General features: G+C 35.8%; 2 protein-coding genes and 2 pseudogenes across 2 annotated transcripts; 3 read left to right on the forward strand and 1 right to left on the reverse strand.

The window, feature by feature from the left end:
- Positions 1-5,365: 5,365 nt before the first annotated feature.
- On the forward strand, positions 5,366-6,325 carry LOC101395759 (olfactory receptor 6F1-like). The gene has a single exon (XM_004427498.2). The coding sequence runs from the start codon at positions 5,366-5,368 to the stop codon at positions 6,323-6,325; it is 960 nt and encodes a 319-aa protein (XP_004427555.1).
- Positions 6,326-23,000: 16,675 nt separating this feature from the next.
- LOC101395499 (olfactory receptor 6F1) lies at positions 23,001-23,927 on the forward strand. The gene has a single exon (XM_004427497.3). The coding sequence runs from the start codon at positions 23,001-23,003 to the stop codon at positions 23,925-23,927; it is 927 nt and encodes a 308-aa protein (XP_004427554.2).
- Positions 23,928-35,793: 11,866 nt separating this feature from the next.
- On the forward strand, positions 35,794-40,785 carry LOC101395500 (lon protease homolog 2, peroxisomal pseudogene; annotated as a pseudogene).
- Positions 40,786-52,314: 11,529 nt separating this feature from the next.
- On the reverse strand, positions 52,315-59,317 carry LOC101395239 (olfactory receptor 5M3-like; annotated as a pseudogene).
- Between the last annotated feature and the right edge of the window lie 1,631 nt (positions 59,318-60,948).

The following is a 60,948-nucleotide window of genomic DNA, read 5'->3' on the forward strand; positions in this document are numbered from 1 at the left end:
CAATTGGACTTTGTCCAAATGCCACCATCTCAAGGATATAACTATATCTTGTAATGATCTGTGTGTTCTCACATCGGGTTGAGGCCTTTATTTACAGAAGAGTGACAGCTTTAGGTAAATTATTATTGGAAAGGATAATTCCTGTTTGAGGAGTTCCTACTGTGGTGCATAGTGAGTGAGAAACTCATTTCACTGGACAAGTAATTAAATCTATTTGTGACATTTGGCCATTAATGCAACATTTTAACTAACGGCACAATCAAAACTCAATTGGCAAAGCTTTCAGAAGCATTTAATCTCTCAGGGCCAAAAGCTCTTCCGCTGGTGCTTCTCAATGTTAGTTCTACACCTTTGGTAAACATTGGCTGTTCTCTCTTGAAATAATAATTGGATGGCCTATGCAATTAGATGAAGGAACGTATGAATCAACTTTACTTAAAGGGGATATTTTACATTATTGTCAAGGTCTCATTGAGACACTTAAAAGAAATGAGAGATTGGTAGGTGATTCTTTTCACAGTGAGCTCCCAGGAAATGAAGACCTTAAGGATCATGAACTATAACCTGGAAAATTTATTTATCAGAAGAGGCATCAAATAGAAGACTCTTTGCAGCCCTATTGGAAAGCTGCTTTTAAACAATTTATGTGCTGCAGAATCAAAAGTCATCTACCCATGGATACATGTTTCTCATTTAAAAAGGCTCCTGTGCCTAAGTAGATTTCAACGCCTGTCTCTGACACCTGACTTTGACCAACGCAAATATCTCCAAACCAGGATGAGAAGATGGCATCTATTTTAGACAGCTGTCCCAAGACTCTGGACCAGGGCTGTATTCCCAACCTTATATCTCCTCATTTAAACCTGTGTTATGCTTAAACTGTATACCTATTTTATAATTGTTCCATTTAAGGTTTTCAGAATACTATCATACTTAAAGAAATTGATTGATTTGGAACAGACTGGTCTCGAAGGCTAGGCGTTTGCCAGGTGGCTCCTAATAAACTCAGTGTTTGTGTGGAACAAAGCTTTGGCCTTGGCTACTGCCTGGATGGCTAAAACACTGCATCCTGGGCTTCTCTTGGATGCAGGAAAGGATTCACACTGAGCTAACACCTGTTGCCCATCTTCTTCTCTTTAAGGCCAGATGGGCTCATTCAGTGTTCCACTGGCATGGTCACCTAGTGGCTAGCTATATTTGTTCCTTCTTTGGGACTAGAGAATGTCATATCACATATAGAAGCCCTGACTAAATTTACTCAATACTCCCTTAATGATAGTCAAACAGAAATACCTTTATTAATTACTAAAATGTCTTTAATGAAAAAGACTGTCCTTCAAAATAGAATGGGCTTAGATATTTTAACTGTATCTGCTAAAGCACATGAAAAAGCAGATGCATGTCTTAAATGAATCTTTTATAATTGTAAACAATGTGAACATAAGGAGTCAGGTAAAAACACTGTTTTATATTTGTGCTATGTTTGTGCAACAACCTAAAATTAGTCAAAAACCTATGAAATGCTTCCTCTGTTAATATATGTATACCTCTATGCTCGTCCACTATAGCCAATTATTTCCCCCCGATGTGGACAACTGGACAAATGAATGAGATAAGAGCCTGGCACTGAGGGAGATGATGGACCCAGGGCAGGCAGCAACAACATTGGCACCGAGGGACAATATTTTAATCATCAATGCTTTTATCAAAAGATTATAGATCAAAAGGGGGAAAATGATAAATAAATGGTAAGCAATAGGATATATTGGAGTATGTGAGCAAGACATTCGGTTTAAAACTAATTTGGCCTGACCTTGTTTTTCCAAAAGGGCCTTATGTGATCAGTTGAGCACATTTGTATATCTGCTTTTGATATTTACTATGCCCCAAAGACAAGAATGATGCCCCTAAAAATAGGGATGTAACTTTCCCAATATCCACATTTCCTTTAGGGTAAGCATCTCTCCCACAACTAAGGATTAATTATTGACCTGCTGTGCTCACCTTATGACCACTGACCTCCTGACCACTGATCTGCTGTACCAAATAAGCATCTCATAACAATTGTAAATGGGACCTTCCTGTCATATGTGATGCATGCTCTTTGTTCCAAGATGGTATAGAACCACTCCGTGCACCCCACTTCTTTGATGCCCTTCCTTGGGGAAGAAAGGCTCTGGGCTAGTCCTCAGATCTGGCTCATAATAAACTCACTCCAGTTTTGATTTATAGATTGGTTACGGATTATTTGTGTCAACAATATCATCTAGATTTATTTTACTTAGTCTTCTAGATTTTCATTTCCTTCTCTTCCAATACCAAGATTTGTCAGACTTTCATACCATCTGCACATATTCAATATGCTGCTGCACATAAACCTTTTGTGAAATGACTCAATCTTGGTATCTACTATAGTGGGCAGCACTGTTTTCCACGCACACTTGGTTAATGCTTTTTCAGTTGAGTCACTTGCTAGAAAGAAATGCCAAACCAGTGTTGTTTTTTGTTTTGTTTGTTTTGTGCTCTGTTATTAAAAAGGAAGACTTTTTAATTATGATCTAGTTTGTATTTTGTATCCTAGAGAATACATTCTTCTGGCCATACTTGTGGTGGCTGAAATATGGAGGGATACAATTCTGCAATCATTTTTGAAGTGTGAATATCATGTGTAGTGGCGGCTAATGAAGCCAATTAGGAAGAATTCCTTCAGTTCCTGTGAAGACATTTCTAATACTTCCCACAGTTGCTTTCTTCTTCCTTTGACCCCAAGGGAAGTGTACTCTGACTCTCTCCATAGGAAAGTCCTCAGGGAATCTTTGTGGATGTCTCAAGGTAGACGGCATATTTCCAAGGCTCAAGGCTCAAGTCTCAAGGCTGATGATATTGTAACACTTCTCTCAAGGGATGTCTCAGACCATGATTTCCTTGCGTCCTGCCTACTGGGGGAAAAAACACAAGGAATTTGGTGTTTATCTATGGCATAGATGGTATGAAACAGCCAATGATATAGAAAGGAGGAGATCTTTTTAGCTTATTTCCCTTATGAACAAATTGAATATAGTATGCTCTAATACATAGCTGAAAAGGAAAGTTTAAAGAAAATACACCTAGTAACATTCCATTCCCGAACATAACCATACAGCATAAAGGCTGTGAGTATACCTTGGCAGATATAATTTGTGTAATTTCTCACTTGCCTAGATAGTAATGGAGTTATATAGCAGTGCTTTTATAATTTTGGATATTTCTATAATCTGAGGCAATATTCTTCCTCACATATTCATTTAGCATGTAGGATAAGCAATTATCGCTTATAAATTAAAACCACTAAATAAATTTTAAAATATATGTTGTTCTTCATCTTTCAAAGATTTGTCATTTTTGTGAATGTAATAAATAATTTAAAATTAATATTCTCTATCATCTAGTTCCATTCTAAAGTTATATACAGCTTGGGATTTTTGCAAAAGGCAGAATTAGGTAACTGCGACATTTTTTAGAGAAAGAAAACAGATTTTATCTTTGGGATGATGGTGGCTTGATTGTGCTGTCATAGTTATACTTATATTCTTTCCAAATAGCTTTTGTTTTCTTTTTGTTAATTCTAGGAGAAAAATGGTCATGCAATATCCATTTAATAATCACAAGAAGAGATACTTTGGACCCTTGGTCTTACATGAATAATAAAAATGTTAATTTTCTTATAGAACCAGAGAATGAAACTCAGAAAAAAATATTTAAAAAAAATTAGCACCTGTTCTTTCCTTCAAATGGTTTTCTTAAATTATAAATTCTAGGTTGATTGCTAGTCATAATATTTTTCAAAATCTTTTTGAATAGAGCTGTAGTCTGTGAAAAGCATGATTTATTTTTGCTACTTAGAGTAATATGGCAAAAATGTTAGGACTTTTAGGGGATTAATATCCACAGGTTGCTTTAGTGGGACAAATAATAATATCCCTTGACCATGTGAACATAATTTCCTTCTTTAACCAAGTCTAACTAATAATTTCCATGATATATACATATATCTATATACATATATCATATCATTCTATTGTATCAAAAATGTATCACAGGAAGCATGAATGCTGTGGCATAAAGCCTATATAAATTTTACAATAGACTTTTATGATTCAAAACTTCCATAAATGTTTAACACAGAAATTTGTAGACATGAACCCAGTTGCCTTCATGTTTCTTTCAGCTACTTTTTTCATTGCGATATGAAAGATGTCAAGTCTGTATGTATCTTTACTGCAGGGACTTCTTAAGAAATAATAAAAAATACATTTTACATATACATAAAGTTTTTATTATGGATGCTCAGAATTTTTTTCTACTATGTATTTATCATCTAGATATTTTGGCACTAAAGCATATATGTACATGAATACATCCATTGGAAAACCTTGTTCCTCTAAAAAGAGGATTTATATATTTTTTATTTTGGCAAGAACCCTTAACATAACTATAGTTATAAATACTGTATTGTACACTTAAAAATTGGTAAGTGGGTATATCTCATATCAAGCGCTCTTTCAAAATTGCCAAGGTAGGTATGGAAACAAACTATATGTCCAATTAGGAACGAATGGATTTCTGACTTTAAATTATTTGCTTGACTGTCCCTAACCAGTGTAGGAAAACTGGTGGGTGCACTAGTTCTAAAAACAAGCCAAGATTAGGAAAGTTAAAAGAATATTTATGAAAAAAACGTTTCCACATATAAATTTTATCCTACTCTCCGTTTTGTTTTCTGGAGATAAAATTTACCCATGTACTAATCTCCCACCAAACCCTAAATGATGGCATATAACAGGGCTCATAAATTTAAAATCGTAGGCAACACTTTGTCTTTCTGAGGCAACTAGTATGACCCAGTAGCTCCATTCTGAGAGCCACGCTCTATCCACAGGCCTCTGATCTGCATGTTTATTTCTTTACTACCTTCTAATTTCCATGTTGTGAAATCCTTAGTGATGGGAAAATGTCATGTTCTTCCAATAGCCACATTTTATGTATTAGCTTGAACTGTGGTCTTTTAAAAAACCTAAATGGGTACCATCTGCCCTAGCATTTAAAGTGATGTAACTGTGGAAAAGATATTTACTCCCTTAGTTTATTCATTTTTAAAGTAGATTGTTAGACTGTTTATTTTGAAGATTTATTTTGTAAATCAATTGAGCCAATCCATGTAAAATGTTTATAAAGATGCCAATTATGTTTTTGTCAGTCATTCATTTTTATTATTATTAGAGATCCATTAACATCACAAAATAAAGGAATATGAAAATTTTCCATTCTTGCTCATCTGCCATACTTTGGTCATTGTTGGTTCATTCCAGGTCAGAGAAGATGAGATATGGATGTAACAAACAAAACAACAGTGACTGAGTTCATTTTTCTTGGGTTTTCTGGTGTTCTCTATCTGCAGCTCACATTGTTTGTGATGTTTCTTACTGTATATCTGCTCTCTGTCATGGGAAATACCCTCATCATTTTCATTGTTTTGATGGATTCCTCACTCCAAACACCCATGTACATTTTCCTAGGAAATTTGTCCTTCCTAGAGATCTGGTACAGCACAGCCACAGTGCCTATATTGCTGGCCACCTGCCTCTCACAGGTTGTCACCATCTCTATTTCTGGTTGTATAACTCAGTACTACTTCTTTTTCTCCATGGGAGCTACAGAGTGCATCCTGCTGGCAGTCATGGCCTATGACCGGTACCTGGCTGTCTGCAGCCCTCTACATTACTCACTCCTCATGAGTATTCCAGTGTGCCTGTGCTTTTCAGCTGGATCTTGGATTGGAGGCTTCATTGCCCCCCTCCTACCTACTATACTCATCTCTCATTTAAACTTTTGTGGCCCCCAGAAGATCAACCATTTCTTTTGTGACTCAGATCCCATTTTTAAACTATCCTGCTCAGATACATTCTTGGTGGAGGCCTTGGGATACACATGTAGCTCTATCGTGATTCTAACTTCTTTCCTTCTCACTATGTCTTCCTATGGCCACATTGTGGTCACAGTAATTAGACTGTCTTCCAGGGAGGCTAGGAAAAAAACTTTCTCCACCTGTGCCTCCCATCTCACTGTGGTCACCATCTACTATGGCACCATTATTTTTGCCTATGTTCGCCCTCCAGCCAAGTACAACTTCACCATTGGTAAAGTGGTCTCAGTGTTCTACTGTGTGGTCACCCCATTTGTAAATCCTCTCATATACACCTTGAGAAACAAAGATGTGAACAAAGCTTTCAGGAAAGTTCTAGCACAAAAGAGTTTGCTCTTGGACAGAAACATGCAGGATATTTGACAGATCAACAAAAATGAGCGATTTTGAATGGATTCCCAAGCCACATTTGCAAATGGTAAGTATTGAAAATTATGTTATAAAATTGATACCACCTAATATGGACATCACTCTGCACTTCACATTTTGATTTGAATTCTACTGAAATAGATATTCTATAATTACTGTGTTTAAGAATGCTTTAGTGAAATGACATAGTGATAAAGAGATAACACAGATCCCTTAACATAAGGCGTTAACAATCAGAAAATTTGCTGATTTAGTCCCATATAATATTTCATTTGAATGTTTTCATAATTTACACTTTAACAGTAATCATGGGACAAAAATAGTTTTTGTTAAATGGAGCAGTGTTACTCCACCTGGTAGATGGGCTATTATAAACATATCACTTTGAACCTTGAAATAATTATCTCAATAAACATTTATTAAACACACATAATGAGCCAGGCACTATTCTTAAGCATGGATGTTGATTTCGTTATGAATGTAAACACAACTGGAGACTTTATTTGAAAAATAGTAGAAACATTTTGGATAAAGGATTTTTCTGGATAATACCAATGGATTTCAAAATATTAGCATAGATAACAAGGTTATTAAGTGGAGGGGAAAAAAAAAGAAAATCTTAGGACTGGACAGTACAAGAATGGGATATCTAACATGGTTAAACGACTATCAACTCTTCTTAGATTCTTATGAAATATTCAAGAAGACAATCATTTCAGCATGAACTAATTCGATTCACAGAGACAGAGAGGAAAAAATAGAAAAAAGAAATGTAAAAAGGTTTTCCATTACTATGTTCACCTTCCTGTGTTAATGAAGTAGCTTTATGATTTTCAGTTATTTCAGTTCAGTTTAATAACACACAAAGTGACAAGAGTACTGGGAGAAATAAATCCTATCAAATCTTTTTAGGATAAGTATTCTCCACTTGGTTGCCTCCTAAACTCTTGCTCCTCAAAGTGTAGTCAGTGGACAAGAACCCTCAGAGTAATCTGAGCTTGTTAGAAATGCGAAAGTTCACCCCAAGCGTCTTGAATGAGACTATGCATTATAAAAAGTTCCCCAGTTGACCGGTATGCAGATTAAATCACTAGAAGCACTATTTTAGGCAACCAAGGTTTTAAACAATCTGTTTTTACAGCAAGAATATATAATGAAATCAGGCGTTTCTTGCAAATGCCAATGCTTGAAATTTTTCTTACTTTAAACTTTGATGTGTTATTTTTTAGTATATGTTAAAACAAAAATATTTTTTCCTAAATGTCTAATTATTTTTATTTTTAAAGCAGTACACATTTATAGAAACTATTGCCAAAATTGTCTACCATGGAAGTGAAAAACTTAAGGCATATGATCAACATTTTTTCTAACCATTCTTGTTCCATCAGAATATCAAAAGCTATATCCAAACTCTAACAATAATAGTGAAGCACTATTTCACCCAACAGTTAAATCTGTATGCCTACCTACTGTAGGGGAAGAAAAATTCCTCCTACCCTCTTAGGTTTTGGGGCTAACCCTTAGTATTAAATTAACATAAGACAGAGTAAGAGAAGAAAAGCATACACATTTTATTTTGATGTTTGTGTGCACGTATGTGTCTTCAAAAGAAAATTTAATCCGAAGAAGCAGCTGATCTCAAAAGTTTATATACTTTTTAAACGAAGAACAATAAATTGCAGGTTTGTGACAAGACAAAAGGGCTTGATCAAGAGGCAGTAAATTGTGGGAGAGTGCCTAGAAAATATATGGGGAAACAAAAGCAAGGTAAGGGTTATTTTATTAGGTTTATTTTGCAGGTCCATTTTGCCATCGATATCCAGTCTGCAGTAATAAGAATGTTCTCTTCCTGGGACAGGGGCAGCACAGTCCAATGGGAAATGATCTGACCTGTTTTTGGGTAGAAAGGAAGAGGTCAGGGATCCCTTCCTGCTTCTACTATTTCTCAAGTGTCTTCAGCTCAAAATAGTCAATATGCCAAAGCAGCATATTTGGGGGTAACGTGTTCTTAATCCCTTACAACTGAAGAGAGATTTTCTTATCCCGTTAGTGATAGTAATCTTTCCAAATACAACTCTTTGGCAGAGGATCTATATAAGTTTTCCTCCCTTTATCATTTCATTTATCTAAAACATGTAATTGGATTTTTTTTTTTTTTTTTTTTTTTTTGCTAGGGCAAGCCAGGAGCTGCCTGTGGTTTTGAGTTGTTAACAAAGGAAAGACTATGTTGCCTACTCAAATTACAATTTAAAGATATACAAAATAATTTTCCCTCTCCCATTCATTTATTTTCATCTCATTGTTATATGTTTGTAAACTCTTTGGTCTTAATATCCAATGAAACTTTGGGGTGGTTTCATTGGAAAGGGGAAAACTTGGTAATAGTAATAAATATTACATTTCCTTTAGACAGGTTGCATTAAAGCAGATTATTATGGAGTTTCAGAATCTTGCTGCTGGTGATCTTCATAAAACAGTGTAATAACATAAAACAAAATGCAAACATGAGTCAATGTAAAAATCTCAATGAGAAAAAGTTAAAATGAAGGTCATATAATATTTAATTTTATTTTGATTATAAAACTGCACGAGTAGTTGATGAAATTTCACAGAATGTAAAGGAGATAAGAAATATTTTACAGAGAGAACAACATTCACTTACAAGTTGTTTTCTAAATCTTGACAATGCATTTATATGTATAGTTTTACAATCTGAGATACTGATGTATATAAAGATAACTGTAATAAGTATTTAGGCAACATCTTGAATTGAGAAATTGTTTGTAAATATCTTATTTTTTTGGCTGTACCTTTTTCTGTGGTGTAAATTTGCTAAAATAAATGTTACCATTTATATTTTAAATATTAATTTTGCACTCAAGTATTCTTTTGAAATATTATTGTACTTAATTTCCAAGTAAAGTATCTATTTGCCTCACTGATTATTTCCTTGTGAAAACAGGCTTGAATTGTAGAATTGTAAATGTAAAAAACTGAAGTCAGCTTTATTCCACCATCTTCAAGGAGAAAAAGGCAACTATATTGTGTAGGAGTCCCTCATTTAAGTGGGAAAGTCTAGCACCCTAAAACTTTCCCTTCATCTCACAGTCCATCACTATTCATGACCAATTCGTCACAAATTCCTATTTTTGCTACCAAATTCTTTTCAAATGCATCAACATATTTTTATCTCCTATACAATACCAGAATCTGACCTACATATGTCCGTATTTGGATATCACAGTATCTCCCTCAAGGATCTGACCCCTTCCTCTCAGGACATGGTCCAATGAGGTTTGCATACCACAACTAAAGTAGACATTTTACAAAGTCAATCAGAACATGATTTCTTCCTGCTTAAAATAGATTGATGTCTTTATCTGGCTTTAAGAAAATAAACTAAATCACTCATCCTAACCTAGAAGCCCTGTATGGCCTGGCCTTCTCTTATTTCCTTGTTCCTTCTCTCATCAAAGTTAAAGCCTTAGTAGACTGTCTTATCATGATACATTCACCATGCACTTCTCCCCACATGCCATGACACATGTTGCTCACTCTACTGGGCTCTCCTTCCTATAGCCATCAGAGTGTGGTACTCTTACTTCAGGAACTCCCCTCAGGTATCACTTTCCTTAAGTAACATACCTGAACTCACTGGAAAAACTCAAGGCTCTCTAAACTATCTCTTCTAATCATCATGTAACTTTCACTCAAATTTTGCTAAATTACAATTTCACATAATCCATGTGATTATATGGAATTTAATTGAGTTAATTTATTTCACTTCTGAGAATAAATTTTGTCATGTGTTTCAAAAATCATGACAATGTAAGAAGGTAAATATTTAAAAATTACAATACTTCACTTTTCCCGTCTACATTGTTTTCCTTTGCCTACATAGGTAAACAATTTAAAATAGTTTCTTGTATAGTGACCCAGTGTTTGTTGATATTCTTCTGACTTTTCTTTGTGGGAGGGTGGGGACAGAAGGCATATAAAATAACTAGGAATTTACAGCACTTCCTACACAGAAATCTAACATAGTATATACACTGTACTGTGGCTTGTTTTCACTTTATAATTAACCATGAGTTATGTTTGATGCCAGGGTAAAGAGGGCTTTTTATTTGTTGTTCTATGTTTGTAAGATGTTCTATATTTTTAAAATTCCCCTAGTTTGGACACATTTTCCAGCCCTCACACATAGTGGCATGTTTCTCTGATGCACAATTAGATGAATATCTTCTTAAAAGTCAAGTGATCTGTCTGGGATATTTTAGGGATCATAGAATTATATCTAGTTCCCCAAAATTTGATTCATCTTTTGTGGAATTAAAAAGGTGTTCAGTTTAGTCAACTGCCCTTCACCATGCACTCGAGTGTAGTTTGCCAGTGGACAAGCTTCAACCCATAACTGGATCTTATAGTCAGTTTTTTACACTTGCAAAGGACTGATAACACAAAAAATTACCAAATAAAAATAAAAAAGATATATTCTTGAATGTAAAAAAAATAAATAAAACACATTCCATGACTCTTCAGAAATACTACCCACGCTAAAGAGAAAACATAGGTAATATAGGTAAAGAAAATTAATTAAATTAGTTAAATTAATGTAACTAAATTAAAACAAATTCTCAATAATATGATGCACCTGAAAAAATAGCATACTTTTTAAAAGACTCATTCTACTCCATTTTGGAGTAGTTCTCCAAATTTTCTCCTCATTTAAGGTTTACTTTAAAGATTTTAAGAATTAAAAAAGAAAGAGGAGAATAAGGGACAAAAACTAAATGGATACAGAACATTGGGATTAGAGAGAAAGAAGAGAGAACATTATCTTTGGTGGTCAAACTGACTGAAAGTGAATAAATTTATTATAAAGGATTTAAAAATAAGCTTTGTATAAATAGTGTGCTTACACAAAACTACAATTTAATTTTCTTTATCTGTTAAAATGACAAAATTTTCTTGTTAACTGTTTGCTTTTAATAAGAAATTGTAAAATAAACAGAGGCTTTCTCTATTTTTCCAGCAATCTGTCTGGGAAACCAAGGTTTGTGTCTTTGAATAACTTGCTGCTCTTCATGTTGCCTTTATCAGGTCTATGATGACATAAGAAAATTAAGCCTTCTCAAAATTAAAAAAAGCTAAGTTTTGTTCACAACTACGTAATCTTCTCTATTTACCTTTAAAATATTTCATTGTTACTTTGGTTAAATAATTAAGTGTTGTTTCATAATGATCAGTGATTCTGCTTAATCAAATATTCAAACCTTTTGATATTTTTGACAACTTTCCAATATCAAATTCTAAATGGATTCATTTTGACCTTGATCTAACATTGAGATTTCCAAGAGGGCTCCTGAAATATCTTAAAGAATTTGTCTCTCGCTTCATAAAAGAGAGATGTTAAACTAATTATTTTTATTTGGTTTATTAAGTTATGTGTAACTATTGTCAAATAAGAAGTAATAATAACCCTTCTCAGGTGATACATAAATCGATATGTTATTAACAAAGTTATTCCAAAAATTGAATGAAGTTCATATAAACTTATCAATACCCTCATTGTCTGGTTATTGTTAAAATATTGTATGACAAAAAATAACTAAATTTCTTATCAAATGAATGCTCCTCATATATGTAACCACGACCATTTTAAGTATTTGTTATACACAGGTGGTGGTTGTTTTCCTTTGATTCTTCTCTGAAAGTGTTTACAATAAGCTATAGGCAAGAATGCTCCATGAGGCATCACTTGAATAACTTTTGAGACCAACCTCTGATCTGAGTAAGAATTTCCAAAACTGCTGAAGAAGCTGATGGATTTATAAAATTGCTAATCCAAAATTAAGCAGAATAAGAATTAATTACATGGAACCAACTAAACTGATAGTGACAATTATAATTTTTTTATAACTTTTGTTTGAAAGATTTATGGTCCTTTAATAGATTTTTTCCGAGATGTAAGGAAACATTTTTCTCCTCTCTCTTAAGTTATCTACAACATACAGCATTTTGGTAAAGTGTACCTTTGTGAACAAAGATAAGGCCATTTACTTTCTCCCTATCTTATCATTCCAGAATTTAAAAACTTTTAGTATTTTTATATTCATGTCAACAAAGTTACTTGCATAAGTTTAATAAGAATGTAACAAGACACACTTGGAAACATTGGTTATATTATCAAGGCTTTGACTGAAATGTCTTATTTAAGAATGATACATAGAGTCAGATATGACCAGACAACTTTACAGAACTAAGGTTGACTTTAAGGACTAAATGATTTTAAAGGCTCCTTGGAAAAGCTGGCCTGCACTTTACTTGCAGGGTTCCAAACCATACAGGTGAGCAGGGACGACCACTTTGTGGCAGGCCCAGGAAACTCAGGATATTTTGGGGACCTCAAGAAGAGATTACTTCACTCTAATCTATATATATTGCAGGCAAAGGCTGATGGTGAGTCCTCAGCTTGACATCCTAGCTTGGAGAGTCTTTTAAAAGTTCAATCTAGTATTCTTTATAAAAAGTTCCAGCAAAGCAAACTCAAAAATAGTGTATATGATCATCACTATACTTGCTGTACTTATGTAAATAATCAGACCAACTTTACTGATACTAGCATTATTTTACAAGCAAATTAGTCTTAACTTGACTATCTTGGACAGAAATGAGCGTGACTGTAGAAAGAAAAATTATGTTTCAGTAAAAAAACTATATCGCACCCTTGTGCATATTAAATTCTAGACCTATTTACTGTCTTTGACATATGTTATCTACCTATAAACTGGACTGTATCCTGAATTCTTCTAGTTCCCTCCAATGTCTGGCTACAACTCTCCAAACTAACATTTCCAATTTTTCTCCTACCTTTCTGACTTGGAATCGCAAAAAATTAAAACTGAATTTTCCCAAAGCCCTGCAAGCTGAAGTTGAACAACTTGATACAAACTTCAAGTGAATCACCACAACAGCTTATATTTGGACAATGTTTATGCCTATTTCTCTCTGGGCCACTCCAAAAGTTAACTAGACTTACTGTAATCATTTCTCAATATATACATATAATGAATTATTTTATTGTACACCTTAAACTAATATGTTGTATGTCAACTATATCTCAATAAAAAAGTTACCAGAACACATAATGACATACTAGACATTCAAACTGCAAACCAGGAAAATCTCTCAGATTGCCACTGCCTGTTCTTGCTCTACCTGAGGATACTTCCACCCTAACACTTAGAAATCTTCTTGACTGACTGCTTTCTGGACTCAAAAACTGAGTTTACAGTTTGTTTCAAATATTAACCTTTGTTTTTCTTTTGTTTCAACAGAAATATCCCTCATTACACGCCTAATTATTCTCGCCACATAGAGATCTAACTTAGGTTAGGTACCTCCTCCCACCTATAACACTGCCTCCTGAAATGAGACACAATTATTTGTCTAGACTGAATAATTCTCAGGACTGAGACTGATTCAATGGTTTAGGGGACACTCTACCAACTCAGTTTCTGGACCATGAGACTTAGAGAAATTTCACATGGGGAAATGAAAAGATTCAGGACATACTACGCCAGGTATGGCTCATTGGCATATTGAAAAAGTAAAGCTGAAGCGATTTGAGAAAAGGCAGGTGCAGGAAGAAGTGGAATGTTTAAACGTTTCCCCTGAAGCAGGTTATAAATGATCTTGTGAGAGATGCCTTCCCTATACCCAGAGAGAAGGACCATCTTTATCTCTAAAGACTAGGAGAAACAGAGAGGAATCTGAATGAGCAGTCCTTGTTAAGTTTCCTCCCAGTTTACTACACCTAGTTTATACTCTTCATTAATATCATATATTTCCAAGACTTTTCACTCTTTGTCAAGCTTAACATAAAAACACTCAAGTTTAATCATGTTTTGGGGTCTTAATTTCCTTATGAAGACTCTTATGTGACATAAAACTTATATTAAGTACGTGTGTATGCCTTTTTCCTGTTAATCTGTCTTTTGCTATATGGCTCCTAATCAAGAACTTGAAAGAGTAGAGGAAAAATATACTTTTACTCCTCTACACAAATTTTAACCTTGAATTATCTACTCCATATTCACAATGGAAGGAATCAATGGTAATTTTCCTAATTGAATGATCAAAATTGGTATCATTAACAGTAAAACTACTTGTCATTATGTGCTTCCTGATGTTGCAATACGTAGAACATATCACCTTTGAAGTACTGTTTTCAAATATGGTTAACTTGATTTTAATCAAACCTCAGCTCTAACTTCCAGTTTTCAGAAAAACAGACGATAGAAGAACAAATTTAATAATACCATATGGAAAACCATTGGAGAAATCCAGAGTGTGGTATATTGTACAAGAGCCTGACTTGGACTGTTCAAAATTCAACATTTTATGGGAGAGTGGCCAAGTGAGAGTCCTGGATAAAAAGGGACTAAAGATGCAATACATATTCACAGTTCCATTATAAACTGTAAGGTATCAGGAAACGACTCTCTTCAGGATACTACTATTTTTTGGAAAATATTTTTCAAGTTATTTAAGGATACAAAGAAAATGAGACTACTTGTATTATATACCATGTACAGGGATAACAAGACTCAATAATGTGTCAGATCTCCCCAAATTATCATTCAATATTTTTGAAATCTTAAAAGAGTTTAATATAAAATTTAAATTTTTGTTTTAAATTTATGTTAATAAATGAAGAGTAATGAAAATAATTATTTTTTTTAAAAGAAGCAGAAAGTAAAGGCCTTACAGATACCAAGATTTCTCTAATATCATTGCCATTAAAAGAATGTGGTCGTCTAGTGATAGTGACGGGGTTCAAGGCAGGCCTCTCCAGAAAGGGCCTCTTTGGTATGTGGATTATTTCCAGCTGAAAAAAATGAAGCCCCAGCAGACTCAAGGAGACATTTTTACCTCCTCTTTAACTGCCTAAAAGGTTTTAGATAGGGGGGCCTCTAACAGGAAGGGAACTATTACAAGAGATATCTTTTCACATCGCGGAGACTTATCTGCATGGCATGGCAAACATTTGTTTTCCAAACTTTTTCTCTTCCCATCTTCCAGTGAATTGTCTTTCTATTTCTTTGAAGTCCCAGACCCCTACCCTTCTCTTTAGCTCAGTATGGCATACAAAACTCAATTGCCTAACTGTTGGGGAACCTCATATTTTTGGAGTTATGTGTACAAAGTTAATTTTTTTCTCTTGTTAATCTTTCTTATGTCAATCTAATTATTAGACCAGACAAAAGAACCAAGAAGGGAAGAAAATTTTTTCTCCCCTACAATAGCAAATGAACCACAGAAAGAGAAGCCAACCCATACAAAAATGTGGACTATAATGTGACAGAGGCGGCATTACACATCAGTGGCAAAGGAAAAACTAGATAAGAAAAGGATGTTGACACAACTAGAATTAAATATTTTAAAAGTCCACCTTACACTGTACATGGAAAAAATTCAAATGAATTAGAAATCTAAATTTGATAATCAGAACTTTAAAATATTTAAAAGAAAATAGACTATTTATCTGACATGGTCAGGAAAGAAGTACTTAAACAAATCCTAAAAGCAAAAGTCCTAAAGGAAATTATTTGTAAATATGACTGCACAAAAGTGTAAAATTTTTTCCAGGACAAATAACACAATAAACAATGTTGAAAAAAGGAAGGATGGTCTCAGAGAATATGTTCACAAAACATACAACAAATAATCACTTACTAGAATATGTAATGCTTACTATAAAGTAATTTAATAGGACAAATAATTTAATTAATTTAATTAAAAACAAAGTATATAAATGTAAAATTCATGAAACAAAGCTAGAAAGCAAATAAACATTGAAATGGTGGTCAATTCCCTAATAATCAAGAAAAAACATATTAAAATCTAAATTAGATACCCCTTTATAGCCATCAGATGAATAAAACTTTCAAGTACTGATACTAGCAAGTGTTGGTAACAATGTGTAGAGATGAGAAAGACCCAGAACGTAAATTTCTTTAAATGCTTTGAAGAAAAATTGGCACTATTTAGAGAAGTTGAAGACAGTCACACTCGATAATTAATCTTTCTAGGTGTATTTCCCTGAAAGTGATACCGAGTTCGATCTGCTCACTGCAAGATAAAAGGCCAAGCAGGTGGTGGTAGGGAAAGACCTTTAACAAGTGATAAGCTAGCATATCAGAAGATGGCAGACTGTTACCCTAAAAAAGCCATCTTAAAGGGAAGTGATTTGCAAATGACTTATATAAGGCAAGTGGGATTGGGGAGGGGGGCTCAGAAATGTCATGTGCTGGATGACCACAGAACATTGTGCGCTTCTCCATAGCAGATCTGCTGAATGTGACGTTCCTGGGGAATCTAAGAAAGCCTCAGTTACTTCTTTATCTGGAACAGAAGGAACAGTTTCGGTAGAGGACACAAATTTTCTGCTAACAAGTTATTCTTTCTACTGGTTACAGATTAGTTTGCCTACCTGCAGTTCTAAGCATTTTCCCAAAGCACATTGTGAGCATAAAACAGGGAGGGGAGCATGTGGCCTTTGGGGCTGAAGTTCTAAGAGTCCTTTTCACAGGGGTAACTGTTTTTCATATTTCTTATGATGTGTGAGGTTTACAATCAGTCATTCTAGCTTCTCAATGCTCCTGCATGATGCTTAGGCAGAGAGCCCTCAGCAAGCTACTCTCTTATCAGCAGTCCCCATGCTGTTCTGCAAAGCAAGAGTAGAAACTTGGGTTACTTTGCTTCCCATGTTAACCTTGTGGGTGCAGGCACAGTTTCATCCTAATCCAGGGAAATTTAACTCCTTCATCCTCAGTTTCAAGAGTTTACTATCACTGTCTTCAGAGAGAAGTGGCCTAGTCTTGTTTTTGCAAAATAGATTCTGATCCTGAAAATTTGGAGGCAAATTAATTGTCCATTGACAAGAAAACATTAGTAAATTGTGGTGTTGTCATATAATGCATTACTCTGTATATTAATTATGTAAAATATATAAATTCAGTTTAAAAACAAAAGTATATATCAATGTTGATAATAGTTGAAAATGTAAAAAAATTGTCACTTCACCTGGAATAATTTAGGAAAGTAAATTTGTTGATGCGTAAGTGATTGAGGTTTTAAAAAGGCTATGATCGAAAGGTAGTAGAGTAATTATGATATAAATATCCCCTCTACTTGGTAGGTTGGTGTGGCCTTAAAAGGAACAGCTGTAGGGCATCCTATCAACGCTCATTTTCTCATGCCACCCTGTAGCTTGCCTCAGAGTAGTCATTATGCTGACATCTGATGGAAAACTGGTGCACCCCATTCCTCCTCCTCTAGAGAATTCATCTGTGTACAGTCCTTCTGATATAAGTCATTTCCAATTAAATGAAGTTACACTTGAGAGAAACCTATTTTCCATTCCTGCTACAGATGATTTTCATGAATACAAACACGAAGAATAAATTACAGTAAAAAAAAATTGTTAGCAATTGTACCAGAACCTGGTACTGGCATCATTGTTCAGTGCAGAGGGGGCTTCTATACATGTCCCTGAATTGCCTTTCATAATGTTTACCAAAAATTACTCCACAGTGGGTTTTTTCTTTAAATTTTTCCAATATCAACATAAATTTTTGTAATACAAAGATTTAAATGTTTTCATTGTTGAAAATTCAACTCTCTATTCTTAAGAATAGGACATTGCAAAGCTATGACACTGAAAAATTTATGAAATGACTGTGGTATACAGTAGTTTTGATACTTTTGGCCAATGTCTGAACATGATACTTTTTAAATTTATGTATTAAATTAAAACTTTCTTCTCTTGATTTCCATATTATTTTAAAGATTCCTAGTTTTTATGGCTCTTTAACCTGAACCATTCACTCAGGCCAAAAACTTAACTACTACCTCATTTTTCTAAAGAATATTATTCTTCCCACTGAAAATACTCTTCTTTAAATCCTCTTCTGCTTGAAGACCCTCTTAAAACTTCTTCCAACTGGGAAGCATTCAGTTTCTATTCTGATTAATTAGTTTTCATCATGTTTCCAATTCTTATGAAATAAGTGTAGTTTTATTAAGCATTGGTGGTGATACTGTATAAGATATTTTCAGACCATTTGACATGAACAAACTTAAACTAAACATGTTAGAGAGAACCACAAAGGAGAACTAGAAATTCTGTCATATATATTCTACCCCTTAAATTACTTTGTACAGTGCTTTAATTCTTAGTGAATGCTATCAACATATAGATGGTGATGTACTTTGAAGATAAAATCGAATTGTCTAGCACGATTTGTAAGCTTGCGAGTGATTTGACATGAAGAATTTTTTAGAGTTCAGAACATGTTTTTATAGATGGGCCGTGGCATGTATTTTCACTCTTCCTTTAGTTCTGTCCTAGCTCAATCAGCCAAAGACCACTAGGGACACACCTGTAGTCCAGCCAAGTCAAGCTTATGGGATCACTGCAATAACAAAGCTTACAAATGACAAGGGTCATGGGTGTCTCATTAGCAAAAATAAAAGGGAGAGTTATTGTAGATTTGGAGGAAGGGTGGAGTTTAGGTAAAATTTATAGGAAGGAGGATTTTTATATATTCAGTCCAAAGCAAGGCTCCACGTAAAGGTCAACATCATAACTGGACTATAAACTGGATTGAAAGGCTCTTTTCCTTAGAACTACAAATTTAAAATACATGAGGAATTTTGTGTCCAGCGACTTCTTATCTGAAGCTCGGAATCTGAGTCAGAAAGTGAGATTGTATGTGTGTTTCAAATTAAATTAGGTACTTCTGGAAGGGTGGCATATTTCACTCTTACCCGTATAATTTAAAACATCAAAGTCTTTGAAAATCTAAGATTTTAAAGAAGAAAGTATCGCAGTCAGTAAGAAAACACTAATCTCTCAAAGAAGGACGTCTTTATGACACTTTAAAAATCCAATTTATCTTTGGGTGAAATTATTCCCTGTTATATTTTCAGCTGGCTTTTTATTTGCCTATTATTTTCATCTGAGAAACAGCCAGGCAGATTTTTTATTTTCTTATTCTGATCGAATTTTAAATTTTCAATTATAACATGCTTTATATTACTTAATTTTTCTTAAAGTAATTTCTGTCATTGTATTCTGCTTGATTCCTTTTAAGAAGTTTTTTTGCACGTTATTTTAACTCATTGGATATTTGCATTTGCTAAGAGTTCTCAGGAAGACAAAAGACCTAGATTAGCATATTTAAAACCAAAAGAAATACCCCTTTACTGTTCCATCCAATAACTTTACAATTTATTTCTTTAAAACAAATGGTTGAAAAAATCTATAACCATCCATTTAGAAAGATCCAACAAAAGGCCATGTCTTTTTCAGCTAGCCTTGAGTACTCAAGAGAGAAAATTAACATCACCTTCCCCCAGAAGATTCATGCACACAGAAATAATTACTTAATAGCAAAATGTTTTTAGTATGGAGCTCATTATGAGGAAGAGTGAGGTAGAGAAAATGTAAAATACCAAAAGGCAAGTTGAAGGTAACTAGGTCAGGACAGCATCAGAATGAAAGGATAAAAGGAAACAGGAAAATACTGAGAACTAGTTTCAAAGACTTTGGAAGCCTGAGCTAGTCAGAGAGTAATGCATGTTAAGAGAAAGAAGTGTACTATAAACTAATAAGATAACCAAATAAAAAAGAAGAGAGGGAGATAGAATGATTGCAGTAAAAATATAATATCTTAAAATGTAGAAAATATGGAATAAAAAGCTGGGAAAAATCAAGTGAAAAGACAAAGCTTATGGAGTTTCTATTTATGGCAGAAAGAATTGCAACTGGGTAAGTGAACAGGGTTATCCTCTACTCAAATGTTCTATCTAATGCTTCATCGATGAATGGGTAAATTTGTTGTCACAAATTTGTGCTGTATAATAGACCCATTATATCATTCAATCAGTATCTCAAATCTCCCATGATTCAGACACTATATAAATGTAGCTATTTTTGCTAAAATATTGCATGTTTATGAAAAATACTTTTGTATATTCAAAATCATTTTCCAAATTTAAGAAATTAAAATTACTTATTAAACTCTATAAGTAAACTGCTAAAAAAACTTAGTCTTTTTCTTATAAAACAGTTCAACCTATTTAATTCAAAAACTCAAAAGGTCATTTATTAAAACCAGTAACTCAAATTATTTCTTTCTCGTTTTTTCTTTAACTTTTGTTAAGTTATATGCATAAAGTCCCATATAGGCCACCTTAAAATTAATACCAACAACACTCAAATATAGAGCAATATATACAGGTTTTCAAAGGTGGGACATAATCATCACATGCTTCAAGAAAATATTATTAGCTCATGCTATCTGAAAAATTCATCATAATTGAAAGTAAAATCTAAAAGTGCCATTTCATAATATAGTAATAGATATTCTATTTATTCTCTAATTTTCACTCATCACAAATTGATTTGTGATTTTTGTAAATGGAAAATAATGATTATTCACTTTACTTATACGATTTAAGATAGAATCATTTTATACTAATATATTTTAGAAATAAATTTGACCGGTGATTTTTATTTGAATATAAATTAAAATATCATCTTTGAACCTCACAATCAGATATGATAGAGATTTATTTTAAAAAAGTCTCTGAAAGCAGCAGGTCCAAAGTACTGTGGCTCTGGAGTTGGAGCTCTAGAATTGATACTCACAGCTTCACTTGGGCAGCTTCTCTAGTTTTTTTTTTTTTTTTTGCATTTCAATTTTCTCTTCTGTAAAACTAGTAGGATAACAATAAAACCAAACTACTAGTATTTACAAAGATCACGTTAAATAGGCGGCTAGTGACTGCCAAGTATGCATTCACTATATTTTGACTACTCTTAACTGTTACTATGAGTCTATATTTACATGGCGGCTCCTTTACTACCTTTTAAAGGAACAACTGGACATTACTAAACACATTAGCAATGGCCATAAGCACTTTGAGGAGAAAACAGTTACATGTATTGGTTGGCCATGAGTCATACAGATGCTGGAACATATTAGCTTTAAGAAATTTGTGGAAAACATTATTTAGCATTTATTGTTAATGAACATCTTTTCTTTGCATTCTTTATTTTTCTGTCTCACTCCTCAATGTCTAAGTTACGCTTTTGTTTATTAGGTTAATTAATTAATAATCTAGATCCTTTACTACCTAACCCAAAAGCAAAGCTTAGGAGAGTCATGTCGTCACCCTGATCTTCATAGTCTTTATTCACAAAATTAGAAGGATGATAGACCCTTGCTCCTCAGCCTAGGTCCCCACCAGGGATGCCTTTTGGAAGTTTGTGTGAAATGCAAAATCACAGTCCCCACCCAGATGACTGATTTGGAATCTGTATTTTGATATCACCCGTAAGTTATTCACATCCCCATTAGAACTTGGGATCACTGCTCTAGATGACCTTGAAATCTCCCGCCATGAATGATGTCTACCCTTGTACGGACCCATTTACTTTGTAGGTCCATCTGTAGTATAAGTATGCTTGTTGACACTGGATATGTGTAATAAATCTGAGATTTATAGAGGAGATGACATTTGGTGTTGGAGCGTGTAAGAGTGTGATGCATAAGGATGGAGAGAGGGAACGTTTCTTCATAAGGGAATGTGGAAAGTGAAGGCACCAAAGTCCATCATGTCTTTGTTCAAAAATCTGCCTCTCAGATGTAGGTCCTATGCACCTGCATGTTTAACAATAGTAGCTTCCCAACTGATCTAATTTATAGATTCTGTCCTTGAGACAAGCATTCAGAAATAAACTAGAAGAATTATTATAAAAAAATAACTAGTTTCAAAATTATTTTCTCCTTTTAGCCTGTTCTTAGTTCACTCACTCCCAAATGAGCATGAGGATGACCTAGATGTGGGAAGCAGTTGTCTTAAGTGCATTGTTCAATATGGAGATAGTTTTTTGTTGTGAAGAATGTAGCACATTAGTAGGTTTAAACATGAAATGATCAAGATCAGAGAAGACAAAAACAATTTTGAAACATTTTTCTTTTTTTTTACTTTTTATAGTTTACTTCTGAACATTATTTTTTAGGTCAGAGCCTGTAAATTAGAAGATCAATTGGGAAGCTATGACTGCCAAACATGAGAGTGACTAGAATCTACATTTGGGAAGCCTATTTCTAGACAAACAAAATGATACATGTTTTCATTTAACAATTGTACAAAAATAGTCTACTTACAAAGTAGTGAATTGAGTCACCAAGAAATGGTCAGCCTTTTGTGTGTTTAGATGTAATCTATGGCTAAGCTGGGGTATGGCTTGAACAGGATGATGGAGGTAGAAAGACTAAAATTGGATCTTGGATCCGAAGTGTAACTGTGGGTACAATCTTTGCACAACTGCTAAATTCTTTGCACATTAGTGTCTTGAATTGTTAATAGATTAAAACAACACAATCTCTTCATTTCATTAAATTAACTGACATATTAACCATGTATAGCTGCAAGCACAGAGCAGGCACTCAACAAATGTTAGGCTGTCAGTCTGCATGCAGTTATTCTGGAGTATCATGAGTCCATTTCTTTTTATTTTTCTAGGACTATGTAACTGCGTCAAAGGCCTCAGTGTGTGGACTGTTTCCTGGTTTATGTCAGTACTTCAATGGGCACAAACAATGAAACTCTCCCCAAGGATTCTCTCCTTCTGGGCTTTCCTGGGTCCCTGGTCCTCCAGCTCTTTCTCTTCATGCTTTTTCTGGTGATGTACATCCTCACAGTTAGTGGTAATATGGCTATCTTGGTGTTGGTGAGTACCTCCAGCCAGCTACATACACCCATGTATTTCTTTCTGAGCAACTTCTCTTTCCTGGAGATTTGCTACACCACAGCTGCAGTCCCCAAAACCCTGGCCATTCTACTTGGGGGAAGCCAAACCATATCATTTACCAGCTGCCTTTTGCAAATGTACTTTGTTTTCTCACTGGGCTGCACAGAGTACTTTCTCCTGGCAGCCATGGCTTATGACCGCTATCTGGCCATCTGCTATCCTCTCCACTATGGAGTAATCATGAGCAGCCTGCTCTCAGCACAGCTGGCCATGGGCTCCTGGCTCTGTGGTTTCCTGGCCATTGCAGTTCCCACAGCCCTCATCAGCAACCTGACCTTCTGTGGCCCCCACACCATCAACCACTTCTTCTGTGACATTGCACCTTGGATTGCCCTGGCCTGCACCAGCACAAAGGCAGTGGAACTCACGGCCTTTGTGATTGCTTTTGTGGTCATCCTGAGTTCGTGTCTCATCACCCTAGTCTCCTACATCTACATCATCAGCACTATCCTCAGGATCCCCTCAGCCGGTGGTAGGAGCAAAGCCTTCTCCACATGCTCTTCACATCTCACTGTAGTGCTCATCTGGTATGGGTCCACGATCTTCCTTCATGTTCGCACTTCCATCAAAGAGGCCTTGGATCTGACCAAAGCTGTGCATGTCCTGAATACTGTGGTGACTCCAGTTCTAAACCCTTTCATCTACACTCTCCGAAACAAGGAAGTAAGAGAAACTCTGCTGAAGAAGTGGAAGGGAAAATAAACGACTGCCTACAAAACAGATCTCTGCATGTTGTCTCCATATTTGTGCAGAGGTTCCAATAACAATATGAAGGACAAATCTTTCTTGATACAGAGAGAGAAAAGAACTAAAAGAAAATCTAACAGAAAAACTAAAATACTTGCTTTAGTTTCTCATCTATGATAAGAATGAGTTTTTGATACAAGCAAACTAGATTCTTTTTTTAAGAAAGAATTTTGTATACTAAATTAAATTTGTCCTTGACTTTTATTTATAAAATGAGGTCCACATAGATGATGAGAAGGGTGTTTTACTAAATAAACTCTAAATTCTTATCCCTTTTAAAGATTGTTTTGATCACATAAGTGAAAATTTTGAGAACTATATTTTCAAAATATGGAGTAAGGAAAGAGAAAAAAGTTAAATGAATAAAAGGATAACTGAAATCAAAGTGTGCAATTATTTCAACACACTATTTAATACAGTGAAAGAGATACTTATTAAAGCTGATGATTGCAATGTACCTCATTGGTTTAACAAGTAGAGTAAACAAAGCAATCTAAAAAACAGGGGATGAAAAATGAATAGTAGATAAACAGGACCCCAGGAGCATTGGCTTAAGCAATAGAAGTCCCTTACATAGCAATGTATTGGCCTTAGGAAAGCAAAATACTACTGGATTCTGACTGTTAGTGAGTCATAAATATTGGACTATCCAGCGGCTTTAGTGGAAAAATAAGGATAGAAAATAATAATTATGATAGTTATTTGATTTTCCTCCAAATTACTTTATCCCTTAGAGAACAAGATAATTTCCTTTACAGTCATCAACACATGAAAAGTTTATTTCCCTCCATTTATCCCTTTTTTATGGCTAGGTTAGAAGCAGCACAGGGGACTCAGCAGGCTGAACCAGGTTGCAGATATACTCTGTCCTGTTCCACACTGGCTAATACGTGTGCAAAGTGGACTGTTGCTCACAGGAGAAAAGCCTGTAGGGCTGAGTAGCAACTACCCCTTGGACCTTGTTTGTTTGTATTATTTGAAATTTCTCCTGGGTCCCCACTCAAAAATGAAGTGGGGGAGGATAGAATAAGAAAGCTATATATGTGAAAGAAATAGAAGAAAATACTTCATTGTGAGAGTAATAAATATTCATTTTCAGAAGTTACGTCTATGATGAAAGTCTGCCACTTAAGGACTATAAAGAAACAATGTACAGAGAGAAGTCAAGATGGCAGCATAGGCAGACTGAACTCACCTCCTCCCGCGACACAGCCAATTTACAAATACTCGTGGAAAAATTACCCCTGAGACAGAACTGAAAACTGGATGAGAGGAACTTCTGCAACAAAGGACAATCCTAATTGAGGTGGAAGAGGCAGAAACTCCCTTCTGGAGAGGAAAAATGCCACCTTCACAAGACGCAGCACCTCACAGCCACCCGCGAGCAGCCCAAAGGTATGCAGCCCTCCCTGGAGGAGTGGGGTCCTGAGCCAGGGAGCACCCCTGCTGTGGGTATTTTGTGGACCCAGCACAATTGAGATGAGTGGCAGAATATCTGACTTTGCCTGCTATTAAAACACTGGGGAGAACCCCCAGAAAAGCTGGTTCACAAAGAAATTAAAACCAGCTCTTAAAGGGCCCATGCACAAACTCACCAATTTCATAAAGCAACCTAAAATCACCAGAAAGAAAGGTGCACAGTGCTTTGGTGAAAAGAGACTCACTTGATATGCCCGGAGTGCATCTCAGTGAGAGGTGAGACCTCTCCAGGGACTGGGACATTGGCGGTGCCCATTGTTGTGGCCTGCTGTGGGCATGCTGACACAGACGTCATTGGAGTTCTCCCTGGGGCCTGCTAGCCCAGGTCTGCACCACCCACTAGAGCACCGATTTAATCCAGCTCAGCCAGGGCAGGCAGCCCACCCTAGAGACTGGCCCCACCCAACAACAAGCCCTCAGGCAACTTGTGGGCCTGCATAGATTGGTGACTGGATTCTCTGCAGTATGAAAACTGAGCCCACTTCAGTGGGGCAGGGCGTGCACAAGGAGCAGGTGGAGAGTGTGGGGCTGTGGTGTAGTGTGTGGGGCTCCCGCCATGGAGAGACCGGGTCCACTTCAGGATGTCAGGGTGCGCACATGGGGCAGGACTGTATTGACTGTGTGTGGACCTGTGGGCGGCAGGGCTTGTCAGCTACAGAAGACTTGTGCTTCACAAAGACCCACATAGGGGGTTTGCCTCACCTTCCAAAGCCTGAAACAATTGGGTGCTCCCATACCTGAGGCCAGCCCCACCCAGCTGCAATCCTCAGAGAGCTGACAAGAGACCTAAAGGCTGGAGGCTTATAACAATTGTAAGCCCCTGAGCCCTAACAACCTGCCACGCTGGGGGCCTACTCACTGAAAAGAAATACTGCAACACAAATGTGGTATTAGAACTTGCAGCCAACTGTGCTGGGGATCCCCACACCTGATAAAGAGACTGAAGGCCCACAACAACTACAAAGAGCTGAGCATTACAACAGCTGATCAGGAGCATAACTCAGCCTCCCTGGGCACATATAGGGAGAGCAAACAGGCCACAATAGAAGGACACACATAGCCCACATAGGGGTCACCCCTGGAACATTGAGAACCGAGGGAAGCACACTGGAAACCTCCTAAGGCATCACTTATATAAGGTCACCTATCCAAGAGCAGGAGACGTAGCCGACCTACCTAATACGTAGACACAAGCACAGAAGAAGAAGCAAAATGAGGAGGCACAGGAATATATTCCAAGCAAGGGAACAAGACAAAACCCCAGAAGGAACTAAGTTAAACAGAAATGAGCAACCTACCTGGCAGAGAGTTCAAGCTAAGACTGATAACAATGCTCACTGATCTGGGGAGAAGAATAGACGAACTCAGTGAGAATGTCAACAAAGAAATGGAAGACATAAAAAAGAACCAAGCAGAAATGAAGAATACAATACTGGAAATGAAAAATTCACTAGAGGGACTCAAAAGCAGAGTAGAGGACACAGAAGAAGGGATCTGTGAGCTGGAAGAAAGACTAGAAGAAATTAGCAAAGGTTAACAGGTAAAAGAGAAAAGAATTAAAAAGAGTGAGGACAGTCTAAGGGACCTTTGGGAAAAGATCAAGCACACTAACATCGGTGTTATAGGTGTCCCGGAAGGAGAAGAGTGAGACAAAGGGACAGAGAAACTATTTCAAGAAATAATAGATGAAAACTTCCCTAACCTAAGGAAGGAAGCAGACGTCCAGGTACAGGAAGCACAGAGAGCCCCAAACAAGATGAACCCAAAGAGGTCCACACCAAGACACATCATAATGAAAATGTTCAGATTTAAAGATAAAGAGAGAATCCTAAAAGCCACAAGAGAAAGACAAGTTACACAAAAAGGAAACCCCATAAGGCTATCAGCTGACTTCTCAGCAGAAACCTTACAATGTAGAAGAGAGTGGCATGATATATTTAAAGTGCTAAAAGGAAAAAACTTACAGCCAAGAATACTCTACCCAGCAAGGTTATCATTCAAAATGGAAGGAGAGATCAAAAATTTCCCAGACAAGAAAATTAAAGGAGTTTGTCACCAAGAAACCAGTGCTACAAGAAATATTATAGGGAATGATTTAAGGGGAAAAGAGAAGACCACAAATAGGAAAAATTATCTATTTCCATGATAAGAGGGTAATGGATACAAATGCACAAAAAAGAGGTTAGATATGATATAAAAACATAAAAGGAGGGATGAGGGGAGTTACAGAGTAGAGCTTTCAGACAGAGGTCAAACTAAAGAGACCATCTATTCTGTTTAGAAGGAGAAAGGAACAGAGCAGGACTACTAAAACACTGAGAAAAAAAAGTTAAAAAATGGCAGTAAGTACATACTTATCAATAGCTACTTTAAACGACAATGGACTAAATGCTCCAATTAAAAGGCACAGGGTGGCTGTTTGGATAAAACAACAAGACCCATATATATGCTGCATACAAGAGACACACTTCAGACCTAAAGACACTTACAAACTGAGAGTGAAGGGATGGAAAAAGATACTCCATGCAAATGACAATGAAAAGAAAGCTGGGGTAGCAGTACTCATATGAGACAAAATAATCTTTAAAAGAAAAACTGTAAAAAGAGACAAAGAAGGGTATTACATAATGATCAAGGGAACAATCCAACAAGAGGATATAACACTTGTAAATATCTACACACCCAATGTAGGTGCACCTAAATATATAAAGCAATTATTAACAGACATAAAAACAGAAATAGACGGTAACACAATAATAGTAGGGGACTTTAGCACTCCACTTACACCAATGGATAGATCATCCAAACAGAAAATCAATAAGGAAACATTGGCCTTAAATGACACACTAGAACAGATGGACATAGTAGATATATATAGAGCATTCCATCCAAAAACCAAAGAATACACATTCTTTTCAAATGCACATGGAACATTCTCCAGGAATGATCACATATTAAGCCACAAAACAAGTCTCCATAAATTTAAGAAGACTGAAATAATACCAAGCATCTTTGCTGACCACAACGGTATGAAACAGGAAATCAACTATAGGAAGAAAATCAGAAAAGCCACAAATATGTGGAGATTAAACAAAATGCTACTCAACAACTACTGGCTCAATGAAGAAATCAAAAAATACCTGGAGACAAATGAAAATGAAAATACTCCATGCCAGAATTTATGGGATACAGCAAAAGTGATTCTAAGAGGGAAGTTTATAGCAATACAGGCCTAACTCAACAAACAAGAAAAATCTCAAATAAACAATCTAACAATCCACCTAAAGGAACTGGAAAAAGAAGAACAAACAAAGCCCAAAATCAGTAGAAGAAGAGAAATAATAAAAATCAGAGCAGAAATAAATGAAATAGAGACTAAAATAACAATAGAAAAAATTAAGAAAACCAAGAGCTGGTTCTTTGTAAAGAGAAACAAAATTTAAAAGCTTTAGCTAGACTCACCAAGAAAAAAAGAGAGAAGGCACAAATTAGTAAAAGCAGAAATGAAATAGAAGAAATTACAACAGACACCTCAGAAATACAAAAGATTATAAGAGAATACTATGAAAAGCTATATGCCAACCAATTTGACAATCTGGAAGAAATGGATAAATTCTTAGAATCACACAACCTTCCAAAACTGGATCAAGAAGAAGTAGAGAATTTGAATACACCAATCACCAGTAAGGAGATCGAAACTAATCAAGAACCTCCCCAAAAATAAAAGTCCATGACCAGATGGCTTCCCTAGTGGATTCTACCAAACATTCAAAGAAGACTTAATACCTATCCTTCTCAAACTCTTCCAAAAAATTGACGAGGGGAGGAAGCTCCCTAACTCATTCTATGAAGCCGACATTACCCTGATACCAAAAGCAGACAAGGACAACACAAAAAAAGAAAATTACAGACCAATATCACTGATGAACATCGATGCGAAAATCCTCAACAAAATACTAGCAAATCGCATACAACAATACGTTAAAAAGATTATGCACCATGATCAAGTCAGATTTATTCCAGGTATGTAGTGATGGTTCAACATTCACAAATCAATCAATGTAATACAAGACATTAATAAAATGAAAAATAAAAATCACATGATCATCTCAATAGATGCAGAGAAAGCATTTGAGAAGTTACAGCATACATTCATGATAAAAACTCTCACTAAAATGGGTATAGAAGAAAAGTACGTCAACATAATAAAGGCCATATATGACAAACCCACAGCTAATATCATCCTCAATGGTGAAAAACTGAAAGCTTTCCCTCTAAGAACAGGAACCAGACAAGGATGCCCACTCTCACCACTCCTATTTAACATAGTACTGAAAGTCCTAGCCAGAGCAATCAGGCAAGAAAAAGAAATAAAAGGGATCCAAATTGGAAAGGAAGAAATGAAACTCTCATTATTTGCAGACAACATGATTTTATATATAGAATACCCTAAGGAATCCACCAAAAAACTTTTAGAAGTAATAAAAGAATATGGTAAAGTTGCAGGATACAAAATCAACATACAAAAATCAGTTGCATTTCTGTACACTAACAATGAAGTAGCAGAAAGAGAAATTAAAAATGCCATCCCATTTACAATTGCTACAAAAAGAATAAAATACCTACGAATGAACTTAACCAAAGAGGTGAAAGATCTGTACACTGAAAACTATAAAACATCGCTGAAAGAAATTGAAGAAGACGCAAAGAAATGGAAAGATATTCTGTGCTCTTCGATTGGAAGAATTAACATAGTTAAGATGTCCATAATTCCTAAAGCCATCTATAGATTCAATGCAATCCCCATCAAAGTTCCAACAACATTTTTCACAGAAATAGAGCAAAGAATCCTAAAATTTATATGGAACAAGAAAAGACTCCGAATAGCTAAAGGAATCCTGAGAAAAAAGAACAAAGCTGGAGGTATCACACTCCCTGATTTCAAAATATACTACAAAGCTATAGTAACCAAAACAGCATGGTACTGGCATAAAAACAGACACACAGATCAATGGAATAGAATCGAAAGCCCAGAAATAAACCAACACATCTATGGACAGCTAATCTTTGACAAAGGAGCCAAGAACATACAATGGAGAAAAGAAAGTCTCTTCAACAAATAGTGTTGGGAAAACTGGACAGCCACATGCAAAACAATGAAAGTAGACCCTTACCTTACACCATATACAAAAATTAACTCCAAGTGGATTAAAGACTTGAATGTAAGACCTGAAACTATGAAACTTCTAGAAGAAAACTGAGGCCGTATGCTCTTCGACATCAGTCTTAGCAACATCTTTTCAAGCACCATGTTTGACCAGGCAAGAGAAACAATAGAAAAAATAAACAAATGGGACTACATCGAGCTAAAAAGCTTCTGCACGGCAAAGGAAACCATCAACAAAATGAAAAGACAACCTAACAATTGGGAGAAGATAATTACAAACCATATATCTGATAAGAGGTTAATCTCCAAAATATATAAAGAAAACACATGCATCTCAACAACAAACAAACTAACAACCCAATTAAAAAATGGGCAAAAGACCTAAACAGACATTTCTCCAAAGAAGATATACAGATGGCCAACAGGCACATGAAAAGATGTTCAACATCATTTACTATCAGGGAAATGCCAACCAAAACTACAATGAGATATCACCTCACGCCCGTCAGAATGGCTATAATTAACAAGACAGGAAACAACGTTTTGGAGAGGATGTAGAGAAAAGGGAATTCTCATACACTGCTTGTGTGAGTGCAAACTGGTGCAGCCACTATGGAAAACAGTATGGAGATTCTTCAAAAAATCAAGGATAGAACTACCATATGATCCAGCTATTCCACTGCTGGGTATTATTCCAAAGAACCTGAAAACACCAATGCATAAAGATACATGCACCCCTGTGTTCATTGCAGCGTTATTCACAATAGCCAAGACTTGGAAGCAACCTAAGTGCCCACCAAGGGACGACTGGATAAAGAAGATGTGGTATATATACACAATGGAATACTACTCAGCCATAAGAAACGATGAAATCCAGCCATTTGTGACAACATGGATGGACATTGAGGGTATTATGCAAAGTGAAATAAGTCAGAGGGAGAAGGTCAAATACCATATGATTTCCTTCATTAAGTAGTAGACTATAACAACAATAAACAAACACATAGAGACAGAGATTGGATTGGTGGTTACCAGAGGGGAAGGGGGGAGGGAAGAGGGCGAAAGGGATAATTTGGCACATGTGTGTGGGGATGGGTTGTAATTAGTATTTAGGTGGTGAACATGATGTAATCTATGCAGAAATAGAAGTATAATGATGTACACCTGAAATTTATACAATTTTATAAACCAATGTTACTGCAATAAACAAAAAATTAAAAAAAAAATGAAACAATGTACACCTCATCTGCTCCCTCTTTTATTTGAGCAATAAGATTCAAATTCATGAAATTCCTAACCTTAAAAAAACACAAAAGTTCACAGGGAAATTTTTGGAAGTGATGGACATGTTCAGTACCTTGCTTGTGGTGATGCTATCATGGGTGTATGCTTCTGTCCAAACTAATCAATATGTATACAGTAAATGTATTCATTTTTTGTCTATTACTCATACCTCAGTAGAGCTAAAAATTTAAAGTAAATTCCTAAGTTTACTTTTTGAGGATGTATAAAAATCAGAATTTCTAATAAAAGTCAGATTGTTAATTTCTGAAGATAAATAGCATTCCTGCTTTGATGGGTGAGCCCCCAACTCTCAAAAAAATCAAAAGCAGTAGCTACTGTCATTCTCAGTGAATGTTATTTCCAATACTTTCCCCTCTTTTGCATACCTCTTCATATCAAAACCAAGGAAATGGTCTTAAGCTTTTAACGTGAATGAGTAAATGACTTAGTTTGACGTTACACTGTATTCAAGATTTAATGTTAAGTGAAGGAAATAACTGAGCAGAAGCAGAATACCTTCAATCACTCGTATTTTTTCCTTTACTGATAATAAAAATGACACTCTACTTAACCATAATTTGCACGATATATTGTCAAGTGAATATACTTAACTCCTAGACATTTGATTTAGTTTTCTTTCTTCTTTTTTTAATCAATAATTTATGAAAAAATCAATTTAGGAAATAAAATATATTACTATTTAGAATTATTCCCTGATTGCAAATTACTGGAAGTAGAAATATAAAGTCAATGCTAAAGACTTTTTAAGTCCCTGGATCCATTTTGCCAAATTTCTTTTTTAGAAAATAATATTAATGTATAGGACTTCAAGTTTGAGAAGCCTGTTTCACGATACTAATCTGTTGAAAGATAATTTTGACTTTCTTTTTCAATTTTTAAATATTCATCTATAAAAATTATTTGGCAGCTTTAATTTTTTAAAATTTTTATCTCTTTAACTTTTGAGGGTTTAACTTTCCAAGACAGTTTTTTTTAATGAAGAGCTAATTGATGAATTTGTGCACAGACTCTTTTTTTTGAGACTGAATATACAAACGGACAGTGGTCAGACCATATGTAACAGTAGAACTCTGACCCACAACCCAGGAAGCAAACATCCCAGGAAGCCAAATCACAGCCCCTGCAGCAATCAGCACAAAATAGCCAGCACTTGGTCAATAACTGCCAGTCTCTAAAATTTTCATTCTACTTTCAACACAGGACCAACCAGAGAAAGCCACACATGCTCCCTAAACCATCACATAGGATGCCTACCTTCTACTTAGCAGCCTCCAGCTTCCCCATGTCAACAACTCCCAATCAGGGCACACCTGAGCCCTTCCCTACCACTCTTCCCTAACCTCTGCCCTTGCTTCCTCTCCTTTTCCCTTCTCTTCTCTTCTTATGCACGCAACAATACTTTCCTGCTGCGTTACAGTCCCTGAAATGTTTTTAATCTGTGGTAGAGCGAGTCCTCCCACATAACTCTTCCTGGTTCATATTTTCCTATCTAATCTTATGTGTTTATTTCTCCATGAGAATGTACGGTCATTTATCTAGCTTGAAAGAAAAGCTCATTAAAATTTTTATTGGAATTATGTTAAATTTATAAAGTAATGGAACAGACCATTTAATGAGACTTCCTAATGTGCTAAGTTCAAATTTTTTTATAGTGACATCATTGTAGATTCCACATTGTTGTAAGAAATAACACCAAAAGGTCCAGTGTACACTTTACCCTGTTTCTCACATTGATAACACCCTGCAAAACTGTACTACAATATCAGAACCAGCTTGTTGGTGTTGGTACAATCCACTATCTTATTCAGACTTCTCCAGTTTTACTTGTACTAATTTGTGCTTGTGTATTTAGTTCTATACAATTTTATCACATGTGCAAGTCTGTGTGTCCACCACAGCTAAAATAATGACTAGTTTTATCACCACAAGGATTTCTTGTATTGCCTATTTAAAAATATATATATTTTAGAGAAGTTTTATGTTTAGGGCAAAATTTAATGAAAAATGCAGAGTGTTCTCATATACTGCCCGCCCCCACACATGCATAACCTTTCTGTTATCCATATCCCTCATCAGAGTAGTATACTTTTTACAATTGATGAACCTACATAGTCACACCATTATTACTCAAAGTCCATAATTTACATTAAGGTTCACTCGATGCTGTAAATTCTATGGATTTGGAAAAATGTACTCATCATTTTAATATCATACAGAGTATTTTCACTGCCCAAAAAATTCTTTGCACTTTGCCTGTTCATCCTTTCATCTCTTTTAACTCCTGGCAACCACTGATCTTGTTATGGTCTTCATAACTTTGCCTTTTACAGAATGTCATATAGTTGGAATCATCAAGTATGTAGCCTTTTCAGATTGGTTTCTTTCACTTTGAAATGTGCAATTAAGTTTTCCTCATAATTTTTTATGGCTTGACAGCTTTATTCTTTTTAGTGCTGAATAGTATTCCACTGTCTGGATGTACCACATTTATTTATCCTTTCAACTGTTGTAGGACATCTTGGTTGTTTCTAAGTGTTGGCAAATATGAATAAAGCTGTTATAAACATACATGTCAAGTTTTGTGTGGACATAAGTTTCCACTTTATTTGGTAAATACCAAGGAGCATGATTGCTGGATCATATGGTAAGAGTATGTTTAGTTTTGTAAGAAACCACCAAACTGTATTCTAAAGTGGCTGTAACATTTTGCATTCCCACTATCAACAAATAAGTGTTCCTTTTCCTCCACATCCTTGCCAGCATTTGATGTTAGTGCTTTGGATTTTGTCCATTCTAACAAGTGTGTGGTGGTATCTCATTATTGTTTTAATTTAGTTTATCTTTTCAGATTCTTCACACCAACTTTTGCAGAGCAAAATATTTTAATTGTGATAATATTCAATTTAACATTCTTTTTATATACGTATATAATTTGCTACTGGCGTCGCATCTAAGAGCTTTAGGACTAACTCTACATTCTGAAGATTTTCATCATGTGTTTTTCTAAAAGTTTTGTAGTTTTATATTTAAATCTATGATCTATTTTGAATTGATTTTTGTGTAGGGGTGATTTTTAGCAGTGTATCTTTCATTGCCTATCAACCTCCAATTTCTCTAGCACCAGTTGTAAAATGATCATCTTTCTTTCAATGATTGCTTTTAACTTTTTGTCAAAAATCACTAAAGTATAACTGTGCGGTCTATTTCTGGGTTCTCTATTCTGTTCCATTGATTTATGTACCAGTCCTACAATGAAAATGACAATGCCGTGATTACAGCATCTACAGAGTAATACTAAATATTGTTAAAATGTTTACTGCTACATTATTCTTCTGTCAGAATTGTTTTAGCTACTCTCAAGTGTGTGCTTTTCCATTTAATTTTAGAAGAATGTTGTCTATGTCTACAAATAACTTGGTGCAATTTTGATTCAAATGGTATTTGACCTACAGATAAATTTGGGGATAATTGAGACCTGAACTCATTCAAGTATTCTATCCATGAACATGGTGAGAACTGCAGACTTCTCAGCCATAACAACTCCTTCCAAACCCCTGCACTAGGAGGAGATTTGACCAAACACTAGCGTGGCTTCCAGCAGCTTAAGCCTGTGTAACCAGAATGGCTGCAGCCCACCATTAAAATGCTTAGCTGAGAAAGGTCAAAGCTGACAAAAAAACTTACTATTTATTCTAGCTGACACCCAATGATGGGCCTCTGACTGCCCTTTCTTGGAGTATTTACTATTAAGGGATTACAATGGTGAATATGTGTCTCTTACAATTCTCCAAAGAACTTAGAGCTACTCTTTGAAATGTAATCAGTGAGACAGACAGGATCTCTTTCTCTCATCCTCTGAGTGAGGACAGAATGCTGACTGTGATAACTGTCAACCAACAAGCACAGGTGACCTAGTCACACTGACCTACACTGACCAGCCCTTTGTACTTTTTCACTTCTTTGAAGCTAGTAAGCCCCTGAAACCCCTTCCCTCATTCCCCCTTTAAAATTCCGAAATCCCCTCTGCACAAATTTGAATACAGCTCAGCTACTGTCCGCAGTTACTAAATAAAATCTGTTTCCACCCCATTAACTAACGTTTGCTGTGTTTGTCTTTGACAATAGTATCTCTCAATTTATTTACATCTTTAATTACCTTGATCGGCATTTTATAATTTTCAGAGTCAGATAGTGTACACATTTTATTGAGTATATATCTGAGTATTTCATGTTCTTTGGAGTGATTTTAAATAATACAGCATCTTTGAGGTTAGCATCTGCAGGTTCATTGTTAATATGTAGAATAAGATTGTCTTTTGTATCTTGATCTTGGTAATCTTTTTGTACTTATGTATTAGTTCTGATTTTTTTTTGGGGGGGGGGATTTTCCCAGGGATTTTAGGCACAGACAGTAATTCTCTTTCTTTCTTTCCAAATTCTATGACTTTTATTTCTTTTGCTTCTATTATTGTTGGAACATCCAGGATTTTGTGAAAGTGATTGCCCTTGCCTGGTTCCTTATTATGGGGAAAAGCGTTATCTTTCATTGTTAAGTATGATGTCAGCTGTACATTTTTTGTAGGTGATCTTCAACAACTGAAGGTAATTTCCCTCTGTTTCAAACTTGCTGGAAAATTTTATCTCAAATAAGGGTTGGATTTTATCAGATGTTTTCTCTACATCTCTTGCTTATTAACAAATGTTGACCTTAAACAAACACTGTCAGTTATTTCTCTAGCAAAAATTGGTTTATTTGGGATTAACAGAGAATTGCAATCTGGAGTATGCAACTGTGGCAAGCCACGTACAAGTACCCAGCAATAAAGAGAGGAGAAACTCTTTTATGGTGGAGAAGAGAAAATTGGGAGGCTATTGTAAACAAAGAGTTTGAGGTGTAGTGGCTTTTCCTTGGCTGAGTTGTGACGGTCTCTCATTGGCTGAGCTTCTTACTAGTAAAGAAGAGGAAGTCTTTATTCTTCCCATTGCACTATGCTATTGACGTAGGGCATGAGAACTCCCTTTATTGGCCTTCCAACTCTACTTTAATCAGGTTTCTGTTTATTAATTTCCACACTTCCTCATTTTGATTGTGATCTTTCTGAAAGCATTGCTGATCTACAGTCAGGTTTTTCCAGTTTCAGTAACCTCTTGTCCCTCAATGCCAGGAAGGACCTTTTCTGGGTGTGCTATCCCACATTGCAGGAAAAGCGCACAGATTGGAAACCTATTATGGCCACATTTGTGTCACAAGGAGTGGTAGAAGGGAGAACTCTCAGGCACTTTTTACCAGAAGTTTATATGTTATCAAGATCATAGGCATTGGAGATCTTATGAAGGGTTATGTCATCAACAGACCTGGTCCCGATATCTTGGGAAAACTGTATCATCAGATATTGTCTGATTCAATTCTGGGAAATCTTTACTTTCAGGTTACCAGGTGATGTGCAGGTCCAGTCAGGGTTTGGTGCTTTCTTTAGATGTGTCACATGAATCCAAGAGTCTATTCTCTTGAGTTTTGCGGCAAAACGGTTAGCTAGCAGTACCTGATAGAGTAAAATATTATCATCTTGGTTGTTATCATATTAACAAAACTTGGATGACTTTGGTTAGTTCGAAATTTTTGATAAATTGTTCCTTTTTTTAAAGTTGTTAAATTTGTGAGAATATAGTTGTTTATACTCTTTTCAATGGCTGAAGAATCTGCAGTGATATATTCCACTGGTATGTCTCAAGTCTTTGGGGTTGAAGAGGTTTCCCTGAAGCTCATTGTGGCAGAATCCCATTTGCTAGTGGCCCCTGACAACTTGGGTATCTTTGGGTTGGGGAGGGGAAAGAGACTTCCCAGAATAAGTTGTTTCTTCTTGAAAGAATTCAGAACACGCTACCCCAAAATACGCCGTTTTGACATATAAATTATTTTGAGCTAAAAGCAATTGAGAACCAGCAGATGCAAGTACAGCTCTTGATTTCTTCCTTAATTGCCTTACATGAAGCAAAAAATTTCCCTTTCGGAAAGGGAATTTATGTTTATAATGGAAATTTCCATTAGTAAATGTATCTGTACCAGAAAGAGAACTACTCTCAGAGACTTGTTTTAACTGAGAGACTTATTTACATAACAAAGCAACCTTTATTAACTGTACATTTTCTCCCCTCATCCTCCCACAATTTTTCTCCAGCCACCTCCTGCTACTGCTCACCCAGAGGGCTTCCTGCTTCCAAGCTCCCCATGTGCACCCAGTGTGGACTGGGCCTGCAACCTGCAGCTGGTGTGGTGCTACCCGCTCAAGGGCTGCAGAGCACCATCTTAGGTCTCATACCCAACATGACCCACCTGGCAAGCAATACTCAGGACCTGCCACCACTGCACAGCACTGGGACAGCTGCACTGATGGTTCAGGTAGTGGGCAGTGGCTGGCATAAACCCCACTCTCCTTTGCTGACTAGAGGGCTGTGTTGCTTCCAGATGGTCCAGGTTTAAAAGAGAAGTCATATCCTGTTGTTGAAGTAGAACTGTTGGACTGACTGAGGAATTTTCCAACACCTGTAAAACTACAGAGGAGCTAGGAGAAGTATCAGAACAATTTTATAAATATGCACTACAATTGGTGGAAATGTTGGATATGTGTGTTCCTGCAGTTGCTAAATTGAAGTGTCTTTTAGATAGTTCTCCTAGGGAAGATTTACCAGACATTCTGACATCACTTATGCAAACAAGCAACAAAAAAAGCTCCAGATTTTAGGTGCTGTGAATCTGGAGAACTTGTCCAAGATGATGATACCACTGCTTGTCAAACAAATTGAAGAACTGAAATTGTTTCAAAAAAACAGAAAACTCAAGCAAGATGATTATAACTAGGCTATACTAATATGCCCTAACAGGGGGATTACACACAACCCAGGTACTTTAAAAGAAGAGGATGAGGCTGGCCTGGTTGGCGTAGTAGTTAAGTTTGCATGCTCCACTTCGGTGGCCCAGAGTTTGCAGGTTTGGGTCCCAGGCATGGAGCTACACACCGCTCATCAAGTCATGCTGTGGCAGCATCTCACATACAAAATAGAGAAGATTGGCATAGAGGTTAGCTCAGGGCCAATCTTTCTCACCAAAATAAATAGAATAGGATGAGGAAGAAGATAATGATGACATTGTCATGCTAGAAAAACAGCTGAACATCCAATATGTCAGAGCAACACCACAAAGTCTGTCAAAAAGATAAAAAGAACAAGAAAAATGCTGTAGTCCATGTCAGAATATGCTCTGATTAGGAATTATTTAGAACATATGGTGGAACTTCTTGGAACAAAAGTACAACAGATCATCCAGACATTCAAGAAACCCAAATTCTTCTGGATAATGAACATTATGCCATGGAAAAATTGAAGAAAAAAATGTTGCAATATTTGGCTGTTAGACAGCTGAAAACCAATCTGAGGGGCCCATTCTTTGCTTTGATGATCCTCCTGGAGTTGGTGAAACAAATATGGGAAGTCAGTGGCCAAGACTCTAGGTTGAGAGTTTCACAAGATTGTACTTGGATGAGTATGTGATCAGTCTGACACTTGAGGACACAGGCATACTTGCATTGGCAATATGCCTGGTCGTATAATCCATGACTTGAAGACTGTTGAGGTTAACAATCCAGTGTTTCTATTAGATGAGGTTGACAAATTAGAAAAAAGTCTACAGGTGATCCAGTGGCAGCTCTGCTTGAGGTATTAGATCATGAACAAAACCATAACTTCAGAAATCATCATCTAAATGTGGCCTTTGACTTTTCCCAAGTTTTGTTATAACTATTGCCAATACCATTGCTACTATTTCAGCTGTCTTCTTAGACAGAATGGAAATCATTCAGGTGCCAAGGGATAAACAAGAGAAGATACACTGCCAACCAGCACTTGATCTCAAAACTACTGGAAGAGCATGGGCTGCCTCCTCAGCAGATTCAGATCTCTCAAGATACTCCTCTTGACATCTTCACTAGGTATACCAGAGAGGCAGCGGTTCATTCTCTGGATAGTTAGTTTGGGGCCATTTGCCCAACTGTTGCTGTGAAGGTGGCAGAAGGACAATATGAAGAAACCAAGTTGTACCATTCTGATGTGACTGAGAAAAAGTTTCTAGAGAACAGATCTTAGAAAATGCGAAACCGGAATCTATCGATGAGAGTACTGACTTCGCCCTACCACTTCAAATACCAGTTTTGATTAATTTCCATGCTCCAAAGGACATCTTTGGGTGCAGATGTATAAAATGGGCATTTGAGTCAACAAGGCGTGGCAATAGGTTTGGATTGGTCTCCCATAGGTGGGGAAATCATATTTGTGGAGGTAAGTTGAATGGATGGTGAAGGTCATTTAACTCTGACTGGTCAGAGGGCATATCATGAAGGAGTCTGCCCATCTTGTTATTCGCTGACTCTGCAGCAATGCAAAGAAATACCATCTGACTAATTCTTCTGGAAGTTTTGATCTTCTTAACAACATAGACATTCGTCTGCACTTCCCAGCTGGGGCTGTCACAAAAAATGGACTGTATGCTGCAGTTATCATAGTAACTTGTCTTGTCTCACGGTTTAGTGGGCTTCTGTTACATTCAAATATAGTCATGACTAGAGAAATTGCACACACAGGTCTTGATCTTCCAGGGAATTAAAGAAAAAGTGCTGGCAGCACACAGAGAAGGATTGAAGTGAATCGTTATTTCTTAGAGGAATGAAAAGACCTTGAAGAAATCCCAGGCAATGTATGACAGGATTTACGTTTTGTCACAGAGATCTGCCTGAATGAAGTTCTTAATGGAGCTTTTGATGGTGGCTTTACTGTCAAGACCTACCTGGTCTCTTAAATAGCATTTTGTAGGCCCAAATCTCAACTTTTCAGAATTTTAAGTTATGAAGTGCCAAAAATACTGCCAAAATTATTTTGTTCCTAGAAGTAGGGCTAGGCAAATATCCCTAATTTGTGAATATAATCACAACAGTGATTATAAACCTCACTCAAGTGGCGGTTAATGTTTATTAGAGAAATGTTAATTTAATAAATTGGTAAAAATTGAAAAAAAATCTGAATTATCTGGTCATCTCCGTGAGTCTCCTATTTTATTAAATTCAATCCATAGTTAAATTATTATGTAAATAGTTTATTTTCTCTTGTTAATCTGTGTTACATAAATTTAATTCTTAGACCACCCACAGAACCTAAAAGCTTAGAAGGAAGTCATTTTTTCCCCTATAGTGGGCAAAGTCCCTCTTTTTGCTGCTACCGAGCAGGTGTGGTACCTCTAGTTGAAGGAGCAAATTCTCATGCATGACAGGGAAGGAGACTATTATCTTGGTTTCTTTTGTTAGTGACACTTCCCAGGGATCCCCCTTGCCAGTGCTGCTATACTAATTTGGTAGGTTTCCTCAGACTCTCATTATATCTGGAGGAGGACAAGTCTACCTGGGCTGTGTTCTATTGGTAGATTGGGGATCTGAAAATACTGAATCTGGGTCTCCTTCTTGAGTTGGGGGGTAATACACCCTGTCACTGTGTTTTTCCTACAGTCCTGAAGTCCCAAGGCAGTTTGCCTTCTTCTTACCACCTTACAGAGTTCTCATTCAGTTGCCTCTTTTATAGTGTTCCAGGTTTTTGGCTATACTTAGCAGAGAGGAGCAGGGAGAAATCACTCTACACCATCCTGTCTCTGCGTCCATTATACATTTTACAAGATGTTTTGTACTTTTTTTCTTATAGGTTCAGGGCATTTCTTGGAAAGTTTATTTTATCTTTCCTTATTCTTGTTTATAAGGTTTGCTCATCTATTATATTCTGTGGCTACTGTTTGTGATATAAGTGCTACTGACTTTTGCACACAAATTTGACATCTGCTACCTTGTTGGATATTTCAACTGTTAGGATTAGTTTACCATTGATTCCCTATGGTTTTCCCTGTTCAATGTCATGTCATTTTTAAATGGAGTGCGTATAGGGGAGTTCGCCAGCCAAGGGGAAGCAGGCATGTCGTAGAGAGTCACATAGAGTTCACTCCTCCCTCTGTGTTTCCTTCAGTGCTCCTTTGTGGTGTTTTCACACCCTTCAAGTGAAGGCTGAGCAATTGTTGTACACAAATACATTCTTCCATGGAAGAGGGACACAGCCGATTACGTCCTGATCCCTGGGGGCCATGTTTGTGTGGAAAAGGATATCCTTCCAGCAAGATACTCGGGGACTGGATGGAAGGGCTCTGGCAAGGGGAGGCCCAGATGATTGTGCAGGTAGATCTGGTTGCAGTCTGAAAACTCTGCTCATAGTAAGCTTGAACCTGGCTGGAACAGCTGTCTGCCAAAGATCAAAGAACAAGCAAGTCCCCCTTCCTGTGTATCACCTTCGTCTCCCACCTCCCATCATGCCTTAGTTGATTTGATGGACATGTTATAAGGAAGCTAGAGTTGCAGTCTGCAGAATGGACTTTGAAACAGTGTCTCCAGCTTATTATCATACCATCTCTGTTCTGTGATGTGTGAGAAGCCGGGACAACCAGATGTTAAACCACGACATGGGGTTAGAGAGCCTGTGTGTGGGGCTAGGGTCTGCCTTCTCCACTGTCTCTGTTTGAGTGTTTTTCTGAGACTAGTTTTTAAGTTGATTATGGGAGAGAAGCTTATAAAAGATGTTTATTTCCTCTCCCTACACCTGCCCTTCCCCTCAAAATGTGAGAGAATCTTCGGTTCTTCAAATAAGCTTTGAGGATGAGTGAAACCAGACTATAGAAAAGATTTGGATTTGGAGCTGTGCTGGAGTGTACACTGGATAGTTTCTTTCTAGGTTTGTGGTGAAAGGTCCTTCCCTAGCATAGGGGAGAACATGTCTAGTGTCCTGCCGTATATGGGGCCATTGTCACCAGCTTCCTGTCCTGAGTGATCAGATACCTTCCACTTGTGACCCAGATATTCCCAGCTTTGATCCATCTCTTCAGTAAGTCCCAGAGCAACAAACTTCTTCATTCTACGGTTTCTTTGTTTACACATCTACCTTGCACTGGGGGCTGTGCTCTTTCCCAATCTGTCAAAGGGTACTTTCCTTGGTGTAAGTCCACTCAGCAGCTGTAATAAAAAATTCACACACTGGGTGACTTAAGCAACAGAAATCTATTTCTCACGGTTCTGGAGGCTGAAAGTACAAGATCAAGTCTGGCAGATTTGATGTCTGGTGAGGGCATGGTTCACAGATGACAGTAGTCTTGCTGTGTCCTCACATGGTGGAAGGGCAAGGGAGCTTTCTGGGGTCTCACTTATAACAGCACTAATCCCATTCACAAGAGTCACACCTTCATGACCTAATCATCCGCAAAAGTCCCTAGTACCTCATAATATCATTATATTGGCAGCAAGGATTTCAACATATTAATTCAAGGGGATACAGACATTCAGTCTGTAGCACCCAGTTCAACCAAAGGGCTCGGGTTTGGGCAGAACCTCCACATGTGAGTGGAGTACATGAGCAGATATTCACATGTGCATGCTTGACCTCCCCTCTTTTTGACATAAAGAAAATTGAATTTGTGAACTTTCTTATAATGGTCTTCTTTTTTTTCCCCCAGGATAGAAGTAAGAGCTGTCATTCTAAACCTAAAGAAGGAACTTCCAGCCTGGAGTGAATCTCATAAGAGCATGGCCAGAGTGCGACCAGTGAGAAATGGGACATGAATGAACCCAGATTCCCAAATTGAATTAAAATTCCTACACAGAAGATTGGTTCAGAACTCAGGGCTTAGTAACACAAATGGATTCCGTTTCCTATCTTACCTCACCATGTCTTTCTCAGGTAACTGAGAAAGACATGGTGTATGTCCCAGGTAGGCTGAGTGATATGCATGGTGGGCCTTCATGGTATCTGCAAAAATCTGAAGATGAGGAGGGTTTTCCTCAGGATTTAAGTGGATATTAACATAATTAACATAATAACTAACAACAGAGTCAAAGTGAAAAGACAAAAGCCACATTAGAAGAAATCATAGACACGCATATGATGGACAATGCGCTGGTATAAAGAACAAGATTTTACAACTCAAAAAAATTCAGTAGGACAATGTGAGTTACTGAATCAATAGGAAGAGAACTGGATACCAACATGCAGTTCACAGAAGATGAATATCAAATTGTTAGCAAACATTTTAAAAGCCTATGAAGCTCACTGGAGGTCAAGGTGATGCAAATGGAGACAAACAGGGAGGAATTAGAGTACTTCCCACGCATTCAGTTGGCAGTAATGAAAAATTTAACACCAGTCGAGCTTGTGTAAGTTGGAGAGAACTATTTTGGGGAATAATTTTGCTCAAGATTTGATACCCTTTGTGCTAGATTCCTCTTTTTAGTTTAACACAAGGAATACTCTAGCAAATACAATGGGATGTTCTATAAAATTGAATTATCACAAACAGAATAGCATTAACAAACCTAAACAAAATACATAAACGAGGTTGTTAAAATAAAAAGATAAAAGAATATTTTATTGCCATACCATTTATAAGAAATCTCAAAATATGAAAACTAGGCAACATACAGTTTTAATAGGGTATTTTGTAATCCGTATTGATATTCTAGGAGATGATAAGTAAAATGAATCATATTGAAGGTTAACAATGGGGATAGTTCAGAGTGTTATTGCAACTTTGGTTTTATGCTCCTATTCCCCGGGATTTACTATCAGAAGTGAAGTTGCTGAATTATAATGTAGTTCTATTTTAATTTTTTGAGGATGATCCATATTGTTTTATATAGGGGCTGTACTAATTTACAATCTCACCAACAGGGCACAAGCATCCATTTTTCTCCATATCCATGTCAGCATTTGTTAACACTTATCTTTTTGATCATGATCATTCTAACAACTCTGAAATGATATCTCGTTGTGATTTTAATTTTCATTTTTTTCCTAATGACAAGTGAGGTTGAGCATATTTTTATGTACTTGTTGGCTTTTTGTATATCTTCTTGGGAGAAATGTCTATTCAGATCCTTTGCTTGCTTTTTAATTTGGTCATTTTTATTTGCTCTTGAGTTGTATGTGTTTTTTTATATGTTTTGGATATTAACCCTTTATCAGATACATGATTTGCAAATATTTTCCCACTCTATGTGTTGTCTTTTCACTTTGCTGATGGTTTCTTTTGCTGTGGAAAAGCTTTTTTGTTTGAGTAGTCCCACTTGTTTATTTTTTATTTTGTTGCTTGTTCTGTGTGTTTCCAAATAATCCATATCCAAAAAATTATTACCAAGATCCACGTCAAAGAGCTTTGTTCCTATGTTTTCTTCTAGGATTTTCATGGTTTTAGGTCCTATGTTTAAGTCTGTAATCCATTTTGAGTTAATTTTTGTGAGTGGTGTAAGATACAAGTTCAATTGCATTCTTTTACATGTGAATATTCAATTATCCCAGCAACATTTATTGAAGAGACTGTCTTCTCCATTGAGTATTCTTGGCTCCCTTGTCAAATTTTGGTTGATCATATATGCTTGGTTTTATTTCTGTGCTCTCAATTCTTTTCCATTCATCTATTTATTTTTATGGGAGTGTCATAATGTTTTGATAACTACAGCTTTCTACTATATCTTGAAATCTGGAGGTGTGGTACTTCCAGCTTTGTTCTTCTTTCTCAGAATTTCTCTGGCTATTCAGGGTCATTTGTCATTCCATATCAATTTTAGGAGTATTTTTTCTACTCCTGTAAAAATGCCATTGGAATCTTGATAGATTGCATTGAGTCCATAGACAGCTTTTGATAGTGTTGACATTTTACCAATATTAATTCTCCCAACCTGTGAACACAGAGTACTTTTCCACTTACTTGTCTCCTTTGATTTCTTTCATCAATGTTTCGTAGTTTTCAATATAGAGATCTTTCACTTCTTTGGGTAAATTTGTTCCTAAGTGTTTTATTGTTTTTGATGCTATTGTAAATTGGATCAATATCTTTATTTATTTTTCTGAAATTTTATGTTACTGTATAGAAATGCTACTAATTTTTGCATGTTAATTTTGTATCCTATAACTTTACTGAATTTATTGATTAGATCAAATAGATTTTGGTTGAATCTTTAGGATATTCTATATATAAAATCATGTCATCTGCAAATAGAGACAATTTTACTTCTTTCTTTCCAATTCTGGTAACTTTTCTTTTTCTTGCCTGATTGCTCTAGCTAAGACTTCCAGTATTCTGTTGAATAGAAGTGGTGAGAATGAGCACTCATGTCTCCTTTTCAATCTTATAGAAAAATCTTTCATCCTTTCACTGTTGAATATGATGTTAGATGTGGACTTGTTATATAGGGCCTTTACTATGATGAGGTATGCTCCTTCTATGCCTAAATTGTTGAGTTTTTATTATGAATTGATGTTAAATTTTGTCAAATGCCTTTTCTGTGTCTATTGAGATGATTATATGATTGTTTTCTTTCATTCTGTTCATGTGATGCATCACATTGATAGATTTGCATATGTTGAAACACCTTGTATCCCAGGGATAAATCCCACTTTAGCGCGGTGAATGATCTTTTTAAAATGCTGATGAATTCAGTTTAATAGTATTTTATTGACAATTTTGCATCTACATTCATCAGGGATATTGGCTTGTAGTTTTCTTTTCTAGTAGTATCAATTTCTGGTTTTGGTATCAGGATAATGTTGACTTTGTAAAATGAGTTTGAGAGTGTTTCCTTCTCTTCAATTTTTGGGAAGAATTTGAGAAGAATTTGTTTTAATTCTTTTTTAAATGTTTGGTAAATTCACCAGTGAAACAATCTGGTCCTGGCCTTTTTCTCATTGGGAGATTTTTGACTACTGATTCAATCTCCTTGCTAGTAAATGGTCTATTCAGATTTTTTTTTTTTTCTTCCTGATTCAGTATTGGTAAGTTGTATTCTTCTAAGAAAGTTTTTTTTTTTTTTCATTTCTGCTACATTGTCTAGTTTGTTAACATACAGTTGTTCTTAGTAGCCTCTTCTGATCCTTTGAATTTCTGTGGTATCAGTTGTAATGTCTCCTCTTTTATTTCTGATTTTAGCTGTTTGAGTCCTATTTCTTTCTTGGTGAATCTAGGTAAACTCCTTTTTCATCTATAATTTTGTTGATTTGGGCTCTTTCTCTTTTTTTCCTTGGTTAGTCTAGCTAACAGTTTGTCAATTTTGTTTGTCTTTTTAAAGAACTAAAACAGTTTGGTTAATCTTTTCTACTGTTTTTCTGTTCTCTTTTATTTATTTCTGTTCTAATCTTTATTATTTTCTTTCTTCTGCTAACTTTGGGCTCAGTTTGGTCTTTTTCTAGTGCCTTAAGGTGTAGAATTACATTGTTTATTTGGGATCTTTCTTGCTTCTTAATGTAGGTGTTTCTTGCTATGAATTTCCCTCTTAGAACTGTTTTTGCTGCTTCCCATAAGTTCTGGTATGCTCTGTCTCCGTTTTCATTTATCTCAAGAAACTTTTTCACTTCCTCTTTGATTTCTTTTTTAATCCATTGGTCATTCAGGATAATGTTATTTAATTTCCATGTGTTTGTGGATTTTCCAGTTTTCCTCTTGTTTCTAATTGCTAGGTTCTTGCCGCTGTGGTCAGAGAAGATACATGGTATGATTTCAATCTTAACTTTGCTAAAACTTGTTTTGTGTCCTAACATACGGTCTGTGTTAAATGTTGCATGTATGCCTGAAAAAATGTGTATTCTGCCAATGATGGAAAGAATGTTCAGTATATGTCTGTTAGGTCCATTTGCTCTATTGTGTTTTCAAATTTACTGGTTTCTTATTGATTCTCTGTCTAGATGATCCATCCGTTGTTGAGAATGGGGTATTAGAGTCCCCAATTATTATTGTATTGCTGTTTATTTCTCCTTTTAGTTCTATCAGTTTCTGCCTTATATGTTTAGGAGCTCAGATGTTGGGTGTATAATTATTTACAATAGTTATATCTTTGGGATATATTGACCCCTTTATCATTATATAATGATCTTATTTGTCTCTTTTTATTATTTTTAGTTTAAAGTCTATTTTGTCTGATGTAAGTGTAGTTATTCTTGCTTTTTTTGGTTAACTTTTGCTGAAATGTCTTTTCCCACCCCTTCACTCTCAGTATATGTGTGTCTTTAAACCTGTGGTGTGTGTTTTGTAGGCAACATCTCATTTGCTGTTTTTACCCATTCATCCATTCTATGTCTTTTAATTGAAGAATTTAATTTGTTTAAATTTTAAGTAATTATTTGTAGGTAGGACTTACTATTGCTATTTTGTTAATTGTTTTCTGGTTGTTTTGTAGATCCATTCTTCCTTGTTTCTTATCCTACTGTCTTTTTTTTGTGAATTTTCGTGTTTTTTTAGTATCAGTATGCTTTGACTTCTTTATCATATTCTTTTGTGTAATTACTCCAAGAATTTTCTTTGTGATTACCATGAGCCTTACATAAAATATATTAAACTTATAACACTCTATTTTAAACTAACAACTTAACTTCAATAGAATTCATATACTTTATACTTTTATTTCTCATATTTTAGATTATTGCTGGCTACAATTTACATGTTTTTAGTATTATGTAACTAATAACAGATTATTGATTTTGTGGTTATTTTGCTATGTTTATTTTTTAACTTTTAAACTGGAGTTGTAAGTGAGTTATGCACCATTATTACTATGTTGTAGAATCTAACTATGAATATATTTTTTACCATTACCAGTGATATTTATGCTTTTTGTGTTTTAATGCTGTTATTTAGTGTTTTTTTACTTTCACTCAAAAATTCCCTTTAGCATTTCTTGTAAGGCAGTTCTGGTGGTAATGAAGTCCTTCAGTTTTTGTTTGGTTGGGAAAGTCTTTACCCCTCCTTTGTTCTGAAGGTCAGATTCACAGGGTATAGAATTCTTGATTGACAATTATTTTCTCTCAATATTTTGAATATGTCATCCTATTCTTTCCTGGCCTAAAAAGTTTTTGTTGATTAATTTGCCATTAGTCTTATAGGGGTTCCCTTATAGGTAGCTCATTTTGTTCATGCACTGTTTTCTTAATTTCATTTAGTTGTCTGTGTTTTCTTATAGTTCACTGAACTTTCTTAAGAGGATTACTCTGAATTCTTTGTCTGACAGTTCATAGATCTCCATTTTTTTAAGGTCAGTTATTGTAGCTTTATTAGTTTCCTTTGGTATTTACCTAATATTTGGTGATCTTTGATTCCTTATATTGTTATCTGTACATTTGAGTAATCAGGCTCCTCTTCCAAATTTTACAGGTTTGCCTTGGCAGAGGTACTTCTTCCCCAGTGAGATCAGTTTGGGTTTCTGGATGTGTCTGCTGCTAATGTATTTGAACAAGTGGGGACTACTATTATGATCTATTTTGAGGCAAGACAACTGTTCAAGCTCTGAGGATGAGAGTGGAGGTGTGCCACTGGCTGAGAACAATTAGATAGGACCATTGGCTTGGTTTTCTATACAAGTGAGGCTGTAGGTTGGGCTCTGTGGTTGCCTGAATTCTCTGGTCAGGCATACTAGATGGCTGAGACTAGGTCCTATATTCAGTGGGGCTATGAAGTAGCTTCTGTGCCCTGACAGGGCAGCAGATCAGGGCCCAAGTGTCTGCACAGCTCATTATTTGGGACCCAGGGTCAGGCCCGAGTGTGCACTGAATTCCCTGGTCAGGTGAGGCCACTGGTTTTGTTCTACAGACAGGGCAAGCTTTGGACTGTGCTCTCTGTTCAAGTGCCACTGCATGTAGGGCTGTTGAATGGACTGTGCAGCTTCCCAGGTACCTGGTTAGATTCCTTAGTCAGACAGGCTGAAGGTTGTACTCAGCAACGAGCAGTGCTACTAATTAGATTCCCTACCTGCGTGCGGTGAAAAAGCAGCTCTATCACTGGTGACGCTGTTTGTTCTCGTAACTCAAGCTGACCCACACCCCAATTTCCCTAGCAAACTGGGCCACCAGCTTGCTCTGCTAACTACTGGCTCTGTGTGTTCCTCTTTCAGCTTGAGAGCCACTGGGCCACAGGGCTTTCAGGTTCTTTCACTAGCCCTTCGGGTCAGATGGGGTAGAGGATACTCTCCACAGCAGGTGAGGCTTTGTTTCAGCTCCCTTACCTGGGCTGGAGGAGGAGGGGCCACTCCAGGCTACTCTCAATTTCCCAAATGGGATCTCTGGTTTGGAGGAGTAGGGATCACTGTTAATTAAAAGAAAGAGTATCTCATTTCCCAAATCATTGGAGTCTGTTTCACATATTAATGGGAAGAACCTGTTTTTCTAATCATCATTGTTTGGAGATCAAACCTTGGCTCTATCACTTTACATGACCCTTGGTAATAACAATGTAAGGTTGTTAAGAGTACAAGACTGGAGTCAAATCAATTGTTTTGCATCACAATATGGTCAATTAGCAGAAGATTGGCCCGGGGCTAACATCCACACCCTTCCTCCTCTACTCTATATGTGGGATGACTGCCACAGCATGGCTTCACAAGTGGCATAGGTCCACGCCCTGGATCTGAACCTGGGAACCCTGGGCCACCAAAGCAGAGCACATGAACCTAACCACTATGACGCTGGGCCAGCCCTATTGCTGCTTTTTGATAACCTATTTTATTATTCTATTTCTTTACATTTAAATTTCATTTTGATTATCTTCCAAGCAGAAGAAAATTGTTCTTCTAATAATTCATCCTTGACGAACTAGAAGAGCTTTGTGTTATCTTGAAACAGGCTGAACTACAGAGATAGTGGACTACTGTTTCTCCCTACCCACCCTAAGATAGGTGATACCGTAGACTTGGGACCAGATGACCAAGTGACTTACGAGTTAGAGACAATTTGTTACATACCTGAGCATCACCTATCAAAACAACTGAGAAGATGGAATGTGTAATTTACAAATAAGAAACCAAATTCATTTTCATTAATCTTTCAGGAATTTCTCTTGAGGAAAAACTGTGAAGGTATAATCGGTGGTCCAGTTATTCCCACTGGTAAAATTTCCCCAACTCCATTCACATATATTTTAAAACAATAACATGGAAATCAATGGTTTTGGTAAAGAAGAGTGAAAGGGTAAAATATGATGGATAAAAAGCTTTGCAAGTCCCCATTGTAACAAGCTCAGTCTTATGAACTTTTGAATCAACTTTGCATAGGAAAATAAAAATGTATTAACATAATTTGGTATCACTCTTGTACTTTATTTTTATGAAGAACAAGTGTGAGGCAAGAACTTTGCCACTTGGACTTCCTTTGATCTCTATGTCCTCAGAGAAACAAATAAATATGTACATACATACACACATATATACATTCATATATATACATGCATCATCTTTTGTTTTGTTGCAGAAAATACATAATTAAAGAAGTGTAATATACACATTTAAATTACACATTAAGTAATTATCAGTTTATCTGCAAAGATGTAACTATAAAGCAAAATTGATGCAATATGAGAAAAAAAAATTATTCTTTGTCCATTTTTAAATTTTTATCCATGTTTTGAAGAGAAGATTGAGACCTTATTTGAGACTTATTTGTTATCACAGTATTTTATTGTGTGGAATTATATTACTGGGAAATATATTACATTATGGCAGGACATGACATTTTTGACAACAAGTAGTCCATTCTAAATACTTTATTTCTTTTAAATACAAAAATTATTTTAAAATATTTAAGTTCCGTATCTTAGTCACAGATGTGCAAAATATTTCACATGAGTATCAATTTAATTTATTAAGTGAAATCTGGAGAGCTGTGCTTTCAAAATGACACATCCATTCACTAATTCTACCCATTCTTCAGTCAGACTGGAGACACTTTGGCAGGGGCACACAAGAAGTGCACAATTCAGTCACTGGCAATCTTGCAGTTGAAAAATGTCAGTTACTGGAATCTGTAAAAGAGAGACACTTACCATGCTGTGTCTCTTAAACATCAAAAAAGTAAAAAAGAATTAAATACAATAGCATTGCTATTTTCAAAGTAGTACTCTCTGAACAGACTCACCCTTAACATTGAAAGAAGCAATAAACATTAAACAATTTCATAACCATTAGAAAGACTACTATTTTTTTGCCCTCATACTAGACAACTAAATAAAATATGTTACTATTTTTCTGCCTCAAATTACTCTCTAAATGGGCAAATTGATAAGTATTTCCCAAATTTATCCACTGCATTTTTGCATAAGAAAAACAAAATCTTTTTGTTCTAGCTAAGTATTTGAAAAATTTTAATTAGTGTACCTGTGAACTTTAGCTCAAATAACCTTTTCAATTAATTAATTTATTAATTTTTAATTAATCCTGTACTTACATCATCAGGAATGGGAAAATGTACTTCTTTTCTCTGAATTTGAGATTTTCTCTTGTAATGGAGCAATAATCAGTTGACAAACAAATATTTATGAAACAGAGAAGACAAAAATGACCCAATGTTATTGTATTTTGTTAAACGTGCTCTGGTGATGACTTTGCTCATGGCTTTTTTCACATCCTCATTCCTCAGGCTGTAGATCATGGGATTCCACATAGGGATCATTGTGGCATAAAACACAGCCACCGTTTTCCCCTGCTCCACGGACTCCTCTGAGGGACGTCTGAGACACGTAAAGATAAAAGGTCCATAAAATATGATGACAGCTGTCAAATGGGACCCACAGGTGGAAAAGGCCTTCCACTTTCCTTCTGCTGAGTGCATCCGTAGAATGGCAATGAGAATGAATAGATATGATATGATAATTATACTCAGAGAATATGTGAGGTTAATGCCTGCAAGCATGATCATTGTATATTCTTTTTAAAAGGTGCCAGCGCAGGCCATTTTGATGAGAGGTGGGTCTGCACATTAGAAGTGGTTGATCTCAATTGGTTGATCTCAATTTTCCCCCAGAAGTGCAAGCTCTAAGTCCAAAATAGCAGTCTGTTGCTGCCAGACAGGTCAGAAAACCATGTACGTAAGAGAAATAAATCAGTTGAATACAGACAACCCTTGACATTTTGCTGCCATGTAGCAGAGGGCTCCTAATTGCCATGTATCAGTCAAAGGCCATTAAAGTAAGAATAAATATTTCTACAGTGACAAGGGCAATGAAGAAGAAACACAGGATTAAACAACCAGGGTAAGAAATAATTTTTGTCTCTGATAACAGGTTTTCCAACATTTTAGGGGTGACATTGGAAGAAAACCACACATGAACAAATGACAAATGACTGAGGAAAAAGTACATGGGTCTGTTAAGCTGTGGACTGACCTTAATTAACGTGACCACGCCAGTATTACCCACCATGGTGATAAGATACACCACTAAGAAAATCATGAAGAAGAGAACTTTCCATTCCCGATAGCTGGTTAGTCCCAAAAGGATAAACTCTGTCACATGAGTGAAATTGAGTATTTTCTCAGTTCTAAGTCAATATTGGTTACAAATCTTGGTGCTAACTAAAAGGAAATAAATTTTGAAATCAGGTATTGATTAGTTATTAATTTATCTATTTATCCATGCCTTCTTTCATTGTCCCTTTTATTAAACATTTACGACTGCACTTTGCCATTCTTTCCCAAAATCTTTTCTGACACTTGCTACATAGCAGTCTCTCTGAAGGTTACCAAGATGAATAAATACACAGGGCCTATTACACAACAGTTATACAAAATATTGTGATTGAAACATGCTAGGACTAAATATTGTGATTGGCTAAATTCTCAAAATGACTTGTTAAACATCCCTTGTTTCCAAAACTGGCATGTAAGGTAGTTTCATATTTTTAAGATATTTATAGAGGGTTATAGTTTTCCTTTTAACATATCTAAAAATAATTTTTACTTCATCTCTTTCTCACTACAAGCATATTTCCCCATGATTAGAGATGGAAGCCACTTAATCAAATAATTAATCAGCCCCAAATGTCAGGTAAAAAAATATTTTCAATCTAACCTCATATTTGCACTCATTTCAATTGAAGAAGAACACAGTGATCACAGTAGTCCTCAAAGCCAAGTACAAAGGGATAAATTACATACAGATTCATACATTAAGCATATCCCCTCTGTATGGACTCTTTTGCAAATCTAATAAATAGTTATAATCTACCAGATATCATTAACTCTATGTCCTAAAGATTTAAAGATAAGTAAGAAAAAGAGATTAATGTCAGTATTTATAGCATTATTAATATACATAAACATTCTAAAACCATGATATATTCTTACAGAGTTATAGTGGGTGCAGAAATTGGGGAATGATTGACTCTTCTTTTGAGATCCAGTGGCGTTCTAGAAAATTTCTTGAATATTTTGCAAATTTACTCTCAAATATAAGTGGTATCATATAAACTTTTCCCCAGAACAATATTTCACAAATTGTTTTCCTGAGGAAACACTAGTACCTTGCCTGATGTTAATAAGTACTATGGAAATAATCTACAAGTGTTCATTCATCAAATAATAGTGATCAATCTTCATATTCTATCCAAACTCTTAGAGATAGAGAATCTACGTAATAAAGTTAAACTATGAGAAGTATCATGGGAAAGAATGCTGTTATGCTTAGTCTAACTAGTGTTTACTTTGCTTGAAAATGAGAGACAGAGAGAGATTCCCTCAGCGTCAATGAACATTCACATTCTGTAGAACACAGAGTGTAACTACATCCAACGAAGATCTCGAGATAGCTTTTCAACAGGACAATGAATTTGTTTGAGATGAGATTGGGACATTCCCTCCAAAGGCTAAATGTCATTTCTAGGGAAATTGACTATTCTAAAACTCTTGTTTTAACCTCCAGGATTACACTTAGTTCAACTACAATTTGATGGACCTTATCCATAGCTATCACCGGGTAGTGACCAGGAAAGATAAGAGCAGGCAGGAATATAAACTTCATTGCCATAATGGAAATAAACAGGCTCTTATCAACAAAAGTAATACACTGCTGATTACACACTCCATTTGTAAAGAAAAGTTTTCTCAGGAGAAAGAAGAAAGTTACCAAAGTATATTAGATAGAGTAACTCCAGAATCTCAAGCTAATTAATGAAAAATTGGGGCATTAACTAACAGCTTGAAAATTTTAAGTATTATAATAGTTCAAGTTGTCTAAAGTTGGATAAACTGCCTTGGAATTTGTTTATGTATAGGCTGAAAATCTGTTACAGAGTTGATAAGTTTATTTCTAAAATTATTTGTTTTATGATATAAAGATGGTGATAATTTTTTGGACCTGACTTCAAAAGCAAAGGCAACAAAACAAAAAATTAACAAGTAGGACTACGTCAAAATAAAAAAGCCTCTGCATGGCAAAGGAAACTATCAACAAAATGAAAAGGCAGCCTACTGAAGGAGAGGAAATATTGGCAAATCATATATCTGATAAAGGGTTAATATCCAAAATATATAAATAACACATTCAACACAATAGCAAAACAAACAATCTGATTAAAAAATAAACAAAGGATCTGAATAGACATTTTTCTAAAGAAAACATACAAATGACCAACAGGTACATGAAATATGCTCATTATCACTAATCCACAGAGAAATGCAAATCAAAATAAAAATGAGGTATTTTCTCACATCTGTTGGAATGATTATTATCAAAAAGACGAGAAATAACAAGGGTTGGCAAGGATGTGGAGAAATGGGAACTTTTGTGCACTGTTGATGGGAACGTAAATTGGTATAACCATAATGGAAAACAGTATGAAGTTTCCTCAAAAATATAAAAATAGAACTGACATACTATTCAGCAATTCCACTTTCCTATCCTAAGTAAATAAAAACAATAATTCGAGAAGTTATATGCACCCTCATATTCATTGCAGCATTATTGACAATAGCCAAGATATGGAAACAACCTAAGGGTCCATTGATGGAGGACTGGATAAAGAAGTTGTGGTATATATATATATATATATATATATATATATATATATATATATATATATACACACACATACAATGGAATACTATTCAGCCAGTGAAAATATGAAATCTTGCCATTTGCAACAACATGAATGAAACTTGAGGGTGTTATCCTAAGTGAAATAAGCCAGACATAGAAAGATAAATACAGTGTGGTTTTACTTATATGAAGAATATTAAAAATAAAAATCCAAGCCCATAGATATAGGGAACTGACTGGTGGTTGCCAGAGGCAGGGGGTAGGGGGGTGAGCAAAAATGGTGAAAGTGCTCAAAAAGTACAAACTTCTAGTTATAAAATAAATCAGTTATGGGAATATCATGTACAGCATGGTGACTACAGTTAATATTACCATATTGAATATTTGAAAGCTGCTGAGAGTGGATCTTAAAAGAGAAAAAAAATTGGTAACTATGTATGGGGATGGATGTTAACTGGAATTATTGAGATGATCATTTTGCATTATATACAAATATGGAAATGTTAGGTTGTATACCTGAAACTAATATAACATCATATGTCAATTATACCTCAACAACAAAAATAGAAGAATTCGGCTACACATGAAAAAAAAATGAAAATCCTTTGTTTTAAGATATAAAGAATACCACCCTTTATGTATATCTCAGCGTCTTCTCGCCATCCACCTTCAGTCCCAAAGCTTCATGTTACCTTTACGGGATTCATTCTCCCTTCAAAGAGTTTTTCAATGGTCAATTTGACATGACTATTTGGTTTTAAAAGTATACATAGATATACAAAAAAGAATTAAGCTTTGAGAATACATGTGATCACATTGAGTGGTAGGTGAGCATCAATCTACTATGCATAAAGGAGAGGTTTTTAAAAAATCACATTAAAGTCTAAATCAATAGCACTCACTTTGTTATTGTTCAGCTCACCATTCATATCACAGCACGTGTATTAATAAATTGACCAAAATTCTTTATCTATCAATGTATCATTCATGTTACAAAATTGAAATCACCGTCTTTAAGGAATATATTTGTGAGTCTTTAAGAAACGTAACATGCAATCACAGGGTGGAATGTACTAAATAAAAGTAATTTTTGTTTTGGGTTTTGTTAATTACAAATTTTCTCAAATATGTACAGTAATCGTGCGTGGCACTAATATAACTTTCATACAGCTAAATAATGAAAACTAAATGCAAGTAAAATTATAAATAAGTTGCATTATGACTAGCAATTAAGTCAGTATGATGGATGGTGTTGCTCTGATCTCAACAGTGTGAAGTAAATGTGTTATGAGAAGTAAATGTGTTACAAACTGCTGCTGTGCGTGCACATACCGCCTGTGAGGACTCAATTCTTCCTAACATTTTTTTCCTCTTTTGAATTTCTGTGGAACCTCTCTGACATAAACATAAACTTAATTTTTAACTAATTTTTAAATACTGCAGTCGCTAAAATGATAAACTGGTTGTTTAGCCTTGTCTTTCACCATTAAAAAATTGTTTTCATCTTTTAGGGAAAAAGAAAAAAAAATACCAAGCAGGAAGATAGCTTGGTAAAATATTCTTCCTCCCTGTTGGATATCTGCTCTGTAGTGTGCTGCTGTGTTCTCTGGTTTGGATATGCTCCTAGATGGTCTGGGAGGGAGAGGACACTTGTTTTTAGTATTTATCCCGAATGTGCTGAAGCATTATCATGAGCTGCTTGTGATCATGCACAGTCCATAGGAAGAGGAACAAATAAAATATATCACAGATGAACTGCCCAAGCAATACTTCTTTTTAAAAGTTTTTTTAACGTTTACTTTTTTTAAAAAACGCATAAACTTTTGAGACAGAGGAATGCCCTAACCAGGAAGAAATTGTATTTTTAAAGTTTGACAGGTTCATATACAAAGAAAAATTAATGAAAAATATGTTTTAGACACATCATAAATTATAGAGGACATACAAAGATGAAGAGAGATTCTGTACATGAAAAGAGATTACAAACATGTAGACAGACTATACTGAACAGACTGTACAGAACATGCTTGTAGCTGCCTGTGTTTTTTACTTTTATGCATTTTTCAAAGATTAGCAATAGAGGAATTCTCATTTGGAAAGTCAGATCTGACTGCATAGTACCAAGGATGATTCACCGCAAAAAAAGATATAAACGATGGTGGTGTTAGTAGTTCAAAGAAAGTAAATACATGAAAACGTGAATTGTGATTAGGCGGGTGACAGCTAATGATGGTGAACTCATGGGGAAAGTGGAGTGGTTAGGCTTCATCTTAGAGAGTATGAGGTCTGGAAAAAAGCAGAGGGTTTGGGGACCTCAGAAGCACTTAGAGGACTGTCCTCGCCATCGAAAGGGAAAAATGTAGACACAAACTTCTCATATGGTATCATTCTGTATTTCAAATCAAATTACCAGTAAATGTGGATTTTTCCCCCAGACAAGACATGAGGAAATATCAAGTATTCCAGTTAAAGAATTCTGTTTCTATTGTCAGAGCTTGGTTGAATTCTGGCTCCATGAACTTGGGCAAGGTTTATTCTTTTTCTGGCTTGTTTTTAATTTCTCCATGCCTTCATATGATGTAACAGTAATAATAGTATTAATTTCATTGTGTGTTTGTATGTGAAGAGATATTACACATCAACACATAATAAACATACGTGGTGCAATTACTATTAAATGCACTCCTGGAAATTGTAGCTTGCTTCAGTAGTTTGCAATAGTTAAATAATCAAATCTCTGTAGAAAATTTCTCTTTTTCTCTCTCTCTCTCTCATAAATGCATACACACCTACACACAAAGATAACATATATGGAATAATTAATGCTAATTACTGGTAATTAATAAAGAATAAAAGAAAATAAAATCTAAGATGCAAACTTCATCTGACTATTCTTGATGGATGCATTTTTATACCAACCTCAGTATGGAGATAAATATCCCTGGTGAGGATGCAGAATTGAAAACTGAATGCTATATAAGAGATGGTAAACAACATATACCAGACAAAAGAGAAAGTGGAAACCAACAAGGGAAGTTTCCTTAAATATTTGCCTTAGAATAAAAAGGAAGCAATTAAGAAGTTTCCCCTAGACACGACCCTGGAGGTAGTATGTTTCTAGAGAAAGAGTCGACTGTTGGTTTTTTTCTTTTTAATAACAGATTTAGGCAATTTTATTTTTCCACAAACTCTTTATTATGAATGTGTCCTGGGATCAAAGGAGAAAATTTATTTGGGTTTGCATCACACTAACCTTGGTGATGATGTTGCTCAACCTGTATAAACCAATCCTGTGTTCTGTACTTCACATTCTGTGCCAGTTGGCTTTTCCAGTGAGAGGTGAAACAAATATTATTCCCCATAACTAAAATTATAGAGTTTCAAAGCAGGAAAATATATATTTGCTTCAACTCCCTCATTTTATAAATAAGGAAGATTAGAAACTTAATAACAGGGAAAACAAGGTGTTTATTGAAGTTACCGCATGCCAGATACTATGCTAATATAATTTAATTCTCATAACTACCTCTTGAGGTAATTATTATTATTCCCATTTTAGAGAAAGAAAGTTAGAGTCTCAGAGATGTTCGGTCACTTGCTCAAAGTCACACTTTCAACGAATCAAGGCCTAGATTTCTGATTCCAGAGTCTGTACTGGTAATCTTCTCAACCCATTGTCCAACAAGTAACTATTAACAGGGCAGATCAAAATTCTCAATTTCTGACCCAAAAGGAGTCTCATTTCCACTGTATGACAGGTGTGCATGATATATTCTATCATTGTATTTATGGTCTTGAGGGAACAAAAATATGTTCTTTGTATAACCAAAAACCTGTGTAGAATTCAGCAGTATATGCACTTGATCACCTTAACTGAGTGGCCTGGCAATTTATGTCCACCCCCCAAAACTCTTTCCCTCTTCTGGCCTGAACACTGCACTACACTCACACTGGCCCCTCCCTTGCACTTTCTACAGGAGTTTATTCCTGCTTATTAAGACCTGTTTCTCCCTAAATCCATTCTTCTTCCATTGTAATGAAATTTTTATTAGAGGGCCATCAACTACTTTGCTCATGGCCCTGCCCCAGTACCTATAATGATACTGGGCACACGGTAGATGTTCAAGAAATATTCGTTAAATAAATAAAATGGTTAAATGATCATGTTTTCAATAGGTGAACTACACAGGTAGGGGAGACACATATCTAAGTATCACTTAGATACTTCTCAGAATAAGGTGAGAATCTCCAGATTTATAATGAAACCATGTTTTGGCATTAAAGAGTGTTGATTAAGCATGTGTAAGTTTGAGTTCTGTGTGAGTTCCTGCCAGAATAATTGTGCTACTTAGGGCTAGGATTTTACTCTCTTCAGAAGTCCCAGACCCAGCACCTCAAAGAGTAACTTACAGTTCCCCGAATACAGAATTTAGTACAAGTGCAGATCAATTATTTCTATCCCCTAAAATGTTGTCTTAGGTTTAATTTTTAAGGCCAACCTCTACAAGGCACTAAATAGCCTCATGTGATTACTCTGAGTTTTAAGTTACAAATGTGGTTCTCAATGTAAGAAGCTGTGAGCAGCTATCAAATACTTGCCAAAATTTCTATTGGAAAAGCACAGACGAACATGATAATACCAAAAAGTTATGAATGAGTACCAGGTTTTTTTAAACAACAAAGAATAGGGCCGGCCCTGTGGCTTAGTGGTTAAGTGCGCACTCTGCTACTGGTGGCCTGGTTCGGATCCTGGGAGTGCACCGACGCACTGCTTCTCCGGCCATGCTGGGGCTGCGTCCCACTGCAGCAACTAGAAGGATGAGCAACTGTGACATACAACTATCTACTGGGGCTTTGGGGAAAAAAAAAGGAGGAGGCTTGGCAATAGATGTTAGCTCAGAGCCGGTCTTCCTCAGCAAAAAAAGAGGAGGATTAACACGGATGTTAGCTCAGGGCTGATCTTCCTCACACACACACACACACAAAAAAAAGACTATATCTTTAAATTAATATTCAATTATTAAAACAATAATTAATAAACTAAAATATGTACTTAATTCTTAGGTCTAAGGAGAAAGCAAAACTAAAATTAAATTTAAAACATAGCATAATAGGAG

This window comes from Ceratotherium simum, chromosome 37, assembly GCF_057802395.1.
Source record: "Ceratotherium simum simum isolate JZ-2026a chromosome 37, ASM5780239v1, whole genome shotgun sequence".
In the NCBI taxonomy this organism is placed as follows: Eukaryota; Metazoa; Chordata; class Mammalia; order Perissodactyla; family Rhinocerotidae; genus Ceratotherium; species Ceratotherium simum.

Coding starts and splice junctions, on each gene's coding strand:
- LOC101395759 (XM_004427498.2), top strand. CDS start 5,366: ATGGATGTAACAAACAAAACAACAGTGACTGAGTTCATTTTTCTTGGG.
- LOC101395499 (XM_004427497.3), top strand. CDS start 23,001: ATGGGCACAAACAATGAAACTCTCCCCAAGGATTCTCTCCTTCTGGGC.